We start from the raw sequence: 72,089 nt of genomic DNA on the forward strand, positions 1-72,089 counted from the left end.
AGGGCTGATTCCAAGACTTGAACGATGTGGTGCCACATGCCTTCTTTTGGCCTGAGAGGTGTTCACACATAGTTGGACTATGTTGTCTTGTTCATTAGAGAAATCAGTGGTACTTAAGGAGTGAGATGTAACTACAGAGGCAAAACGGTAAATTGACCAAGCTTCAAACATCTGTGAAGGGTCAACCTACTCATGATTGGTTATATCCGATGGACACAGAAATATATCTGTGGTAAGAAGAGTTTCGTTGTTGGTCTTTAGTAGAATGCCTGGCAGTTAACGGATGGTGGATCTTGTGGCTAAAGAGTTTAGTCAGCTATTTATGTACCGTTGGAGCTTCGAGCCATAGGTCCATAAGGTCCCCTAGGTAGCTTGGATAAAGTCGAGAATCAGTGTTTGGGTCAGTTTGAAATGTTCAAATTGACAAGAAGGAGTTCGATTATATATGATATAATTGAACTGGTTAATTATATATGATATAATTGGCTAAATGTATGAGATACATTATTTTGGAGGAAATTAGATATAAGTATGATTTATATCAAGTAGAGGAGAAATTACTATTTAGATATGTGATATCAAACTATAGGGTAAGAATATAATATGATTATATTCATTTATTATATGATAATTGGTCGAAAACCTCTCTTCGGTCATGCGTTAGTGGGAGAATTCGTAGTCGGTTATTATAACAGAAGAATAAATGAAAATTTGTTCATTTTGCAATCGGTGTGAAAACGTATCAGCCACCTAGCTTGAGAGTCTATACGATAGAGTCTCATCGTCTAAACGATCGCTCACCTCACATCTAAACAATTGCACGCCTTCCCTAAATGATCGTTTAGCTTTCCTAAACGATCACCTAGCGTAGCTCATTTTCTAAATGATCGTTTACCTTTTACTAGACGATCGCTTAGTAAAACCTACACGATCGTGTAGCTTTGTCTAAACGATAAGCACTCCGTTAAATGATAGCATTCTCTCCCACTTGTTTATCGTCTACACGATCAGCCTATTCTCCAACCTCTACCAAATTCACCAAAGACCACACTTTGGATTCTCACTCTGAGAATACCAAGGGCTCCATCTGGTGGTGTCGTTCCTACTGCTTACTTGTTCATGCTTGTCCGTGTTGCTGCCATTCGTGTAGATGATCATGTTGTCGTAGCCGACTGATTTGTTGGGCGATAGAGTTCATAGAGGTTCTTCCGCTACATTGGGTTCGAGATTGAAGAGAGTCTTCAATTGGTATGAGAACTCATTCCCTTGTATTTTATTTAGCAAAGCATGTCGTGAATTAGTGTTAAATTTGCATAACTATCTGTTAGAATGTATGTGTTGTATTTTGGTCACGATTAAATCAAAAAGATCTGAACGCGCTCATGGATGCTCTTCATTAAGAGTTCCTTCAATTGGTATCAGAGTCAGGATCTAATATTCCAATTTCATTGTTGCAACAAATTACATATACATTCTTGGTGGTTGCATATCTACTCTGTTTAATCGTTAAATTGTTGTGGATGTTCAAATTAATGGAGTTTTCTGGGATGTTGGCCTCAATTTGATTTAGTTCTTTCACATTTTCGGTTGATTGTAAAGGCTCCTGCATGTTTGGGCATTAATAATCGTTATCGAGTCTATAATTCAAAGTCAGTTTGAGTCTTGAGTCGTTCGTGAAGAAGATCAGAGCAAAAGTTGCAGTTCTTCGAGGAAGGAGACGATCAAGGGTTGATCGGGTCTTGTAGACGATGGGGTAAGTGATTGCTGAGTATCGGGTCATGTAGACGATGGGATGCTCACGTATTGTTTAACGCGTACGCGTACTAGGCGATCATTTAGCTTAGCAAGCTTCATCGATTAGTAATTGACTAAACGATCGCTTAGAAACGCATGGTAAATCGTTTACCTTTGGCTGCATTAAGCGATCACCTAGACGATAAGGCTTCACAGCCTCGTTGTCGTCTAAGCAATCGTTTAGCTTTTGTGCCTATCATCCAGTGCGCGTTGGGCGATTCTCTACCTTTGGCGTTTACTACATGATGGAGTCCTTCTGGCACTTCAAGACTCGGTTCCCCTTTGAACTGGTTTGCTCGATGGAAAATGTAATAGATAGGGTTATTTCATTTCGATTTTTTGTAAAGGCTCATCCCAGTCCCTTAATCCTTGGTTTATTACATGTGATGTATGGTTTTATATGTCATATGGTATGCACATATAGTAAATCCCACCTTAGGTTATGCATTGGTCATGCATCATCTCTTTATTGTAAATGTTATAATTTAGAGGAGCATGATTTAATTATGTAAGAGCATGCTCATGCATCATATAATATAAGAGTTATATTTATGCATGCATAAGAAGCATTGACATGCATCATCTTTATATTATAATTGTTATAGTATAAGGGTGAATGGAATGCATGTTTGCTTGGTTATTACGCGTATATATAAAAGTTATATATAGTATTGACCAAACATTGTATGAAACATGACACATAAGTTACTTTATAAGTGTTATAAACACCTAGTTGTGCGTGATGTATTTTAGTTGTTTCTTTTATAAGTTAAAGAGAAATTAGAACTAAAAGAAATAAGAAAGACATGCATGCTCACTTAGGTTTAATTCGTGGTTTTAAAATGTTGAAAACTTAGATAACATAAACCTAAGATCACAGTTTTAATACGATTACCAATCCTAAGGCTTTAATCTTTTAATCGGTTTAATAAGATTAAATTGACTAATAAAGGTTAAAGTGTAGAAAATCTATCTATAAGGGACCTTTTGTCTAAGGCGGGTTCTGTCTAGGCTGGGGTATTTAAGTTGATGGAAACGTAACATCCCTACCTGGGAACTTATTTGGAAAGGTGAATTAGATAAATTTGATGCATGCATGCAAGTTAAGGACAATCCATTAGAGTGATTAAATGTGACTACTTGAACTTCTTTATACTTCATAGACAAAAGTTGTTTATGAGCGGGAATTAAAAAGATGACTTAGACTAAAATCAGTAGCCAGATTGTCTAGGTTAATGAACCCCTAGGGAGAACATTCAGTGGGAGGTACTTAGGGCATGAGATGCTTCACTTAAACCTTTCACGTTTCTCCTAAATAGTCCACACAATGAGATCTACCCTCGGCCTCAAGGCACCTTTGGCGTGTCCCCCTAACGGATTGTGTTCGGGTAGGTCAATATCAAGGTGGATGGAGAGAGTGGTTTCAAGTAAGTGGGAGCAGGAAGTGCGATAGCAATATCCCCGGTCTCCTCGTTAGATTGAATGAAAGTTACTGCGCATCGCCTCGAGGAACCTTGGGAGTGTCCCCCTACAGGATGGTAGTTTTGCGCTTTTATATATTACTCTCTTGTAAGAGGATAAGGTAACATAGTCTCTTGTCCTAATCTGCTTCTTCCCTACGATGGGCTCATTAGGCACGACTCTGCCATCGAAAGCGAGGGGTCAAACTTTACGTTTGAATTGTTTAAGGTTAATAGTTCTGGACCAATTAAATGGTGAATATAGTTCAATTCCCAAGAGTTGGTTCTTCTATTGGTTGAGAATGGTCTCATCCTAATGAAGGGGCATCTGATCACCCCCACGGTGACGTTTGTCTGACTGGGGCATCATTGCAAAATAGAAGTCTTTCACTTAGGGTACTTGAAACTATTTTGCAAAACTAATTTGTAAATGTGATTTAGAAAAATCTAACAAAGTTTGTTTCGTATTTTCAAGAAACAACTATTTCAAAATGGCAACAACCACTTTAGCTTTGCTTAGGGCCGAAAAATTAACTAGCGACAATTTTTCGACATGGAACATATGATCACGACGATCCTAGTTATCGAGGATCTCATGTTCGCTCTTACGAAGGTCTGTCATTCTATTCCAGCTCCAAATTCTGCTCGAAATGTTTAAGAGGCATATGAGCGATGAACACGGGCAAATGAGAAGGCTCAAGCCTACATCTTTGCAAGTCTTTCTGAAGTCTTAGCCAAGAACATGAGCCTTTATGGTCTCAGCACGTGAGATCATGGAGTCCCTGCGGGTTATGTTGGTTAACTGTCTGAACAGCATATGCACGAGGCTCTTAAGTATATATTCAACTCCAAAATGGAAGAAGGCACCTATGTTCGTGAACCTGTGCTTAACATGATGGTCCGACTTTAATGTGACAGAGTTGAATGGGTCTACCATCGATGAGGGCAGTTAGGTTAGCATAATCCTGCATTCTTTGCCGGAGAGCTTCCTGCACTTTGTTAGGAATGCGATTCATAACAAAGTGACATATAACCCTACAACTCTCCTCAATGAGTTGGAGACCTACCAATCTTTACTGAAAAGTAAGGAGAGGAAGAAGAGTGAGACAAATGTTGCTTCATCCTCTAGGACGTTCCATAGAGATTCGACCTCAGGAACAAAGTCTGCACCTTCTACTTCTAACTCTGCAAAGGGGAAGAAGAATAAGGATGGTAAGGGAAAAGGGAAGGCGCCTGCTAACCTGCCGCCTGTCGCCCCAAGAAGGCATCCACCACCAGTTGAAAAGGGAAAGTGTTTCCACTACAATCGAGATGGACACTGGAAGAGGAACCGTCCTTGCTAGCTGAAACAAAGGAAGGCCACCAAAGCAGATAAAGGTAAATATGATTTACTTGTACTTGAAACTTGTTTAGTGGTTCTGCCTAGATAATTGATTTGGGCGCCACTAATCACGTTTGTTCTTCTTTTCAGGGGATTAGATCCTGGCAACAGCTAGAGGCTGGTGAGATGATGATGCGAGTAGACACCGGGCCCATCGTCTCAGCTCTGGCAGTAGGAAGGCTCCAGTTAGCTTTACATAATAGGTTTCTAGTTTTGAATGATGTAACTATTTTTCCCAAACTTAAAAGGAACCTCATTTCTGTAAAGTGTTTGTTACAATGTAAATACACAGCTTCTTATAATGTGGATAAAGCGTTTATTCATAAAGATGGTGTTACTATTTGTACAGCAAATCTGGAATCTAATTTGTATGTGCTAAGGCCGTTAGCCATTAATTCCCTCCATAACAAAGACTTGTCCATCTTTGGCATCTACGTTTAGGGTACATCAATCTCAATATGATTGAGAGATTGGTGAATAATAGACTTCTAAGCGAGTTAGAAGAAAATTATTCACCGGTGTGTGAATCTTGCCTTGAAGGTAAGATGACTAAACGACCTTTTACTGGAAAAGGTTATAGAGCCAAGAAGGCTCTTAAGTTAGTACATTATAACCTTTATGGTCCTATGAATGTGCAAGCCCAAGGTGGCTATGAGTATTTTATCAGTTTTACTGATGATTACTCTAGGTATGGGTATGTTTATCTTATACAATGGAAGTCTAAATCCTTTGAAAAGTTCAAAGAGTTTAAGGCTGAAGTTGAAAATGCATTGGATTGACGAATTAAAACACTTCGATCGGATCGAGTTGGAGAGTTTTTGGACTCAGGATTCCAAGACTATTTGTTAGAACATGGAATCGTTTCCCAACTCTCAGCACTGGGTACACCTCAGCCTGTCTCTTATACACATCTAGATGTGTATAAGAGACAGGCGGTATACATACTCAACTGTGTCGAGTGACCAGCCTATGCAGCACGCCTATGCATTGGTGGCCAGCACCATGCGCCCATGCCAAGCAAGCCGTGCAATGCTACCTAGTGAGCCATGCGTCGAGGATGGACAGTCACCCTATGCGTTGGTGATGGTTAGCTCTTTACGATGGCTAAGTTGAATTGAAATGGTAGTGAATTGGCTTGCTATGTGTTGATGATAGTTATGCATTGAGTATAGATTATGTATGAACATCCAAGAGTTGGATGCATACAAAGGATGAGATCATCAGGAGAACATCATCAAAACCATGTGTCTTCTTGGGAATAAAGCCTTAAGCCTTAAGAATTTGAGGTGGTGGCATCAGATTGGAAGCTCATGCGATGGCTACACAGGAGGAAGACACTTAGCTTGCGTTGATCACAGCATTGCGTTCATGGGGTGAGAAGGAGACTTGGACATGCAGCCAAGTAGGTGGTGTCAACTTTGGGGAAGGTTTGGATGACTATAAATAAAGCCAAAAGACTTCATTTTTAGATCACAATTCAGAAACACCATAAAAAGAGTGAGAGAATTGAGCAAACCTTCTATTGGAGCCAAAATCCATGCGTTAGTCATAGAATTTCAAAGAGGACGCATTGGACAGTGAAGTCTAGAGAGGACACATCAACTTGGGACGGGGAGTTCTCCCAATTTACTTGTGTGTTTGGAGTGATTCCAAAGCCACCTGAAAGCTCTGAAAGTCTAGTTTTTAGGGCAGGGCTGCTAAAGGAAAAGCTCGAAGGGATCGGGCTGAAAACTAAGAAGAGGATAGAAGGGTCAGGCTGTCAGAAAGTTTGAGCCAATCTTGAAGATTCTGTGATTCCAGCCAAACCACGAGGAGTTCTGAACTCAAATTTTGGGTAACCTTTCTGAGAAATTTTAGAATATGTTTGTAGAAGGAAGTATCTAAAAATAAGGTCTAGAACTATGAGTAATATAAGCTGCAAGATCAATCTAGATTATAGGGGTGAAAATGGAGCCCGAGGTAGAAAAGGGAGCTACTAGAGTGAAAAGCTCCTAAGCAATCAAGGTGAGTGGCTAAAACGTTTTGACTAAAACATTTTCTTAAAATGTTTGATTACAACGTGTTATAGAAAGCATGTTTTAAAGAAGATTATTCTCATGCCAGCTAGTTTTACAAAGTGATTTCCAAGCAAACCATGAGTTATGTTTTAAACGCATGAATGTGTGAGAAATTGTTGAAAAGCGATTTATATACTCAGCATGCGTTAGTACTTTTAAAGCCATGTTTTATATGTGCTATACTTTACATGCTTTAAAGAGAGAAATTCATCTATGACTAGTTTTATTTAAAATATGATACCGAAGGACATTTGAGAAGGTATCCGCCCAACTAGATACCGAAGGACTTTGAGAAGGTATCTATTGGTACTGAAGGACGTTTGAGAAGGTACCAAGCCAACTAGATACTGAAGGACGTTTGAGAAGGTATCTGTATAGAAGTTCCTAAGGTATGATGGTACTTAGTATGGCCACATGCACGTAGGTAGTTAAAGTCAGAGATTGAGCAAAAGAGTTCTCTATTGATTAGCAGTTGGTGTTGGGATTGTTTTTACCCACAGCTTTATATGTTTTATGCTTGGAAAATGTTTATACTGCAGTACAAGTACTGTAAAACCTTATATTTCAGTTTAACTCTTTAGTGAGATTTTGCATGAGAATCAATGACCTTTATTAAGTCACTCACTGGGCACAAGCTCACCCCGTTTTCAAATGTTTTCTTTTTTTCCCCCCACAGGTAGCAGTCAAATCCTCTGAAGATAGCTTTGCATCTGCTTTGCCACTAAAGGATAAAGAGATTTGTAACCCGTCTGTTTAGGTGGTTACTGTTAATATTGTACATGTTACTGTTGTTTCATATAGGGACTAGGATTTTCGGGTTTTGGGACTTGTGAATCTAGTGTTCTAATAACTCTAAATATGTTATGTTTCTGAATTAATAAATTTTGGCCTAAATATATTCCGCTGTATATGAGTTATATATTAGTATCAGAGTTATTCCGCAACAGTTAGTAGGCAGTAAGTGTCAGCCACAAGGTTGATAATTGCTGCAGTTACGCCCTTTCCTAGGCTAAGAGGGTGGTCTGGGGCGGGGTGTGACACCACATCCTCCTCTCCATTGCAACTTATTATAATTATAAGATCTAGGAAATGGATGTCAAGACGACCTTTCTGAATGGCAATCTTGAGGAGACTATGTAGACGATATACTACTCATTGGGAATGATGTAGGACTACTGACTGCAGTTAAGAACTGGCTAGTGAACCAATTCCAAATGAAAGATTTTAGNGGTTTTGGGACTTGTGAATCTAGTATTGTAATGACTCTAAATATGTTATAATAAATTTTGGGCCTAAAGATATTCCACTGTATATGAGTTTTATAATTATAAGATCTAGGAAATGGATGTCAAGACGGCCTTTCTGAATGGCAATCTTGAAGACACCATTTACATGGTTCAACCCAAGGGATTCATAGCCCAAGGTCAAGAGCAAAAGATTTGCAAGTTAAATTGGTCCATTTATGGGCTGAAACAAGTGTCTCAATCTTGGAACATACGGTTTGATACTGCGATTTAGTCGTATGGCCTTGACCAAAACATTGATGAAACTTGTGTCTACAAGAAGATCATCAACACTTCAGTAGTCTTCTTAGTCTTGTATGTAGACGATATACTACTCATTGGGAATGATGTAGGACTACTGACTGCAGTTAAGAACTGGCTAGTGAACCAATTCCAAATGAAAGATTTTAGAGAGACTCAGTTTATTCTTGGTATACAGATCTTTCGGTAACATAAGAACAAAGTGCTAGCACTGTCTCAGGCATCGTACACTGACAAGATGTTGTTCAAGTACTCGATGCAGGACTCCAAGAGGGGCCTACTGTCGCTCAGGCATGGAGTCACTTTGTCTAAGGACATGTGTCCTAAGACGACTCAAGATGTTGAGGAGATGAGACAGGCTCGATATGCTTATGCCGTTGGCAGTTTAATGTACGTCATACTCTATACTCGTCCAGTAGATATCATTCTAACCCAGGCCAAGATCACTGGACCGCAGTGAAAAACATCCTCAAGTATCTTCGAAGAATGAGAGACTACATTCTCGTGTATGAATCTAGGGATTTGATCCTTACTGAATACACAAATTCTGACGTTCAAACTGATAAAGACTCTCGCAAGTCCACATCAGGGTCAGTCTATACTCTTAACATAGGAGTTGTAGTGTGGCGAAGCACTAAGCAGGGGTGCATCACCGACTCCAGTATGAATGTGGAGTACGTAGCGACTTGCAAAGCTGCTAAGGAGGTCGTCTGGCTCAGAACGTTCTTGATAGAACTGGAAGTTGTTCCAGATATGTCTAGGCCCATTACCCTCCATTGTGATAATAGTGAAGCAGTGACGAACTCCAAGAAGACGAGAAGTCACAAGCACGGTAAACACATAAAGCGAAAGTATCATCTGATCCGCGAGATAGTGCATCGAGGGGACGTGATCATCATGAAGATCGCTTTGGAGCACAATGTTACTGACCAATTACGAAGGCTCTCAAGGCTACAGTGTTTGAGGGTCACCTACGGAGCTTGGGTGTATAGGATCGCCAGCAACTAGACTAGGACAAGTGGGAGATTTTCTTGTACTGGGCTTTTATGCCCTAATTTATTATTTTGTACTAGTTTATTGTACACCCCACTTCACTTTAGGACATGTGGGACATTGTTGGGTTTGATGCCCTAAAGTCCTGTGTCATGTAGTTTGTAAACAATTTGTACGAAGGCTTGTGTTGTATAATATATGATATTGACTTCACATCTTGATTTTTCTCAATTGTATGTTTTATTTGCTTTAGCACAAACCAATAAACATACATGCTTAAGTTACAACAATAACCAGGAATTTTAGTTTATTGGTTTGTGGTTAATGCAACAAAATATCTCATATATTAAAGACTGTAGTGAAGAAAATATCTCATATTATTACATTACATAATGTTTCTTCATATATATGTTTACAAACTACTGGATCCTACGATATTTAGGGCATCAACCCCAACACAAATTGCCCCAAATCATGGGCCCTTACAAATTAAATTGTAAATGAAAGCGATAAAACTAAACAGACCAATCGAAAAAAATCCAATAATCTCAATCAATCACATTCATAAACATTCATCACATAAAACATGCAGAATGCTAAAATCCCACAATTAAACTGAAAAATTAACTCTGAAAATTTTGACAAATTTGAGCCAAAAACCCGCTCTAATACCAATTGAAAGAATTGGTTAAGGTCCTTGAGTGGAAACAGGATCGGACCCAAATCCCAATTTTTACAAAATGCTCAATTTTATAGATTCAATATAGAAACTTTATGCATTAAATAAATTACAACATGTTTGAAACAAAACAAATAAAAGCGAAAAAGAAGAATTATGGTTAAAAAAAAACCTTTGAAGAACCCTTCTACAAAATATCCTTCTCAAAAAACGTGACGAATAGAATGATCTCCAAATGGCCACCACCATTCAGAACCTCCTGCATTCTTTGGGATGAGAATCCATGGAGTTTGTGGGCTTTTAGAATTTTGGGAAAGGGAAAAAAATTAGAGATGAGAGGAGAGGAGATTGGGAAGACTATGACCTGAGAATAATTCTGCGATACCCCCCTGCCAAAACGAAGAAGAAAAAGATCTCCCTCATCCAACCACCCATACAATACATGGGTTGAGAGAGAATAGATGAGGGAAGTTATTTCCCTCCCTTAATTTTAAATATTAAATAAAGTTAAATTAAATTAAAAATAATTTAATTTTGATTAATTAATATTATATAAATTACTTAAATTCATTTAACTAAATTACTCAACATCCATTAACTGTCGGACACTCCACTAAAGACCAACAGTTGTACTCTTTGTATTACAGATATATTTTTGTGTCCATTGGATATAACCACTCAACAATGTGATGACCCTTCACAAATTGCTCGTAAGTACGGCTGGGCCAAAATTACTGTTTTCCCCCTGTAATTACATCTAACTCCTTAAGTACCACTTATTCCTCAAATGAACAAAAAATTATAGTCCAACTATGACTAAACCCCTCTAAGGCCAGGAGAGGGTGTGGTGCCACATTGTTCAAGCTTCGAAATTAGTCCTTAAGAGAGAAATTTATCTACTTACCTTGACATTGGGGAATGAGTGGATTTCATCTTCTGTACCTGTGTTCCCAGCTCCCCAATCAGACGAATCCCCAAAATGGTAGGGTTGTTGAGTCGACAATCTTGCCACTCTCGTCCATACAAATCAAAGGATCGTTCTCATAAGTAGGAGTTCACAACTCACTCAAGATTCAGGTCTGTAACCTATGGTTATTCTGATGAAATGTAAGTCTCTATTATGAACGGTGTTAAATAATGAGACTAGTCATTTCGTGGTCCGATCTTATACAAACTCCTCTGTAGAATACCTCCACCCATGTCTCCACGTGAATTATAAGGATCAGATCATTTGTAGCACTTTACAACAATTGCAACATCTACAAAATGGGTCGTACTTGTAGTGTCACTAGGATAAGGTATCCAGCCTTATCCATCTACTACAAACCACTTAGGTTATCACTTAAACATGATCCACCTGTATGTCTCTACATACATGTTTAAGCTACATAAGATAACCTTGGATGTTAGTTTATTAGTTTGTGGGTTTAATGCTACTAAATGTCAAATGAAACATCTTATATTTTATTAAATAAATAAAATGTTTATACAATACAATTACAATCTCATATTTATATAATAGTACTTAATTAAAATTAAATTATTTTTAATTTAATTTTATTTTATTTCAATTTATCTAATATTTCAAATTAGGGGAGGGAAATAACTTCCCTCCCTTTTTCTCTCTCAACCCACATATTGTGTGGGTGGTTGGATGAGGGAGATCTTCTTCTTTTTCGTTTTGGTAGAGAGAGTATCACAGAACTGTTCTGAGATCCCAGTCTTCCAATTCTCCTCTCCTCTCCTCTCATCTTTAATTTATTTTCCCTCTCCCAAAATTTCAAGAGTCCACAAACTCTATGGATTCCCATACCAAAGAATATATGAGGTTCTAAATCGTGGTGGCCATTTGGAGATCATTCTGTTCGTTACGTTTTTAGAGAAGTATATTTTGAAGAAGGGTTCTTCAAAAGTAATTTTTTTAAAATCCTAATTCTTCTTCTTCTCTTTTATTCATCTTGTTTCAAGCGTTCTTTAATTTATTCTAATGCATAAAGTTTCTGAATTTATTTTAATGCATAAAGTTTCTGTATTGAATTTGGAAAATTGATCATTCTGTAAAAATTGGGATTTGGGTTTGATCCCGTTTCCACTCAAGGACCTTCAACGATTGCTTCAAGAAGAACGAGACAACCGTGTTGGGTTGATGCCCTAAATCTCATTAGGTCGAGTAGTTTGTAATCATGTATTTGAAAAAAAAATTGTGATGTAATAATATGAGATACTTTCTTCATTATAGTCTCAGCTATATGAGATATTTTGTTGCATTAACCACAAACCAATAAACTAAGATCTCTGGTTATCGTTGTAACTTAAGCATGTATGTAATGACATACAAGTGGATTATACTTTAAGTGATAACCTAAATGGTGTGTAGTAGATGGATAAAGAAGGAAAACCTTATCATGTTGACACTACGAGTGTGGCCTGCTTTATAGTTGTTATAAGTGTTGTAATGTACTACAGATGGTCTGATCATGACCATTCATATATTAGCCATGCGAGTGGAGATGCTCTATACAAAAGAGTTTGTATAACACCGGACCACGAAATGTTTAGTCTCGTTATATGACGCCGTTCATAACAGAGACTTTCATTTCACTAGCATGACCATAGGTAGCATGACCTTAATCTTGAGTGAGTTGGAAACTCTTACCTATGAGCGTGGTCCTTTGATTTTTATGGGTGTGAGTGGTCAGATCACCGACTCAAACCTACCACTTTGGGGATTTGTCTGATTGGGGAGCTAGGAAGTTAGCTACACAAGATGGAATTCACTCCTTCCCCGATTTACGAGTAAGTAGGTAAATTGCTCCCTTAAGGGCTGATTCCGAGACTTGAACAATGTGGCGCCACACCTTCTCTTGGCCCGAGAAGAATTTATTCATAGTAGGATTATGATGTATTGTTCATTAGAGGAATCGGTGGTACTTAGGAGTTAGATGTAATTACAGAGGCAAAACGGTAAATTAGCCCATCTGTATTTACGAGCAATTTGTGAAGGGTCATCGTACTGTTGATTTGTTATATCCAATGGACTCAAAATATATCTGTAGCATGAACAATGCAACTATGGTGTTTATCAGAATGCCTGGTAGTTAACGGATGATGGATATTGTAATTTAAGAGTTTAGTCAGTTATTCACGTACCGTTGGAGCTTCAAGCTGTAGGTTCATAAGGTCCCCTTGGTAGCTCAATGGATTCATGTTGAGAATCAGTTTTTGGGTTAGTTTGAAATGTTCAAATTAACAAGAGGAAATTTGATTATATATGATATTATTAAATTGTATCAATTACATGAGATATAATGAATTAACGTATTAGATACATTAAATGGAGGAATTATTATTTAATGCTATAAGGGAGAAAAAGAACTATGGTTTATGTATTGCATGAAATGTGATATTAAAACTATAGGTTATGAATCTATTGATTATATTTGTAATTAAGTCAATTATAGGATAATTGGTTACGAATTTTTCTCCCATAACCGACTTAGTGGGAAGTTGTCATTAGTCATGGTAACTGATGGTTAAAATGGAAATCATTTTTATTTTGACACTAGGCGATCATTTTCGATATAGTGAATCAGACGATCAAAAGCATAAGCTATACAATAGCTTGAGAGTATACACGATCGTGCAGTAAGTTTTCTGTACGATAGTCACTTATTTTCTAAACGATCGACTACACTGTCTATACGATAGATTAAAACTATCTCCTACTTACTTGATCGTCTACACAATCTGAAAATTCCTCCTATGCTCTACCAAATCCTATAGAGCCTAAAACTCCTGGCTTATCACACTAAGAATACCGAGGTAACCTGTGGTGGTATTTATCTACTGTTCGTGGGACGAGTGTTGTTGATACTTGTTCGAGGAGATTGCTGTAGCTTGACGTTCATGTTTGGTGAATGATCGGGCAACAAAGTTGGAGGGAATGAGAAGAATAGTTCTTTAACGGTAAGTTCACTTGAACCTTTGTATTTCCCTTTTGCAGCATGCTATAATTTAGAGTTTTGCATGACTATTATTGTTTGATTGTAAATGTGTATGTTCTATCACAATGGGGTATGGAACGATCTCGCTTCCACTCACGGGTATTTTTGTTAAGATTCCCTTCAATTGGTATCAGAGCCAAGTTGTTCTAATAATCCAAATTCCATTTATGCATAGAATTACATTTACGATCTTGGTGGGTTTTTCTATAGTCTACAATACGTTTAAATTAATTTGTAGTTGTGGATTTGAGTCGATGGATGTTTCGGGATGGTTGCCTCTATTCTTTAAGGCTTTCTTTACTTTTCAAGTTCATATGTAAGAGCCCCTATGTTTTTGGGCATAATGCATTACTATCGAGTATGTATTCAAAGTGTTTAAGTCTGTAAAAGTCATTCGTGAAGAAGCTTCAGCATATGAAGATGTCATTCTCATCGTGGAAGAAGACCAAGAGTTGGTCGCGTCTTGTAGCTCGAGCTAAACGATCGTTTAGATTTAGTTACGCGGTCATGTAGAAAAGTTCTACCTGATCGCGAAGTATTTACTAAACGATCGCATGGCTGATGCTAAGCGATCGGGTAAAGTGTTTACTCAGTCATGTTGCATTGGCTACTCGATCATGTAGACGATGTGGTAAACGATTGTTGAGGTTTTAATTCTCATAGCATGGTAGGCACGCGCACTAAACGATTGAGTGTGCCAGAATGCTTCATCGCATAGTCCTTGGCTACTAGATCACATGGTATGCGTGTCACACCCTGCCCCAGACCACCCTCTTAGCCTAGGAAAGGGAGTGACTGCAGTAATTATCAACCCTGTGGCTGACACTTACTGCCTACTAACTGTTGCAGAATAACTCATATACAGCGGAATATCTTTAGGCCAAAATTTATTAATTTAGAAACATAACATATTTAGAGTCATTACAACACTAGATTCACAAGTCCCAAAACCCAAAAACTCTAGTCCCTATATGAAACAACAGTAACATGTGTACAATATTAACAGTAACTACCTAAAGAGACGGGTTACAAATCTCTTTATCCTTTAGTGGCAGAGCAGATGTAGAGCTATCTTCAGAGGATTTGACCGCTACCTGTGGAGGGGAAAAGGAAAACATTTGAAAACGGGGTGTGCTTGCGCCCAGTGAATGACTTAATAAAGGTAATTGATTCTCATGCAAAATCTCAATAAAGAGTTTAACTGAAATATAAGCTTTTACAATACTTGTATTGCAGTATAAACATTTTCCAAGCATATAACATATAAAGATTTTTTAATCATGAAACAGTAAAACTGTTTCTCAGTTGAGAATAACCTTACTATGGGTAAAAACAATCCCAACACCAACTGTTAGTCAAGAGAGAACCCTTTTGCTCAATCTCTGATCTAACTACTTGCGTGCACGTGGCTATACTAAGTACCGTCATACCTTATGTACTTCTATATAGATACATTCTCAAACGTCCTTCAGTATCTGGTTGGCTTGGTACCTTCTCAAACGTCCTTCAGTACCAATAGATACATTCTTAAAGTCCTTCAGTATCTAGTTGGGCGGATACCTTCTTAAATGTCCTTCAGTATCGTGTTTTAAATAAAACTAGTCATAAATGACTTTCTCTCTTTAAAGCATGTAAAGTATAACACATATAAAAATATGACTTTAAAGGTACTAGCTCATGCTGAGTATATTTAACACATAATCCATACTTAATGCATAGCCTATCATCAACACATAGCAAGCCAATTCACTACCATTTCAATTCAACTTAGCCATCACAAAGAGCTAACCATCACCAACGCATAGGGAGACCGTCCATCCTCGACGCATGGCTCACTAGGTTGCATTGCACAGCTTGCTTGGCATGGGCACATGGTGCTGGCCACCAACGTATAAGCGTGCTACATAGGCTAGTCGCTCAATGCATGGGCGCGCTGCTTCGACGCATGGGCGTGCTGTTTCAACGCATGGACGTGCGGTATAGGCTAGTCATCGCTCGCTATCTCAGCCGCATGGGCTGCACGTGGCACTTTAATGCTTGGTCGGGTGCTTTGGCGCATGGGCGTGCCACTCGTCAGGCACTCAATGCATGTGCATGGCCACTCGACTCATGGTAGAGCGTCTGGCCAAGGCTGCTTGATGCATGGGTAGGGCGTCTGGTCAAGGCTGCTCGATGCATGGCTGGAGCGCTTTGCTGGCCACTCGACGCATTGGGCAAGGGCACTGTGCATCGATCGCTCGACGCATGGGTTGCCTTCCAACGCATGCCTTGCCTACCCTTGTGCCTTCCAACGCGTCACCTCCATCTTTCTTCCTTCAGCCGCATGCCATCACAACAACCCTTCCAACGCATCAACACAACCCTTCCAACTTATTGGCCCCTTCCAACGCATCCAACGAATCCTACGCATCCATCATCCAATGCATCCAACGCATCCAACGCAAAATTCTATACTTAGCCAAATTTTCCAAATTTTCCCCAAGAGTTAAACTTCTAAATTTCCTCTTTTCTTCAAATCTTCACTCTTTTCTCTACCATTACACACTAGTTTCCACATCAACCTACTCACCACACTAGTCTTAGTAGGGAACATACTCAAGTAAAGAAATTAGGATTCGGAGTTCACAATGCGATACTTGATGTTTGCTCTGCGATCGTTTAGACGATCATGCTTCACCGCATCATTGTCGTCTATACGATCGTCTAGGCATGCGTTACACGAGGTGCACTGCACGATCGTGTGGTCTTCATGCTCCATGCTATACGATCGTTTAGTCTCGTTCAACGTCACTAGACGATCACACGGAGCTACAATATGATCACAGGAACAATGCTTCACCCGTATGGTTAAAGACCCAGTTCGCCTGTTTGAACTGGTTGGCTCGTTGGTTTTGTAATAGTTAGCTTTAATTTTTTTTATTTTTGAGGCTAATCATCTCGGTCCATTCATTCTTGATGAATATACATATGATGTATGTTTATTTTTTATATGTCATAAAGTATGCCATATAGATTTTAAAACCCACCATAGGTTATGCATTGTCATGTAGCATCTCTATATTGTAAAAGTTATGATATAGTAGCTTGCATGATTAAATTACTTTAAAGCATGCTCATGCATCGTAAAATATAAGAGATATTTATGCATGCATTAAGCATATTCATGTCTCATCTTTATATTATAAGTGTTATAGTATAAGGGTGTATGAAAGCATGTATGCTTGGTTTATTACATGATTATATAAGAGTTATATATAGTAATGAATGAACATTACATGAAGCATGACACATAGGTTCAATTTATAAAAGTTATAAATACCTTGTCTAGCTTAGCAATGTGAATTATTTTAGTTGATTCTTTTATAAGAGTTATATTAGAAATTAGAACTAAAATCTATAATAAAGACATGCATGCAAACTTAGGTTTAATCAAGTTTTAAAAGAGTTTTAAAATTTGATGGAGATAGATTTAAGATCACGGTTCTAATAAGATTAGAAATGTAAGTTTAATCTTTTAATCGGTTTAATAGGATTAAATTGATTGATAAAAGATTAAATATGTAGAAAATCTATCCAGAAGGGACCTTTTGTCTAAGGTGGTTTCTGTCTAGGCCGAGGAATTTATGGTGACGGAAATGAAATACACCTACCTAGGAACCTACCTAGAGAGGTGAATTAGATAGATTTGATGCATGCATGCAAATTCGATGATAGTCTGTTAAAGTGTTTAATGGGACTTGATTCGAACTTGTCTAATTATCAAAAGCATGAGTTTTTTTTAGCAAATTAAACTAACACTTAGATAAAATCAGTAGTCAGTTTGTCTAAGTTAATGAATCTGTAGGTAGAACATTCAGTGGGAGATACTTGGAGTATATGATACTTCGCTTAAACAATTACACATTTCTCTCTAAAGTTCACATTGTGAGACTCGGCCTCGTGGCACCTTGAAAGTGTCCCCCTAAAGGATGGTGTTTAGGTAGATCAATACAAAGGTGAATGGAGAGAATGTTCATAGTAAGTGGGAGCGAAACGTGTGACAACATATCCTTCGATCTCTCTCATTAGGTTGGATAACGTTTTGTGCATCGCCTCAAAGCACCCTGTGAGTGTCCCCCTAAAGGATGATAGTTTTGCACGACTCTTTATCTGATCTCCTGAATAGGATAAGGTCGCTTTAGTCTCTTGTCCTAATCTTCTTTTTCCCTAATGTGGGTGCATTAGGGCAAAACTCTAGGACCTAAAATGATGGGTTACATTTACCGAAATTGTTAAAGGTTAACATATTCTTGACAGAAAAATGGTGACTGTTAGATTTAGTTACAAGAGTTGTTTCTGTCTAATGGTTGAGAATGTCTCATCCCAGTGAAAGAGCACTTGATTACCCACCGGTGATTTTTGTCCTGCCTCGCTCAGGCATTATTGCAAAATAGATGTTTTTCACTTAGGGTACATTAGAACTATTTTGCTAAAACTTAAAATTGGTGTTAAAAGTGGTAATGCATAGACTTATTAAGTTTGTTCATGTTTGTTTCACCAACTTTTAGTTATGGAAACTGCGACATTAGCTTTGTTAGCCACAGATAAATTAAATGGCATAATAATGCTATTTGGGAAAACGCATTACTTACCATATTAATCATCGATGATCTTCGATTCATCCTCATGGAGGAATGTCCTCCTATTCCAGCTCCTACTACTACTCGAAACGTCTGAGATGCGTATGAGCGATGGACACGGGCGAATGAGAAAGCTCGAGCTTTTATTTTTGCCAGCATAAACGATGTCTTGGCTAAGAAACATCAGCCCATGATGTCTGCACTTGAGATCATGGAGTCTCTGAAGAGAATGTTCAGACAACCGTCCGAGCAGCTGAAGTATAAAGCTCTTAAAAGCATCTTCAACTCCAAAATGAAAAAGGGTACATCTGTTCGAGAACATGTTCTGAACATGATGGTCAACTTTAACATGGCGGAGATGAATGGGCCCCACATCGATGAGGGCAACCAGGTTAGCATAATTCTGCAAACGTTTCAAGAAAGCTTCCTGCACTTCGTAAGCAACGTTGTTCTGAACAGTGTTGATTACACCCTTCCAACTCACCTCAATGAGTTGCAGACGTTCCAATCCTTGTTGAAAACCAAGGAGAAGATAGTTGGTGAGGCAAATGTTACTTCATCATCTAAGAAGTTCTACCAAGGTTCGACCTTAAGAACTAAGTATGCACCTTCTTCATCAGACACTAACTAGTGGAAGAAGAAGAAGGGTAGTAAGATCGCTAGCAACAAATTCCCTCCAAAACATAGAGATGTTTAAATATGTCGTAACTCAAAATAAATTACTTAAACTTTCTCCAAAAGAAAATGGCCAACTTTGACACCTTCGATTAAGGCACACTAATCTCAATAGGATTGAGAGATTGGTGAAGAATGGACTTCTAAACAAGTTAGAGGAAAATTCTTTACCTGTGTGCGAGTCATGCCTTGAAGGCAAGATGACCAAACAACCTTTTACTGGAAAAGGTTATCGAGCCAAATTGCCTCTAGAGTTAATACATTCAGACCTTTATGGTTCGATGAATCTACGAGCCAGGGGATGTTACGAGTATTTCATTACTTTTACTGATGATTACTAGAGGTATAGGTATGTTTATTTAATGCAACATAAGTCAGAATCCTTTGAAAAGTTCAAAGAGTTCAAGGTTGAAGTTGAAAACACATTAGAGAAACGGATTAAGACACTTCGATAAGATCGAGGTTGGGAGTTTTTGGATTCTGAGTTCTAGAACTATTTGATAGAACATGCAATCATTTCCCAACTCTCAATACCTGGTACACCTCAGCATAATGGTGTATCGGGGAGGAGAAACAGAACCTTGTTGAACATGGTTCGGTCGATGATGAGTTATGCTTCCTTACTACACTCGTTTTGGGGTTTTATAATAGAGACTGTGGCCTATATCCTCAATTGTGTTCCTTCCAAGAGTGTTGCCAAAACACATTTGAAGTTGTGGAACGGGCGTAAAGCTAGTTTATGTCATTTCCGCATCTGAGGTTGCCCAACCTATGTGCTTGAAGCTAATCCTAAGAAATTGGAACCACATTCGAGGTTGTGCCTATTTGTAGGCTACCCTAAAGGGACACGAGGGGCTTACTATTATGATCTTAAGGAAAATAGGGTGTTTGTGTCGACAAATGTTACCTTCCTTGAGGAAGATCATATAAGAGAGCACAGACCAAGAAGTAAAATAGTATTGAGTGAACTTTCCAAAGATACTACTGAAACTTCAACTAGAGTTGTTGAAGAGCATGCTACATCAACAAGAGTTGTTGATGGAAGTTCATCTAGTAGATCAAATCCACCTCAAGAGTTGAGGGAATCTCGACGTAGTAGGAAGGTTGCGAACCCACTTGTTCGCTACATGGGTTTAACTGAAATCCTAGATATGGTAGCCGGTGGTGAGGTTGAGGATCTGTTATCTTATAAGAAGGCAATGAAGGATATTGATAGAGATGAATGGGTCAAAGCTATGGATCTTGAGATGAAGTCTATGTACTTCAACTCAGTATTGGATCTTGTAGATCAACCTGATGGGGTTAAACCTATAGGTTGCAAATGGATCTACAAGAGGAAACGGGGTGGTGATTGGAAGATGAAAACCTTCAATGCTAGACTTCTGGAAAAGGGTTATATCCAGGTGGAGAGAGTTGACTATGAGGAGACTTTCTCACCTATTGTCATGCTTATCCGCATCCTCTTGTCCATTGCCTCATATTATGACTATGAAATAGGGCAAATGGATGTCAAGACTGCCTTTCTGAATGGTAATCTTGAGGAGACCATTTATATGGTGCAACCCGAGGAATTCATATCCCAAGGTCAGAAGCAAAAGGTTTTCAAACTGAATCGGTCCATTTATGGACTGAAACAAGCGTCTCGATCTTGGAACATAAGGTCTGATACAGCAATCAAATCTTATGGCTTTGACCAAAACATTGATGAGCCTTGTGTCTACCAGAAAAACGTCAACAGTTCAGTAGTATTCCTAGTGTTATATGTAAATGATATCCTACTCATTGGGAATGATGTAGGTTTACTGACTTCAGTTAAGAACTGGCTAGCGACCCAACTCCAAATGAAAGATTTGGGAGAGGTGCAATTTGTTCTTGGGATTCAGATCTTTGAGGATCGAAAAAACAAAGTACTAGCACTGCCACAGGCATCGTACATTAACAAGATGTTGATCAAGTACTCGATACAGAACTCCAAGAGAGCCTTTGCCCTTTCAACATGGAGTTACATTGTCTAAGGAGCAATGTCCTAAGACACCTCAAGAGGTTGAGGAAATGAGACGGGTCCCCTATGCATCTACCATTGGCAGTTTGATGTATGCAATGTTATGTACTCAACCTGACATCTGCTATACTGTGGGGATAGTCAGTAGATATCAGTCTAATCCAGGATAGGATCACTGGACTGCCATCAAGAATATCCTCAAGTATCTTCGGAGAACGAGGGACTACATGCTTTTGTATGGATCTAAGGATTTGGTCCTTACTGGATACACGGTCTCTAGTTTTCATACTGATAAGAATTCTCGAAAATCTAATTCGGGGTCAGTGTTCACTTTTAACGGAGGAGCTATAGTATGGCAAAGCACTGAGCAGAGGTGCATTGCTAACTCCACTATGGAGATCGAGTATGTAGCGGCTTGTGAAGCTGCTAAGGATGTTGTCTAGCTCAGAAAGTTCCTGACTGAAATAGAAGTTGTTCCAGACATATCTAGGCCCATCACCCTTTAGTGTGAAAATAGTGGTGATGTGGCTAAATCCAGCGAGCCTAGGAGTCACAAGCGCGGCAAACATATCAAGCGAAAATACCATCTTATAAGAGAGATTGTGCATCGAGGAGATGTGATAATCATGAAGATAGCTTCGAAGCACAATGTTTCTAACCCGTTTGAGGGTCACTTTCAGAGCATGGGTCTACGGGACCGTCCATGGCTGGACTAGGGCAAGTGGGAATATTGTTGTACTGGGCCTTTGTGCCCTAGTTTATTTATTTGTACTTGTTTTTCTCTTGTACACCCCACTAGCTTTAGGATAAATGGGAGATCGTTGGTGTTGATGCCCTAAATATCGTTGGGTCAAGTAGTTTGTAAACATGTATTTGAACAAACATTTTGTGATGTAACAATATGAGATATTTTCTTCACTACAGTCTTTGCTATATGAGATATTTTGTTGCATTAACCACAAACCAATAAACTAAGATCCCTGGTTATTGTAGTAACTTAAGCATGTACGTAATGACATACAAGTGGATCGTGCTTTAAGTGATAACCTAAATGGTCTGTAGTAGATGGATAAACGAGGGAAAACTTATCCTATTGAAACTACGAGTGTGATCTACTTTGTAGATGTTATAAGTGTTGTAATGTACTACAGATGGTCTGATCATAAACATTCATGTATTAAACATGCAAGTAGGGATGCTCTATACAAAAGAGTTATTATAAGATGGACTACGAAATGTTTAGTCTCATTATATAATGTTGTTCATGACGAAGACTTTCATTTCACTAGGATGACCATAGGTAACACGACCTTAATCTTGAGTGAGTTGGGAACTCCTACCTATGAGTGCGGTCCTTTGATTTGTATGGGTGCGAGGGGCAAGATCGCCGACTTAAACCTACCACATTGGGGATTCGTTTGGTTGGGGAGCTAGGAACTCAGCTACACGAGATGGAATTCACTCCTTCCCCGACTTAGGGGTAAGTAGATAAATTGGTCCCTTAAGGGCTAATTCCGGGGCTTGAACAATGTGGTGTCACACCTTCTCTTGGCCCTGTCTCTTATACACATAGATGTGTATAAGAGACAGGCTGGGAACACAACTACATGAGATGGAATTCACTCCTTCCCCGACTTAGGGGTAAGTAGATAAATTGGTCCCTTAAGGGCTAATTCCGAGACTTGAAGAATGTGGTGTCACACCTTCTCTTGGCCCGAGAAGAATTTACTCATAGTAGGACTATAATGTAATGTTCATTAGAGGAATCAATGGTACTTAAGGAGTTAGATGTAATTACAGGAGCAAAACGATAAATTGGTCTGGTGTTCTTACGAGTAATTTATGAAGGGTCATCGTATTGTTGATTGGTTATATCCAATGGACGCGAAATATATCTGTAGCGCGAAGAGTGCAGCTATCGGTCTTTAATGAATGCCAACAGTTAACAGATAGTCGATATCATGATTAAAGAGTTTAGTAAGTTATTCACGTACCGTTGGAGCTTCAAGCTATAAGTCCATAAGGTCCCCTTGGTAGCTCAATGGATTCATATGAAGAATCAATTTTTGGGTTAGTTTGAAATGTTTAAATTAATAAGAGGAAACTTGATTATATATGATATAATTAAATTGTATCAAATACATGAGATATAATTGAATTAATATATTTGATACATTAAATGGAGGAATTATTATTTAATTCTATAAGGGAGAAAAAGAACTATGGTTTATATATTGCATGAGATGTGATATTAAAACTATAGGTTATGAATATATTGATTATATTTTTATTTAAATCAATTATAGAATAATTGGCTACGATTTTTTCTCCCATAACCGACTTAGTGGGAAGTTGTCATCAAATGGTAACTGATGGTTAAAATGAAAATCATTTTCATTTTTACACTAGGTGATCATTTTCGATATAATGAATCAGACGATCAAAAGCATAAGATATATGATAGCTTGAGAGCATACACAATCATGTAGCAAGTTTTCTATAAGATAGTCACTTATCTTCTAAACAATCGAGTACACTATCTACACGATAGACTAATACTATCTTCCACTTACTCGATCGTCTATACAATTTGAAAATTCCTCCTACCCTCTACCAAATCCTACAGAGCCCACAACTCCTAGATTCTCACACCAAGAATACTAAGGTAACCTGCTGATAGTGTCTATTTATTGTTCGAGGGACGAGTGTTGTTGATGCTTGTTCGAGGAGATTGCTGAAGCTTTACGTTCATGTTTGGTGAACGACCATGCAACAAAGTTCGAGGGAACGAGAAGAATAGTTCTTCAAGGGTAAGTTCACTTTAACCTTAGTATTTCCCTTTTGCAGCATGCTGTAATTTAGAGTTTTGCATGACTATTACTGTTTGATCATAAATGTATATGTTCTGTCACAATGGGGTTTGGAACAATCTCGTTCCGCTCATGGGTCTCTTTGTTAAGAGTTCCTTTAATCCGAATATTTCTGTGAGCCCCCAGTGTGATGGCGTTAATGTTCCTAGAAGTGGAGGACAAGATTCAACTTGGATCACGAGACTACTCTATCTCAGATAATCAACAAAATGAAACCCAATTACGAGACGATGTAATGGATGAAGTTTAGGTAGATGTGTCCATGGGAAAGCAGGTGTACCAAATATCGCCATAAATAGAGTAAGTGTATCAACAGAGCCATCTAGAGGGAGTAAGAGGAAACGACTGGCATTCCAAAATGAAACAATGGACGTCATGCGATCAATCATTGATATGCAGTTGGTACACATAAGCAGACTTATATCGTGGCAAACAGAGAAGTACGAGCTAGAATTTAGACGTCGGATGGAGGTAGTTGACACCATATTTGCTATCGACGGACTGATGATGATAGATGCGACCTTATTGATATCATTGACATGGACATATAAAAGACGAACTGCTTTCTCACTCTACCGAAACAAGCACGAAAATTTTATTGCATCCGTCTACTTGCTTGGACCCTTTAGATTGACCACCTAATATTTCAACCCGACAATATATATGCTGTGAACTCATTTTTTGAACCCGGCACATTTGGAATATGACATGTATTTCGGTGGAAAAATATAATTGTTTTGCAATTGAGTGTTCAAATTGTGTGATTAAAATTAAATATGTTACGTTTTTTAAAAGAGAAAAAAAAAATGTTGTCCAACTTTTAAAATGTTAAGTGTTCATTTTTTAGTGTCCAGTAGTTGTGTTTACTGATAATTTATTTGGAATATGCTTGGTATTTAGAAATTGAGAAAAAATATGTTATGAAATTATGCGTTCAAAAAATGAATTCAAAATTTTATTTTTAGTATATGAATAATTTGTAGAGAATTGGTTATGTTTTAAGAATGGAAAAAAATATGATGTTTTTTTTGCTTTTGTCTTAAAAAGCTAGGAAAATATGGGTATAGTTGAAAATTAAAATCAACAACAGCAAAAAAAAAAAAAAAAAAAAAAAACCAATCAGTTTCATTTAGAAAAACTGCACCATTTATTATAACTCAACTCAACTAAACTTTGCACTCCATACACAAATTTTTTGTTTCACCTAAACTTGTTCAACACCCCCAAATATAGATAATAATTACAAATTCAACTCAACTCGGCATCTCAAACACAGACAAGTTAACTCTCCATGTAATTTTAATTCTCCAAACAATAATTACCTACTCAACTCAATTCTATACGCCAAATGATCCCTAAAAGATAGTTAAAGAAAATAGTTTTTTTAAAAAAGTATTTAGAAACAAAAATATGATAAATTTGGTCAGTGGCGTTTGAGCCAGAGAAATCATATTTTGAGCTGATTTTCATAAATAGCTTTTTAAAATAAAAGATTCCTCGGAATTTGGAATAAAAAAAACACTTTTAATCGATGAATCAGCAATTTTATATTTATACTTTCACATAGTATGGAACAACTTGGTCGTTGAATTATAAATTTAATAAAACTTTAATGTAAAAATTTCATCAAAGTCAATTATTCAATATAAATTTTGTTCTTGTTATCTACACAAATGTATATAATAATGAAAAGACCTTAATAAAGGGCAGTTTGGTTGGAGGGAATAGGAATGGGCTTTCAAAGCTCATGTTTGATTGGTGGGCTTTGTTTATTTATTTTGGAAAAATAATTCCTAGGTATCTTTTATCTACACAAATGTACCCATTGAGAAGTGTGGGTTTTCATTTCTTCTTCCCCTTTCTACCACCATTTTCCTTCCTTCCAGTCGTGAAAACCCATCTCTCTGCTTTGAGTGCCGCCCAATTCCTAGTTACTCAACGATCGTGTAGCCGAGCTCAACGATTATGTAGCATTTGGTAGGCAATCGTCTAGCATTGGGTAGGCGATCATATAGTATTTTGTTACTCAGAGATCATGTAGCGGAGCTCAGCGATTGTGTAGATAACGAACCCAAATCAATTTTCCTACAAACGGTTTTCCTACGAACCTGAGAACCGAACCGACCTATTCGAGTTCATTAAAAAAACACCAAACCAAACCAATTTTTTTTTTAACCAACCCAAACCAGCTGGGTTGGGTTGGGTTGCTCGATTTTTTCGGGTCTTCGATTTTTTTAACACCCCTAATTTCCATGCAACACCAAACACATTTCTTACACAACCAAACATATTTATCTTTAATTCCCACACATACTATTCTCAGGCATTGTTTTCCCATGCACAACCAAACATGGTCATCCTTGATTTCTAGGCATTGTTTTCCATACACAACCAAACATAGTCATCCTTGATTCCCAATAATTTTATTCCCAGATATCCTTAATTCCCTAACATTGAGAAAACCATAATCCAAACGGCCCCTAATTGGATAACCTAGGCCGTTTGGTTTAAGGTTTTAAAGATGTGCAGGAATTAAGTATTTATGAGAATAAAAAACCTAGGAATAAAAGACCTAGGAATCAAGGATGACTGTGTTTGGTTGTACATGAGAATGTTATCAAAATTTTACGGTAATAAATTTGTTTCATATTTTATTTATAAAATTAATCATGGACACTTCTATAAAAGTTTGATAGATTAATTGATAAACAATAAATTCAATTTAAAATTTTGATCAAAATTAATTATTTAACTATTAAATGATAATATTAATTAACTTATTAATTACAAATATTTGCAAAATGAGTAATTTATAACTAAAGTTACTTGATTACATAATTTGACGTATCAATTTGATGAATTTATATAAATATGATGTATTAATTAATAAATAAAACAATCAAAATCATTTTTAAAAAATAAATTAAACGTTTTGTAATGAAGAAAGAATGAATTATAATTAATCAGTGATAAACTAATTATAATTATTTAAAAAAAATAATCTCATAAACTATTAATCATAATGACAATTAATTAACCACATAAATAATTTCTTGATGAATTAATAGTATTAGTGCATTGATTTTTTACGGTTTATTATATAATTAATTAACTAATTTATGGATATGGAGTACTTAAATTCAAATATAATAATTTAAAATTTAATATAATTTTCTAAATTATAAATTTAATATTCATATATTAATTAATTTTAATAATATAAAATAAAAGAATAAATTCATGTATTAAAAAAAAAGAGAGAGCATCAAGATAACTCACAGTTTTGGATGGGTATAATCCATGGATATAAGGAATATATGAGAATAGTTTATTTTTTCCTACTTGGACCCGCCGTACTTTCTGATGACCAAACTTCAAAACTTATACCAACACGAGATGTGTATCTCTTACACATTCCCCCATTTATTTTCAGATGATCAATTTTCTCAATCTAAATGCTCCCGAAAATTTTTTGAACTTATATTCTCTAAGTTAAAAGTAGAACATATTTCTTTGACATATATTCGCAAACTTGTATAATAAATAATATAGCACGTTCTTAATAAGCATCACCACGAAATTTTTGAGCCAAAAGTGGAGTGGTACAAAATCTATGATGTAACGACTCCTTGTGTGCAAGATGTTGCAAATTTGGCTAGAGAATAAAATGATATTTTAATCAAATTTTTATACAATTTCTTTCAATAAAATTTAAGTTTAATTAAAGGTCTAATGGACCACCCTCATTTTCTTTGAAAATAGTCAGAAATAGTCTCCTAAAGTTTTTACTTCGCAAAATTAGTATGCTTTTTAAAAAATCATCAAACTAGTTTTCTCAGTTCATCTCGGGTGAGATCGACCACTGAGATTTTAAAAGTTAAAAATTTCTAATTTATCGATTATCTTCGACAGTATTAACACCGAGGTTTTACCAATTTTACCAATTTTTTCAAAGATTATATAATATTTCCCAATCTTATACCAAATCTTGTATCTTTTAAAACTTTCTCTAAATTCAATTATTTTTACCAAATCTTATATTAAAATTTTACATATTTGTTTCAAATATTTGCCCTCATTTTTGTTTCTACAATTATATGAATTTCCAAATTTCCAAATGAATTTATCGATTATGATTTTTCAAATGAATTTCAAGTACACTGTGATTTTTAAATTTTGTAAAAGATCAAATTTTGCAAATAAAAAATTAGGATATGAAAAATATAAAGAATCTCATATTAATCTAACCGAGATTTCACCTAGAGAGACCAAATATATAGGGATCTTGATGTTAATTTTACCCAAGATACACTAAAATTCTTTATATTTTCAAAATCTTACCTAACTTTTTTGTAAAAAAGTTGATCTTTGAGTTGAAAGATTTAGAAAATTAGATAAGATTTGATATAAAATTTTAAAAATTATATAATATTTAGAAAAATTTACATAATTTCAGGGTTAACTGCCCATTAGGAAGTACAAATACTTTTAATTGTATAGAGGATCAGCACCAAATACATATATGATACGAAAACGTCAAGATACATGATTTGAAATATCTATTTTTTTTAATTTTCAAATACAGGTATCTTCTTCTAGATACGTGAAGGAGATACGCTGGTTTTTTTTCAAGTTTAAGCCAAATTACTTAAAAAATCCAACTCACAACCCATTTTATATAATGTTTGAGAGTGATTTTAAAATCATCAAAATCACTTTTTTCATTTTCAAAATCATTCGAAAACAAATTTTTAATTACTCAAAATTAATTTAGTTTTCAATTTTACATTTTTAAATACAATTTTCATATAGTCAAAATTAGTTTGGAAGGATTAAACATGTTTCACGTTCATTTTAAAATGACAAAAGTGATTTTCACCATTTGAAAATCACTCCTAAACATAAAAGTCCACATAAATTGAGCAATCCAAAACAAACAAAATTAAAAATGATAAAGACATAAAAAGTTAAGAGAAAAACCCAAAACGCAATTAAAATCTTCATTCTTCTCTTCTCTCTTACTATCTAAATCATGATTCATACTCTCCCCTCCCCCTCCCCCCCTTGATCCTCAATTTCATTATTCAATCTTCATCTTCTATTCCTACCACCTGCTCTATCGCTCAACCACCACTCAATATTTTTCACTCTCTTCTCGAATCTATTTAAATCTGACTTAAAATAAGTACTATAACAATTAATTGGACATCAACGTATCCATATCTTAGTTTTATAGAAATTGGTGTATCGCCATATTGTATCGTATTTGTATCCTGTATCCGTATCTATGTCTGTGCTTCTTAGACTAATCGAGAGTAGAAAAAGTTAATTTTTTATATAAATCTCGGTAGCCATTCTCGGACTTGATGGACCAAAAAAAACTATGGTAAAAATTTTCAGAAGAGGTACTAGTTTTGAAATATAAAAAGTTGAGAAGACAATATACACTTGTTTAATTCCTTCAAATCCAATATACACTTGTTTAATAACAGTAGCATTAAAATACAGAAAATTACATGGCAACATGAAAAATTATGTTCCACGGAGACGCATGAAAAATGCATAAACATTACTAACAAAAGAAGACATAATCAAACTTTAACAGCCCAATGCAACATTCTATTTGATGCCTACTGCGTACTGTTTTCACAAAATATTCGATTACCTTCTTTATTGTTAATCAAATAAACCTTCATCCGAGTTAAAAGCTCTAATCGAAAATCTAGAATTTAAACTACTTCAAACTTCTAATTTTGTCTAACATTCATGTGATATCAGCAATGAATTTGTTTGAAGGTGAAAAGATGATGAAGTACTTGTCACACACTCTGATATTTAAGTCAAAGAGTGAAAGAATGTAGATGCTAAAGAGCGTGAGAGTAGGATTCATATTATCTCGTATTTATAGGGTTTTTCCATTAATCTAGATTTCCTAATCCTCATTTGGGATTGGGCATTATGTTAGAAACCCTAGGGTTTCTTTAGGCTTGGTCTTGGCTTAGGTCGAGGCCGAGAACAGTGGGCCCTACCACCTTTCCTTCTGGAATCCTCCTTTCGGGCTTATGACATCCTTCTTTTATATTCCAATCTTGATATTTCCTCTTGAAATATCAATTTTGCCCTTCAGTCTAAATTAACCCATATTAATATTCCTTCTTGTTATGTACACAAATGTGTATAACAATAAAACGAATTTAATTGGATAACACTAAATAAATTTTGAACTTATCATCCATAAGTTCTTTCCAACATATTCCAAAACTTGTATAAATATAGAGCATCTAAATGGATGAAGAAGCACATCACCACAAAAACTTGCTTTCTCCAAATAATCTAAAGAGTGATAGCAAGATGAGTTTTCAGGAAAAGGAGGAGTGGTTACCAATCCCTGATGTAACCACACCTTGTGTGAAAGAAATTGTAAATTTTGTGGTGAATCAACACAACAAAGAAAGTGGAGATGATCTCGTCCTCAAAGGTGTTATCAAAGGATGGTTTAAGGAGTTGAGTGATGTGAAAACAAAGCATCGTTTGTATATTGAAGCAACAAACAACAAAGGAGTTGTACAACTGTATGAAGCAATTGTATGTGTCATCGAAAAAGGTGATAAACAAAGAGTGAGGACACTCCTATCTTTCCATGTCGGTTATTTGGATGAGAATGAACAATTTTGGATTGAAATTCCAAATGTTGAAGAATCTTGTGTGCAAGAAGTTGCAAAGTTTGCTGTGGCAGAGTATAATAAGCAAGCTGATGATAATCTCGTCTACATTTGTACGACTCAGGGTTGGTATCAGGAGGTGAATGCAGAGTATGGCCTATTGTTCGATCTTCGTATTAAGACGAAGGATTGTTTCGGACGTGTTCGTGAATATAAGGCTTTGGTTTCGGAGGACAGACAACCCAATGAGAAAATTCGAATACTCATATCTTTCAAACTTGTACCCAAGAAAAGTTGAAAACTTACTATCTATGTATGTTCTTATATTATGCTTTCTATCTATGTCCTTGACTACTATATCGGTAAATAAAATGTCAAGTGTTAATTATATAAGGCTTCTTAATAACGTATACTAATACCAATAAACTACGATCCTAAATTTCAAATTAATTTATCTAGAAATAATGTGGAATATAAATGTGACATCAAATAATCAAGACAATCAAGAATAATTGAATTTATTCATCCCTTTGGACTAACTCTTCATTTTTTCTTTTTGATCTCTCTTACCATTCTCTAGTTTTTCATTGTTTTTTAAATCTTTTTTTTCTAAAATTTTTATTTAATTATTTGTATTTTTTTCTCTCCTAGAATCTTACGTCCTCTTTCTTACTTTATTCCTCTCTCTAAAACTTTTTCTTTCGAACTTTTGTCTCGTCTTTATATTTGAAAATCTTTATAAATTTTTAAGGGTAAAAAGAAAAGTTAAAAATTCTCCTTTTGTAATACCTTTTGATATATATATATATATATGACATGTGAGATGCACATGAATTAAAATGATTATGACTTAATTTTAATTTTTATGAGTTGTTTAATTAATTTAGTAAATGTACTATGAAATGGAACACTTTTAAAGAATTAGTATTCTAAACTACGTTATTCTCTGTTTTATTGGCTTCTTTTTAGAATAAAATTTTAAATAAATGACCGGACTAACTCAAACCAACCCAACTCAAATATTTTATGGTTGAGTTGGATTGGATCATTTTTTAAAAAGGGTTATTTAGGTTGAAAAAATTTACAATCCAAACAATCGGATTGGATCTAAAAAGTCTTTCAACCTAATCCAATCCAATCCATGACACTCTTAGCTAAAACTTGTCAGTGGTTTTTTAAATCAAATAACATTTACATTTTCAATACTCAAATCTTTCAAAGTTAGACCATAGAAATGTTGAAAACTTACTATTTATGTGGGTTGTTATGTTATGTCTATGTCCTTCACTATTATATCTTTAAATAAATAGTCAAGTGTTAATTAAATAAAGCTTTTCAATTAAATATTCCACTCTCTGTGTGCAAGTTGTTTTCTTTTTTTTTTTTCCTTTTTTTAAAAATGAAAATTTCAAAATGGTTAAGGGTGTCTGGACAATGAGCCAGTTATTATATATTGGAGTACAGACAAATTTAATGTTAATACGAAATAGTGGATAATGTATTAAAAAGAGAAAGAAATGATACATAGTAAATAGTGTAACAAAGAGAGATTTATAATATTACTACTACAGTTAAGTCTATCAACAAGTGTATAACATCATTTAAAAAAAAAATTAAATATAGTCAAGTCTATTAGCAATAGACTTCTATCGTTGATAGGCTCTTACTAATGATATGGTCTATCACTGATAGACTCCTATCAATAATATAGTTATCACGGATAGACTATTTAAATTTGACCATATTTATAATTTTTTTTCATTATATTATATCTGTTAATACGTTAAATCTAATGTCTATATTTGCAACTGTCCCTATACTTAATTGTAGGTTAAAATAATTGGAAATAACAACTATTATAATTGAAGTCTTGATAATGAAATGAGATACAATAACTCACTCCACACTCACGTGAAGTTAAGGGTCCAAACACCCCGCAAATTTTTAATTTAAATAAAGAAGATATTTATGTTATAATTAATCGCTTGTATCCTAAAGTTCAAATTTATCAAAAAATAATGTGGAAAATAAATAACATTTGATGTCAATAAAATAGGGTAAAAATAATTGAATTTATTCGTCCCTTTAGACTAGCCCTTTTTTTTTTTTTTTTTTTCTTTTCTATCCTCCTTTAGTTTTTCGTCATTTTTTTTAATCTTTGTTCTAAATTTTTTATTTTATTATCTGTATTTTTTTCTCTCTACAATTTTACCTCATCTTTCTAACTTTATTCCCTCTTTAAAATATTTTCTTTCGAGTTATTGTCCGTCTTTCTATATTCAAAATGTTAAATAATTTTTTCTTCGTAAAATGTTCATTTTTACTTTATTTTCCTCCATAACTATTTTTGTGTTATAATTTTCTGACTCTATTTTAAAACTTACTTACAATTTTATGGAGGAATTTCAATACTCAAATTATTTGTGTAAATTTGTCTCCCTTTTTTTATTTCTAAATTTCATTTTACATTCAAAGTATTGTTTCTCTAAAGTTTATGTTCTTTTCTCTAAACTTAAATTACATAAAATTATTTTTCAAGAACATAAACAATCATGTTTCTAGGCATACATTTCAGTCATACGCGAAACAACACCAATTTATCACTCTTATGTAAAAGGATGTACTAGCTCGATATGTATCCACCTTTATCCTAACAGTTGCTTTTCGTGACCATTGACATCAATTTTATCTATTGGACTCAATAAACATATTTTGAGAGTCGTGTTCTATTAAAAAAGGTAAAGTAGGAGAGCTATTGCATCCCATTAACATTAATATACCTATTGCACTCAACGTATGCCTATATTTGAAGAATAGTATCCTATTAAAAAGGTTAAAGTATGAGAGTATACTAAAAAACAGTATCCCTAAATTAAAGATGAAACAAAAGATTCTCTTCTATAGTGCAATTTATATATACTTGTGTGTGTATGTGCACGGCGTGCGTGTGTATGAAGTAAGATATTTTTATTGATAATTTTAAATAGTCTTGAGTAAGGATTTGTATATTTTTCAAAGGATTTTAAATCTCGTTTTATTAATCCTTTATTAATAAACCAAATAATGATGGAAAAAAAAGTTTAAAGACTACATGGAAAAAAGAAAAAAAAAAATAGAGAAGCTACACAAAAAAAAAAATGAAAACAATTGAGGACAAAATAGGAATTGCGAAACCACAATGTAAAAATAGAACGAGAGAGTAGAAAAGAAAGAAACAGAAGGCATAAAAGGTAGTATATAGAATAAAGAGATCTGATTTAAGGACAAAAAATACATTATTAAAAGTTTAAAGGTAAAGAGTATATATATATATATATATATATATTAAAACTGAGGATTTTAGAAAAGTTTTATTGGACAATTTTGTCCCTGCTTTTTTTACTTATTTACACAAATGTTATTAATAATTAATTATAATTAGTAAATTCCTTGTTGACATACTAGCATTATCAAAAACTCTTGTTGATGTACTAATAGCTTCGTTGGAAATCTTATTTCATACAATCCTACTACGTGGTTTATGATTTCTAATATGATCTTGTAAGAAAGTAACATTTATCAGTACAAATACTTTATTTTCTTTTGGATCATAGAAATAACTACCTCTCGTTTCTTTGGAATAACATAGAAATAGACATACTTCTGAACGAGGTTCCACCTTATTTGGATTTGTATTTAGCACATATATTGGACATCTCCAAATTTTGCAGTGATGTAAGCTACCTTTACAGTCTCTCCATAATTTAAAAGGTGTTTCTGAACACTTTTTGATGGAACGTTGTTCAAAATGTCACTTGCAGTCTCTACTGCATATCCGAAAACAAGTTTGCTTACTAAGCATAGTTCATCATAGACCGAACCATGTCTAACACGATTTGTTTCTCCTTTCTGATCTACCACTTTGTTGAGGTGTACCAAGTGCTAAGAGTTGTGATCTGATTCCATTTTCTTGTTAGGTTTTATGCCCTAAACTCGTGATTTGTAAATAAATAAACAATTTACTAATGATTAAATAAAATAATTGTTATTTTATTTTACGTCTTTATTGCATAACTAAATCAATAAAAAAATTCAGCATGAGAGTTGACTAATATGTAGTTGACATACAGTGGATTATGCTCAAGTAATAACCGAAATAGTCTATAGTAGATGTATTAGGTTGGGTGCTTTATTCTAGTAACATTATGGGTATGACCCACTTTGTAATCATTACAAACGATGTAATCCAAATCGTTCATGCAAAGACATGTGAGTGGAGGTATAAGACTGGACAGATAATAAATAATCTCTCTATAACTCCATTAATTGAAGAGATTGAGGCAATGAGACGAATTCACTTTGAATCAACTGTTGGTAGCCTTATGTATTCAATGTAATATACCACACTTGATGTTTGTTATGCAGTAGAGATTTTCAGTAGATATCAATCCAATCCAAGATTACCTCACTAGACAACAATCAAAACAATCCTCAAGTACCTTTGGAGAACGAGGGACTATATGCTTATATATGGAGATAAGGATTATCCTTACAGGATACATAAACTCTAACTTTTAGACTGATCAGGATTCTCAGAAATCCACATCAGGGTCAGCATTACTCCGAATGGAGGAGGTATAGTTTTACGAAGCATCAAGCAAGGATGCATCGCAGACTCCACTATGGAAGTTGAATACACAGCTACTTGTGAAGTTGTAAAAAGGTTGTTTGGCTTAAGAAGCTTCTTAGTGATTTTAAAGTTGTTCCAAATATGCCTTTTCCCATCGCACTTTATTGTGATAACAGTGGTGTTGTGGCAAATTCTAAGAAATCTATTAGTCACCAAAGAGGCAAATACATTGAGCGGAAATATCACTTGATTCATTTGTAGGCTTCATTCCTGCCTTACCCTTCCACCCTCTTTCACTTTGATCCACACTCATCTTCTTAAAGGTTATTATTTTTAATCTCTACCTTTCTCTTCTATCTCCATTGTTTTATGATTATAATATATAGGGTTTCTCATAGACGACATACAAGGGAGAGATTTATTCTTGCTTAGCTTTAAAATTTTACCAAAATTCACTATATATATATATATATTAAAGCTTTAGAGGTGATTTCTTACAACTCCAAGTTTGGGTTATTGGGATGTGTATTTGTTGGCTTACTTTCTATATTGAATGTTCACTACAAGAAATAATAGATACGATAGCTAACGAAAAAAGATATAATAGATCTTTTATAGCCTTTTTTGAATGTCCTAACAGTCCATGTTATTAAAAGTCCAAAACTTTTAGTAACGTTTTTTGTTCACTATGCAAAATACTATTAAAAACCTAAAAAGTATAGCATGTTTACCTTGCTATGAAAATATATTATAGCATTACTAACTAAAGCTATAATAAGTTTCTATAGCTTATAAAGTGAGATATTATAACTTTGTAATAGCATTTTATTTATGTTATTATAAGTTTTTAGAAGCCTTTTGTATGCAATATTATGAAGATTTTATAGCCTTTTCTTAATGTTATTAAAAAAATTTATAGCATTTTCTCGTCAATGATAAATTACCAGTTGTCATAATGGCTATTTTTAGCCAATTTTCACTATTTATAACAATATGGCAAACCATTTCACTAATATTCATCAAATTTCATGTAAATGATAGCTAGAAAATATGTATTGATTATATATATTAAAGTATCATGACACGTAAAATATCACAAGTCTCATCTCATAATTGAAATTTTGTAATCATTTACATGACACAATTAATTAATGTAATACAATGAAAGAAAGTTATAAAGAAATTAATACAAAGTGATTAGCAAAATACAAGATTCACCAACTTTTGAATATTTCGGTAATGAGTACAAAATTCAAGGATTAAGTGAGTTGTCATCTTCATTCTTCATCAATATGCAAAGTCTTATTCCACCAACCTACCAAAAAAAATCCAAAAAAAAAATCATAGACACTAGTTTACTAGGGGAAGAAGATCATCAACCATCAATTCTAAGTCGCTAACCTCTTGCTTTGTGCCTTAAACCACTTAAAAGAGCGAATAATGTTTCAACTTTTTGTAGTTGCCAAAATTTACTATTAAGAGGAAACCTTCTCATTATTTGATTCAATTCCTCAATTAATATACAAATATAAAGTATAACTAAGTAACTTTTTGCTGAATCTAAAGTCTAAGATCTTAAGGTTTATTATATTCCAATGGTAGTGTTCGGATGAAGAAACGATATCGTTAATTTGACTCCAAACTGAAACAAAAGAAATTTGTAAATATCGAACTACTCCTATCACTACTAAAACGTAGCAACAGTGGTAAGTCCAAGTCGATCCACAGAGAAGCGTGATTGGTTTCGTTGAGTTAATTTTCTAACTAGAGCGATAAATGGGGGTTTTGGTGTGGAAAAAATAATATGTGTGAAATTGAAATAAAAGGGGTAAATGCAATCTAGGAAATAAGTCTATCTAATTTCTAGAGCAAGAGAGAGTTCCTATGCAATTTTTTTCATTAGGCACCAATTAATTATGTTGAATCTTTCAATCCCTCAACCTATTAGAAATTTTAATAGCCCAATTAGCCACTTTTGATTAAAAATCCTAACCAGTACTAATTTAGTTAAAACTTTTCATTCTTAGCGACATACAAATTAAAACTGAAAAGCATTAAGAAATGGATCAATTGTTGAGACATACTACAAGTCAGAAAACCATATTTTGTAGCATGATTTATTTGGAAAGATTATACTAGGGCATACATGAGTTTGGCTAGAAAAAGTCTAGACCCTAAACATGTGATCCTAATAAATGCAACTGAATCAATTAATGATGCATAGGCTAGAATGATTTTGCAAACAAGAATTTCAAAAAAATTAATTTTTCAGAAGAATCTATCAAAACTCCATTAATATTAAAACAAATCCATCCAAAGAATTCACAAGAGTACAGTTAAATTAATTAGAAAACCTTCAAGAAATTAACATAAGGCTCCTGCACAAAGAAATTAGATAGAGATTACCTCTCAATTCATAGACAAATCAAGAACAAACCTCCAATCCATCGATTACAACCTAAAAGAAAATAAAAACTAACCTAAAGATACTGAAAATTAAAGGAAAAGGAAGAAGAATGAAGATTAACTTCGACCTCCATCGATTTGGCCTCAAAAATTCGTAAAACGACGCTGTAAAACGACGTCGGGAGTTCCCCCGAGAACTCCCAATGCAATTAGTGGAACTCCCGACGCCCTATACATGCATCGGGAGTTCCTCGACTAACTCCCGACGCAATCCTTTCATACGTCGAGAGTTCCTCTCCCGACGGATTTTTCCCGACCAAACTCCCGACGACTCATTATTCGTCGAGAGTGCCTCTTCCGATGCATTTTTCACTCTTTTCCAACGAAATGTGACGTCGGGAGAAGTTAGATTTCTTGTAGTGTGTGCAAGATAATGCAAATTTTGTAAGTATAGAGACTAAAATGATATTTTAATCAAAATTTTATGACTTAATTTCTTTTAATAAAATTTAAGTTTAAAATTTATTTCTAATTAATGGTCTAATAGAACCACCCCCATTTTCTTGGAAAATGGTTAGAAATAATCTCCTAAAGTTTTCACTTTTCAAAATTAGCACGTTTTTTTAAAAATCATCAAACTAGTTTTTTCAGTCCATCTCGGGCGAAATCGACCACCGAGATTTTAAAAAATTAAAAATTTCTAACTCATCGATTATCTCGGACAGTATTAACACCGAGATTTTACCGATTTTACCAATTTTTTCAAATATTATATAATCTTTTCAAATCTTATATCAAATCTTGTTTTAAAATTTTCTCCAAATTCAATTTTTTTACTAAATCTTATATCAAAATTTTACATATTTTTTCATATATTTGCCCTCATTTTTATTTCTACAATTATATGAATTTCCAAATGAATTTATCAATTATGAGTTTCCAAATGGATTTCAAGTACACTGTGATTTTTAAATTTTGTAAAATATCAAATTTTGCAAATAAAAAATGAGGATATAAAAAATATAAAGAATCACAGTGTTAATCTGCCTGATTTCGCCCAAAAAGACAAAATATATAGGAATCTCGATGTTAATTTTACCCGAGATACACTGAAATTCTTTATATTTTCAAAATCTATCTTAACTTTTTTTTGTAAAAAAATTGATCTTTGAGCGGAAAGATTTGAAAAATTAGATAAGATTTGATATAAAATTTGAAAAAATACATAATATTTAGAAAAATTGACAGAATCTCAGTGTTAACTACCCATTAGGAAACAAAATACTTCTAATTAGGAAATACAAATACTTTAAATTGTATAGAGAATCAGTATCAGATACGTATATAGGAAAGAAGCAAAAATCAGATAAAGGAAAGAATAAAATAAAATAAAAAGAAGAAACAAAAACTGAGAAAGAAAATAAAATGAAAAAGTGGAGGGAAGAAGCAAAAATCGAAAAAGAGAAAGAAAATAAAAAGACTAAAAAAAAATGTGTACAACAAAATAAGACAAGAGAGGGTGAAATTGGAAATTAAAAAAAAAAATCAAAGATTGTTGACATATTAGCATTATCAACAACTCTTGTTGATGTACTAATAGCTTCGTTGGAAATCTAATTTCATACAATCCTACTACGTGGTTTATGATCTCTAATATGATTTTATTGTAAGAAAGTAGTATTTATTGATACAAATACTTTATTTACTTTTGGATCATAGAAATAACCACCTCTTGTTTCTTTGGATAACCTACAAATAGACATACTTCTGAACGAGGTTCCAGCTTATTTGTATTTGCATTTAGCGCATATGTTGGACATCTCCAAAATTTGTAGTGATGTAAGCCACCTTTACAGTCTCTCCATAATTTAAAAGGTGTTTCTGAACACTTTTTGATGGAACGTTGTTCAAAATGTCACTTGCAGTCTCTACTGCATATCCCAAAACAAGTTTGGTTACTGAGCATAGTTCATCATAGACCGAACCATGTCTAACACGATTTGTTTCTTCTTTCTGATCTACCATTTTGGTGAGGTGTACCAGAAGCTGAGAGTTGTGATCTGATTCCATTTTCTTGTTGGGTTTTATGCCCTAAACTCGTGATTTGTAAATAAATAAACAATTTACTGATGATTAAATAAAATAATTGTTATTTTATTTTGCATCTTTATTGCATAACTCAATCAATAAAAAAATCCAAGGTTATTTGCATGAGAGTTGAACAGTCTGTAGTTGACATACATTGGATTATGTTCAAGTAATAACCGAAATGGTCTATAGTAAATGTATTAGGTTAGGTGCCTTATTCTGGTAATATTATGGGTATGACCCACTTTGTAATCGTTACAAATGATGTAATCCAAATCATTCATGCAGAGATATGTGAGTGGAGATATCCTATACAAAGAGTTTGAGTAAGATTGTACCGATAATAAATAATCTCTCTCTATAACTCCATTAATTGAAGAGATTAATATTTCACAGGATGATCATATGTAACTCGATCTTAATCCTGAGCAAGTTATAAAATTCTCCCTAGAGAGCTCATCCTTTGATTTGCATGGGTGAGAGTGACTCGAGTCGTCCACTTTTATAAGCCTTACGTTTTGGAGACTTGACCGAATAAGGAGTTGGAAAGGTATTTTCACAAGATATAATTCAATCATTCTCATATAGGGAAAATAGATGAATAGTTCTCTTAAGTGTTGATTTCAGGACTTGAACAATGGAACCCTATCCTTTCATTGGCTCGAGAGGGACTTGGTTTATGGTTGAATCATGAACAAATTGTTCATTAGAAGATTAGTGGTACTTAAGAATAAAGAGGTAATTACAAGGGTAAAGCAGACATTTGATCCAACTGTAATTATAAACAACTCATGAAAGAATAACTTACGGTAAATGATTATATCCATGGACGCAACATGTTTTACAATGCATAAGAGTGCAACTATGGGTCTATAATGGTTTACCTCATAGTTAATGGATGTCGATTAATTTAATTAAAGAGTTTAATTAATTAATCTCAAATCATTGAATTTATAATTTATAGGTCCATAAGGTCTCTTGCTAGCTCACAAGGGGTTAACAAGATCCAAAAATTTTGAAAGGATAATTTGAAATGTTCAAATTTTATTTAAGAAAATATATGTTAATTACATATGATACAAACATAATGTATATAGATATATTATAATATATAGTTAATTTTGAATTAATTGATCTATACAAATGAGAGAAACGTATATTTGAATATGACTCAAAAGTTTACATAAATATTAGATATTTAATTATTTGGATCAACTAATTATTTTAATTATTATTTCATTTAATTTAATTCTTTTAATTTGATTTAAATTAAATATAATTAAAAACACTCCCCTTAATGAAGGGGGTGAAGGAGTGGAGGAGAGAGAATTGCAAACTCTCCTGACACTTTAAAACTTAAATCGTTGTATTTTGTAAAAATGGTTGAAAGTTTTTTATCCAACACACATTCTCCCTATCAAGCTTTCTCTTAATAATTTTGATAAAGAAAAACTTCTCAGTAAAATTCATGTCATCTCTATTCTCTTAATCTTTTAGAGGGAGGTTCCCACTATAGGTATGTAAGACCTAACTGCAGCAGAAAACATAGAACCTAATTCGTTATTCGTTTGGGTTTTCTGAAATAACCATACACTAGGAAATTCCAAAAAAAAATTACAAAGATCAAAATAAACAAAATTTAGTCTACTGCAATATTACCTTAGGTTAAGCATACATAAACTAAATCGATAATTCAACAGAGAAAATGAGAAGAAACCTTTACCTTTGTTGAATCCAACAAAAGTCAATTCCCAAATTTTATTTCACAAAATTAACACTACCACAAGCGTCGCCTCCTTATCCTCTGAGAATTTGTTGAGGGGTTTGTGAAAACCAATTGAATTGGGAAAAAGAAAAAATGAAGATTTTTTTAGAGAAATTCCAAAAACACAGAACTCTTCTATAGATTATCTTGTCACCTCTTGTAAAACAATACGTTGTTTTGAATAAGGAGAGAGAAAAAGTGAAATGTGGGAATCAACTCCACGTTTCTGTTAACACCCTACGTGGGAGTTAACTCTTAATTAAAAGTAAATTAATTAATTAAATAATTAAATAATTAATTTAAATTAAAATAATTAATTTAATAATTAATATTTAATTAAATCTTATTTAATTAATGATTTCATTTAAATTATATTTAAATGAAACATCTCGCACATAACCTATAGTTTTAATTTAATTAATTTAATTAAATTAAATAATTCATGGATGGGAATAATCCATGGATATAAGGAATGTATGAGAATAGTTTATTCTGATGACTAAAACTTTAAAACTTATACCAAATACGGGATGTGTATCTCTTACACATTCCCGCATTTATTCTCACTTGATCAATTTCCTCAATCCAAATGCTCCCTAAAATTTTTTAAATTTATCTTCTCTAGGTTAAAAGTAGAACATATTCCTTTGACATATATTCGCAAACTTGTATAATAAAAAAATATAGTATGTTCTTAATAAGCATCACCCCAAAAATTTTGAGCTAAAAGTGGAGTGGTACAAAATCTGTGATGTGACAACTCCTTGTGTCACTACAAGAAAAATGGGTTCCCCCAACATCTAAATCGATTGTCGGGAGTTTGGTTGTCAGGAGAAAGGGTGTCTCTCGACGCCGTAAAATGACGTCGGGAGTCTCGGGAACTCCTGATGCAGTTAGTGGAACTCCCGACGCCTTATACATGCATCGGGAATTCCTCGACTAACACTCGACGCCGTCCTTTCATGCATCGAGAGTTCCTCTGCCGACGGATTTTTTCCGACCAAACTCCTAACGACTCATTATTCGTCCGGAGAGCCTCTTCCGACGCATTTTCTACTCTTTTTCAACGAATAGTGACGTCGGAAGAAGTTAGATTTCTTATAGTGTGTGCAAGATATTACAAATTTCGTAAGTATAGAGACTAAAATGAAATTTTAATCAAATTTGTATGACTTAATTTCTTTTAATAAAATTTAAGTTTAAAATTTATTTATAATTAAAGGTGTAATAGAACACCCTCATTTTCTTGGAAAATGGTTAGAAATAGTCTCCTAGTTTTCACTTTTCAAAATTAGCACGTTTTTTTAAAAATCATCAAACTAGTTTTTTCAGTCAATCTCGGGCGAAATCGACCACCGAGATTTTAAAAAATTAAAAATTTCTAACTTATTTATTATCTCGAATAGTATTAACACCAAGATTTTATCGATTTTACCAATTTTTCCAAATCTTATACCAAATCTTGTTTTAAAATTTTCTCCAAATTCAATTATTTTTACCAAATCTTATATCAAAATTTTACATATTTTTTCAAATATTTTCCCTCATTTTTATTTCTACAATTATATGAATTTCCAAATTTCCAAATGAATTTATCAATTATGATTTTCCAAGTAGATTTCAAGTACACTGTGATTTTTAAATTTTGTAAAAATTAAAATTTTGCAAATAAAAAATGAGGATATGAAAAATATAAAGAATCGCAGTATTAATCTACCCGAGATTTCGCCCAAAAAGACCAAATATATAGGGATCTCGATGTTAGTTTTACCCGAGATACACTAAAATTTTTTATATTTTCAAAATCTTACGTAACTTTTTTTTTGTAAAAAAATTGATCTTTGAGCTGAAAGATTTGAAAAATTAGATAAGATTTGATATAAAATTTGGAAAAATACATAATATTTAGAAAAATTGACAGAATCTCAGTGTTAACTGCCCAGAAGCACAAATACTTCTAATTGTATAGAGAATCGGTATCAGATACGTATATGATACAGATACGTCAAGATACGTGTCGGATACATGATTTGAATTATCTGTTTTTTTTTAAAAAAAAATCCAAATACACGTATCTTCCTCTAGATATGTGAAGGAGATATGCAGGGTTTTTTTTTCAAGTTTAAGCTAAACCACTTAAAAAACCCAACTCATGACCCATTTTATTAAATGTTTGAGAGTGATTTTAAAATCATCAAAATCACTTTTTTCAGTTTTAAAATCACTCAAAAATAAAATTTTAATTACTCTAAATTAATTTATTTTTCAATTTTAAACTTTTAAATACAATTTTCATATCGTCAAAATTAGTTTTGAAGGATTAAACATGTTTCACAATTATTTTTAAAATGACAAAAAATTTTAACCGTTTGAAAATCACTCCCAAACATAAAAGCCCACTTAAATTGAGCAATCTAAAACAAACTAAATTAAAAATGATAAAGACATAAAAAGTTAAAAGAAAAACCCAAAACGTAATTAAAATTTTCATTCTTCTCTTCTCTCTAACTATCTAAATCATGATTCACACTTCCCCTCCCCCTTCATCCTCAATTTTATTCTTCCATATTCATCTTCTACTCCTTTCCTACTGCCTGCTCTAAAGCTCAACCACCACTCAACGTTAGTGATTTTTTTTTTCAAGTTTTCATTCTCTTCTTGAATCTATTTTAATCTAACTAAAAATATGTATCATAACAATTAATTGGACATTAACCCATATTAATATTCCTTCTTGTTATGTACACAAATGTGTATAACAATAAAACGAATTTAATTGGATAACACTAAATAAATTTTGAACTTATCATCCATAAGTTCTTTCCAACATATTCCAAAACTTGTATAAATATAGAGCATCTAAATGGATGAAGAAGCACATCACCACAAAAACTTGCTTTCTCCAAATAATCTAAAGAGTGATAGCAAGATGAGTTTTCAGGAAAAGGAGGAGTGGTTACCAATCCCTGATGTAACCACACCTTGTGTGAAAGAAATTGTAAATTTTGTGGTGAATCAACACAACAAAGAAAGTGGAGATGATCTCGTCCTCAAAGGTGTTATCAAAGGATGGTTTAAGGAGTTGAGTGATGTGAAAACAAAGCATCGTTTGTATATTGAAGCAACAAACAACAAAGGAGTTGTACAACTGTATGAAGCAATTGTATGTGTCATCGAAAAAGGTGATAAACAAAGAGTGAGGACACTCCTATCTTTCCATGTCGGTTATTTGGATGAGAATGAACAATTTTGGATTGAAATTCCAAATGTTGAAGAATCTTGTGTGCAAGAAGTTGCAAAGTTTGCTGTGGCAGAGTATAATAAGCAAGCTGATGATAATCTCGTCTACATTTGTACGACTCAGGGTTGGTATCAGGAGGTGAATGCAGAGTATGGCCTATTGTTCGATCTTCGTATTAAGACGAAGGATTGTTTCGGACGTGTTCGTGAATATAAGGCTTTGGTTTCGGAGGACAGACAACCCAATGAGAAAATTCGAATACTCATATCTTTCAAACTTGTACCCAAGAAAAGTTGAAAACTTACTATCTATGTATGTTCTTATATTATGCTTTCTATCTATGTCCTTGACTACTATATCGGTAAATAAAATGTCAAGTGTTAATTATATAAGGCTTCTTAATAACGTATACTAATACCAATAAACTACGATCCTAAATTTCAAATTAATTTATCTAGAAATAATGTGGAATATAAATGTGACATCAAATAATCAAGACAATCAAGAATAATTGAATTTATTCATCCATTTGGACTAACTCTTCATTTTTTCTTTTTGATCTCTCTTACCAATCTCTAGTTTTTCATTGTTTTTAATCTTTTTTCTAAAATTTTTATTTAATTATTTGTATTTTTTTCTCTCTAGAATCTTACATTTCCTCTCTCTAAAATTTTTTTCTTTCGAACTTTTGTCCCCTCTTTAGATTTCAAAATCTTTATAAACTTTTGAGAGTAAAGTAAAAGTTAAAAATTCTCCCTTCATAATGCTTTTTGACATATATATGTATATATAAGAAATGTGAGATGCACATGAATTAAAATGATTATGACTTAATTTTTATGAGTTGTTTAATTAATTTAGTAAATGTACTATGAAATGAAACACTTTTAAAGAATTAGTATTCTAAACTACGTCCTTCTTTGTTTTAAGTTTATTTAAAATAAATATAAAATGCGTTGGATGTGGTAAAAAAAAACTTTGAGACATAATCTTTAGGGAATTTTCAATGACAGATTTAGAATGTGTAGTTGTGGCATGTCTTGTATGGAAATGGTAGATAGAGCAAAAGAAAATTTATTTGATGTTTCCTTTATTTTATATTCCAATTTTGACCTTTTAATAAATCTCTTTTATTCCTCTTCTCTTGCAATAAAAAAATGGAGAGAGAAACAAATGCGTGGAGCCTTATTACGGTCATGCAATTCATGCAACAATGTCTGGTAATCTGACATGCTGCCATCCGTGCGGATTGGATTGTGTTCAAATAAATGAAAATTTTATGAGTTAGGTTGGTTCATGCGTTCACCTAATAAAATCCAAACTAACCCGAATTTATTATTAACTTTAAAATATATTTTTTTATTACTTATAACACAATTAATTATACATATATTGATTTTAATTTTATTTAATTCCAATATTTTTTTTAATAATTTATTCTTCAACAACTAGTAGTTTCTTTACACTTTAGAAAGAAAATTTTCACTATATAAATTGAAATTGAGTTATTAATCTTAATTCAACCTATGAAAAATAATTAAATTATATTTTTACATATTTACGTTTTGCGTCTTTTTGGAATAAAATTTTAAATAAATGACCCAATTAACCCGAACCAACCCAACTCAAATATTTCATGGTTGAGTTGGATTAGGTCATTTTTTAATAAGGGTTATTTAGGTTGAAAAAATTTACAATCCGAACAATCGGATTGGGTCTAAAAAGTCTTTCAACCTAACCCAACCCAGCCCAACCCAATCTATGAACACCCTTAGCTAAAATGTGTCAGTGGTCCTTGCAATCAAATAACATTTAAAATTCCAACACTCAAATCTTTCAAAGTTAGACCATAGAAATGTTGAAAACTTACTATTTATGTAGGTTGTTATGTTTTGTCTCTCCTTCACTATTATATCTATAAATAAATAGTCAAGTGTTAATTAAATAAAGCTTTTCAATTAAATATTCCACTCTCTATGTCCAAGTTTTTTTTTCCTTTTTTTTTTAAAATGAAAATTTCGAAATGGTTAAGTGAGCCAGTTATTATATATAGTCAATAGTTGTTATATAGTATATGAGTTGTAATAGTATGTAAGTTATAACAGTTTATGTTTGGAGTACAGACTAATTTAATTTTAGTACAAAATAGTGGATACTGTATTAAAAAGGGAAAGAAAGGATACGTAGTAAATAGTGTAACAAAGAGAAATTTATAATATTAATACTATAGTTAAGGGTAATTGTAATTGGTAGCATTTTTAAGAATCATAACCAAGTAAATAACATTATTTAAAAAAAAATCAAATATGGTCAATATGGTCAAGTCTATCGACAATAGACTTCTATCATTGATAGACTCTTACTAGTGATATGGTCTATCACTGATAGACTCCTACTAATAATATAGTCTATCTATTTAAATTTAGCCATATTTGTAATTCTTTTTTCATTATGTTATATCTACTAATACATTAGATCTAATGTGTATATTTGCAACTCTATACTTAATTGTAGGTTAAAATAATTTGAAATAACAACTATTATAATTGAAGTCTTGTGTTAGGATAAATTCTTTATATCTATATTGAATAGATAAACCCTAGGATCATTCATGTCAAATTATCAAGAATAACATACCGGATTCCATTGCAAAATTGATGATAGCTTCAAGATGATGATGGATGACTATGGTTTTCCTCAACCAAAACTCCGAATGCCCTTAGTGGGATCTCTCTCTAGATGGGATTCAAGAAAGACTGAGTGCTTATATTGTTATGGTATATCGGGGACCATAGCTAAGGTCTCTTTATATCCTAGTTCAATTAGGGTTCCCATTAAACCCTAATTAACTAAGAATGGGCTTCTACCCATTAAGTCCATACTCACTTAGGAATCTAGACCCTTAATTAATTAGATCACATAATAGGGCCCAATCTAATAAAATAACCCAATGTGATAAATTATTAATCCACATACATAGCTCATACTCTAATTAAACATATTATTATTTAAATATGTCTAATAATCTCCCACTTGGGCCATATCTATGTACCTATTATAATTAAATCACATAAACCTTAAGCGCGCATAAACAGGTTATTTCAATAATAGAATTTCCCTTTAGTTCAATCTGGTTCATCTCCTGTATTAGCACGGAATCAAGGCGGCTTTCGTCACTACCCTTTTAAGTAAACCTTCCTTGATCACCAATTCCAATACATTCAATGACATAGATCAAGTATGGATGGATAGCATGGAAACTACATGCAAAGTGATCTAGATCATGCCTGTTCCAACTGGTCCAAATTCCTTAATGAGATCATTCTAAAAAACATTATGTTAAACTGCATGCATGATAAACAAGTTCAAATAATAAATAAAACATAAACCATCAACTTTATTCTATATAGAAAATAAACAAAATAAGGTCAAAGAACATCCTCAATAACAAACTCTCACTAAACCATGGAATCAGAAAAGTGACTAACACCCATGTGAGCAACATGCTCATGAAAAACTCTAGGTGGTAAACCTTGAGTCAATGGATCTGCCACAGTAGAGTTTGTTCCTATGTGTTTTATCGAAATTTGACTATTCTGAACTCTTTCTTTAACAATCAGAAACTTTATGTCTACAACTTTGACTTTGTATTGCTTCTGTTGTTGTTGGAATACATCACAACCGACTTATTGTCACAAAATAATTTTAGTGGTTTTTCTATGCCAACCACTATCCGCAACCCAATGACAAAATTTCGCAACCATATTTCATGATTGGATGCCTCATAACATGCTATAAACTCCACAGCCATGGTAGAAGAAGCCATAAGTGTTTATTTAACACTTTTCCAGGATACAGCTCCTCCAGCCAACATGAAGATATAGCTCGAAGTGGACCGCAAAATGTCTTAACATCCAGCATAATCAGAATCAGAATACCTAATGATCTCCAAAACTTCTGATTTTCGATAAGTGAGCATATAATCTTTTGTTCTCTGTAAATACCTCATACCCGTTTGGCTGCTTTCCAATGATCCATCCCGGGTTACTCAAATATCTACCTAACACTCCAACTATGAATGCAATATCTGGATGCGTACATACTTGAGCATACATTAGACTTCCAATGGCCGATGCATAGGGAACCTTTTGCATCTCCTTAGTCTCGAGTGTGGTCTTGGGTCATTGACCTAAATGAAATTTATCACCTTTAGCAATCGAGGTATCTCCCAGTACACAATCTTTCATGCCAAATCTAATCAAGATCTTTTCAATATAGTTCTTTTATGACAATCTCAAAATACCTTGAGAACGATCTCGCAGTATTTCAATTCCTAATACAAAAGAAGCATCACCAAGATCCTTCATCTCAAAATTTCTTTTGAGAAATCTCTTAGTGTCATGCAATAAACCTACATCATTGCTAGCTATGAGTATGTCATCAACATATAACACCAGAAAGATTGATTTACTCCCACTGAGCTTGTGATATACACAATCTTCCACAATGTTCACCTCAAAACCAAATGAGGTTATCACTTCATTGGAATTTGTGATACCATTGACGAGAGGCTTGCTTGAGACCGTAGATGGATTTCTTTAATTTGCACACCATAGTCTTTGAATTATCTGACACAAAGTTTTCTGGTTGTACCATATAAATCGTCTCATCAATGTTCCCATTGAGAAATGCAGTTTTTACATCCATCTGGTGTAGCTTTAAATCAAAGTGAGCTACCAGTGCCATGATTACCCTAAAAGAGTCTTTCAATGAAACCGAAGAAAAAGTCTCTTTGTAATCAATGTCTTCCTTTTAAGTAAAACCCTTTACAACAAGACGAGCTTTATATCTTTCGATATTGCCATGTGAATTCCTTTTGGTTTTAAATATCCATTTATAACCTATGGGTTTCACTCCTGATAGCAGTTCAACAAGTTCCCAAACGTCATTGTCTTTCATGGATTTTATTTCCTCTTCCATAGCACTTATCCACTTTTGAGAGTTAGAACTTTGTAAAGTTTGTTGGAAGTTGATTGGATCATCTTCCATTACGCCCACATCATCCTGATGTTCTTGAAGAAACACAATATAATCATCTAAAATTGCACTTCTTCTCTCTCTAGTGGATCTTCTTAATGGCACTTCTTGAGGTTGTTGAGTTTGAACTTCAGGTTCAGCAACGGGGACTTCAATGTTGTCTTGTTCTATAATTGGTTCAATAATGAAGTCAGGAATTGGAGCCTGAACATCATTTATAATCACATGAGGAAAAGAAACCAACTCCTCTTCAAAGACAACTTTCCTTATGTTATCTTCCCCCCCCAAACTCAACATCCTCAAGGAATCTACCATTTCCTGTCTCAAACAATGATCTAGAAGTGGGATCATAAAACTTGAAATCTCGAGAGTGCTCAGAATACCCAACAAAATAGTAGCTAATAGTTCTTGAGTCCAATTTTCTTTCATTAGGACTATAAGGCCTAGCCTCAGCTGGACAACCCTATATGTGAAGATGCCTAACATTAGGCTTCTTTCCTATCCACAACTCATAAGGGGTTTTGGCTATTGCTTTACTAGGTACCCTATTAAGGATATATGTTGTAGTCTTTACTGCCTCATCCCAAAGGGATTCTGATAGAGAAGAATGACTAATCATACTTCTTACCATAACCTTAAGTGTTCTATTTCGCTTTTCCGCTACACCATTCATGCTGAGTTTGCCCGACATAGTGTACCCTATTAAGGATATAAGTACTAGATGCACGAGTAAATTTTCATTTATCTCGATATTAAATGCCTTTAATTTACCTGCGAGATTGGACATTTCCATAATATACTCCCTTATGTTTCCATTGCCCTTATACCTCATAGAAGTTAAAGAAGTCAAAAGACTACTTGCTTCCCCTTTTTCATTTTTAACAAAATATTTCTCAATTTGACCAAAGAACTTATTGGCATTTTCACTTTCCGTGATAGAGCCCCGATAAACTCCGAAATAGAGTGCCTAATGATCATCAGACACATGCGATTTGACCGTTCTCACTTCTCTATATTAGCCATATTTGGTTGTTCCTCAGTAGAAGTAGGTTTATCGGTCCTTAATGCAAGATCCAAATCCATACACCCAAGAAGTATCTCTAAGCTTTCTTTCCAAATCTTGAAGTTCGATCCATTCAACTTAGGGATTAAACTTAGATTTCCAGATATTTGAGTAAGACTAACTAAAACAATAAACAACAAAACATATGCTCACAACTAAAACATAACAAAATAATTTCACATATATGGTGGGCCCCTTTAACAAGATACCTAGCACAACATTGATGTCTAGCCTTTGGGCAAAAAACACCAACTGTAAATGATACTCTCAACGTAGTAATCAAAGTACTGACAATTAACCCTGTCAAAAAATAGCCTTTCTTTGGACCGACTATTTTTCACATGAGCAATCCTTATAATTGCCACATACTTATTACCATTGGCCAAATAATTATCTTCCTTTGGACCGATAATTATCCGCATAAATTCATGAATATGCACATCTTATATTTCATAATTAAAACGATCTAGATAATAGAGGCTACTTTGGTAACATGTTATTTTTGACCAATTCAATCTAAAATATAAGATATAATAATATAATGATATTATTGTACAAAAAATAAAGGAGGAAGAACACCAAATAATCTTTTACAAAATTCACTTAATAATTGCATACACATAATACATTTAAAGTAACATAAACATGTGAATATCACAATCAAATTGTAGATTTTAATTCACAAACTTATCAATCAAGAACTAAGAACCCTTTTCAAGAATTTCACCAAGTTATTAATCAATAAAACTTAGATTCACTAAATTCAATCCATTTTTTTTAACTCATATTCATCAATTAAGTATTAACATAACTTTTCACTTAAAAAAAAAAGGAAAAACAAACAGCAACAACATTAACTTTTCCATTACTAATCAAATTTAAAACTGAACTCATAAAGTCATCCATTAAGAATTAAAGGAAAAAAACTGATAATTAAAACCAAGAACCGCCGACAAGACTTTAATCGGTAATTGACCAATACCTTCGCCAAACGGCAACTCCAGTCAGTCATTAACCGAAAGTCTTGATGGGTAAAACCTGTAGCAACTAAAGACCTAACTCCTTCGATCAGTCTTTAACTTTTTTCCAGTAGATTTCATCACATTGGTGGACTTTTGTCAAGAATGTTGAACTGAAATCTTAGTTTTGACAATAATAGAACTAAGGTTTTTTTTTCCTTAAAAAAAAACTTTAGGAAACTACGTTCAATCAAAATAATCAACCAAAAAAAAAATCACTTTAATCCACCACTAGCACATCATTCATAATTGGTGATGGGTATGCCAAATACCACAGACAAGAATACGGGTTGCAAGAACACATGTTGTGAAATAAAAAATGACCACCGAGATTTTCATCCTACCGTCGATGAGTTTACAACGCTGTTATAGTAAGCCGACTGTTTTTTTTTTTTTAAATTCTTTACCAAAACCAAAATTTAATCAACAATGCCAATGAAAAATGCATAAACTAACAATCCAACATGAAATTCATGCTCTGATACCACTTGTTAGGATAAATTCTTTATATCTATATTAAATAGATAAACCCTAGGATCATTCATGTCAAATTGTCAAGAATAACATACGGATTCCATTGCAAAATTGATGATAGCTTCAAGATGATGATGGATGACTATGGTCTTTCTCAACCAAAACTCTGAATGCCCTTAGTGGGATCTCTCATCTATTCAAGAAAGACTGAGTGCTTATATTGTTTTGGTATATCGAGGACCATAGCCTAAGGTCTCTTTATATACTAGTTCAATTAGGGTTCCTATTAAACCCTAATTAACTAGGAATGGGCTTCTACCTATTAAGTCCATACTCAATTAGGAATCTAGAGCCTTAATTAATTAGATCACATAATAGGGTCCAATCTAATAAAATAACAAATTATTTATCTACATACATAGCCCATACTTTAACTAAACATATTATTATTTAAATATGTCTAACATCTTGATCATGGAATGAGACATAATAACTCATTCCACACTCACGTGAAGTTGAGGATCCAAACACCCCACAAAGTTTTAATTTAAATAAAGAAGATATTTATGTTATAACTAATCGCTAGTATCCTAAAGTTCAAATTTATCCAAAATTAATGTAGAATATAAATAACACTTGATGTCAATAAAATAGGGTAAAAGTAATTAAATTTATTCGTCCCTCTAGACTAACCATTTTCTTTTTTTTAACTTACAATTTTATGGAGGAATTTGAACACTCAATTATTTGGTAAATGTGTCTCCCTTTTTTATTTCTAAATTTCATTTTAAATTCAAAGTATTGTTTCTCTAAAGTTTATGTTCTTTTCTCTAAACCTAAATAACATAAAATTATTTTTCAAGAACATAAACAATCATGTTAATATGATTGCATCCCAATCATACGCGAAACAACACGAATTTATCACCCGTATGTAAAAGGATGTACTAGCTTGATATGTATCCACCTTTACTCAAACAGTTGCTTTTAGTGACCATTGACATCAATTTTATTTATTGGACTTAACATACTTCGGGAGTCGTGTCCTATTAAAAAGGGTAAAGTAAGAGAGTTATTGCATCCCATCAACATTAATTATACTTATTAATACTTATTGGACTCAATGTATACCTATACTTGAAGAGTAATATCCTATTAAAAAGGTTAAAGTACGAGAGTATACTAAAAAACAGTATCCCTAAATTAAAGATGAAACAAAAGATTCTCTTCAATAGTGCAATTTATATATACTTGTGTGTGTATGTGCACGGCGTGTGTGTATGAAGTAAGATATTTTTATTGATAATTTTAAATAGTCTTGAGTAAGGATTTGTATAGTTGTCAAAGGATGTGTGTGATTTTAAATCTCGTTTTATTAATCCTTTATTAATAAACCAAATAATGATGGAAAAAAAGTTTAAAGACTACATGGAAAACAGAAAAAAATAGACAAGCTACAAAAATATATATATTATATAGATATATATAATATATATATATATATATATATTGAAAACAATTGAGGACAAAATAGGAATTGCGAAACCACAATGTAAAAATAAAACGAGAGAGTAAGAAAGAAAGAAACAGAAGGCACAAAAACTATATTAGAATAAAAGAGATCTGATTTAAGGACAAAAAATACATTATTAAAAGGTTTAAAGGTAAAGAGTATATATATATATATATATTAAAAGTGAGGATTTTAGAAAAGTTTTATTGGACAATTTTGTCCCTGCTTTTTTTACTTATTTACACAAATGTTATTAATAATTAATTATAATTAGTAAATTCCTTGTTGACATATTAGCATTATCAAAAACTCTTGTTGATGTACTAATGGCTTCGTTGGAAATCTTATTTCATACAATCCTACTACGTGGTTTATGATCTCTAATATGATACAAATACTTTATTTTCTTTTGGAACATAGAAATAACCACCTCTTGTTTCTTTGGGATAACCTACAAATAGACATACTTCTGAATGATGTTCCAGCTTATTTGGATTTGCATTTAGCACATATGTTGGACATCTCCAAATTTTGTAGTGATGTAAGCTACCTTTACAGTCTCTCCATAATTTAAAAGATGTTTCTGAACACTTTTTGATAGAACGTTGTTCAAAATATCACTTGCAGTCTCTACTGCATATCCCAAAACAAGTTTGGTTACTGAGCATAGTTCATCATAGACCGAATCATGTCTAACACGATTTGTTTCTCCTTTCTGATCTACCATTTTGGTGAGGTGTACCAGAAGTTGAGAGTTTTGATTTGATTCCATTTTCTTGTTGGGTTTTATGCCCTAAACTCGTGATTTGTAAATAAATAAACAATTTACTGATGATTAAATAAAATAATTGTTATTTTATTTTGCATCTTTATTGCATAACTCAATCAATAAAAAAATCCAAGGTTATTTGCATGAGAGTTGAATAGTGTGTAGTTGACATATAGTGGATTATGGTCAAGTAATAATTGAAATGATCTATAGTAAATGTATTAGGTTGGATGCCTTATTTTGGTAATATTATGGATATGACCCACTTTGTAATCGTTACAAACGATGTAATCCAAATCATTCATGCAGAGACATGTGACTAGAGGTATCCTATACAAAGAGTTTGTATAAGACTTGACCGATAATAAATAATCTCTCTCTATAACTCCATTAATTGAAGAGATTAATATTTCACAGGATTATCATATGTAACTCGATCTTAATCCTGAGTAAGTTATGAAATTCTGCGTAGATAGCTCATCCTTTGATTTGCATGGGTGAGAGTGACTCGAGTCGTCCATTTTTATAAGCCTTACATTTTAGAGACTTAACCGAATAAGAAGTTGGAAAGGTAATTTCACAAGATATATTCAGTCATTCTCATATAGGGAAAGTAGATGAATAGTTCTCTTAAGTGTTGATTTCGGGACTTGAACGATGGAACTCTATCCTTTCATTGGCTCGAGAGGGACTTGGTTTATGGTTGGACCATAAAAAAATTGTTCATTAGAGAATCAGTGGTACTTAAGAATAAAGAGGTAATTACAAGGGTAAAGCAGACATTTGATCCAGTTGTAATTACAAACAACTCATGAAAGAATAACTTACGGTAAATGATTATATCCACGGACGCAACATGTTTTACGATGCATAAGAGTGCAACTATGGGTCTATAGTGGTTTACCCCATATCTCAAATCATTGAATTTATAATCTATAGATTCATAAGGTCCTTTGCTAGCTTACAACAGGTTAACAAGGTCCAAAATTTTGAAAGAATAATTTGAAATGTTCAAATTTTATTTAAGGAAATATATGTTAATTAAATATGATACAAATTCTCATAATGTATATAGATATATTATAATATATAGTTAATTTTGAATTAATTAAACTATATAAAATGAGAGAAACGTACATTTGAATATGACTCAAAAGTTTACATAAATATTAGATATTTAATTATTTGAATCAACTAATTATTTTAATTATTATTTAATTTAATTTCATTCTTTTAATTTGATTTAAGTTAAATATAATTAAAATCACTCCCCTTAATGTAGAGGGGTGGAGGAGTGGAGGAGTGGAGGAGTGGAGGAGAGGGAATTACAAACTCTCCTTTCACTTTAAAACTTAAATCGTTGTATTTTGTAAAAATGGTTGAAAGTTTTTTATCCAACACACATTCTCTCTATCAAGCTTTCTCTTAACAATTTTGATAGAGAAAATTTTCTCTGCAAAATTCATGTCCTCACTATTCTCTTAATCTTTCAAAGGGAGGTTCCCACTATAGGTATGTAAGACCTAACTGCAGCAAAAAACACAGAACCTAACTCCTTATTAGTTTGGATTTTCTGAAATACCCATACACTAGGAAATTTTAGAAAAAATTACAAAGATCAAAATAAACAAAATTTAACCTACTACAATATTATCTAAGTTAAGCATGTATAAATTAAATCTATAATTCAACAGAGAAAAGGAGAAGAAACCTTTACCTTTGTTGAATCAAACAAAAGTCAATTCCCCAAATTGATTTCACAAAATTAACACCACCACAAGTGTCGCCTTCTTATCCTCTGAGAATTCGTTGAGGGTTTTGTGGGAACCAACTGAATTGGAAAAAAGAAAAAAGGAAGATTTTTTAGAGAGAAACCAAAAGCACAAAACTCTTCTGCAGATCATCCAATTCTGTAGATCATTCTGTCACCTCTTGTAAAACAATATGTTTTGCATGTTTTGATTAAGAAGAGAGAAAAAGTGAAACGTGGGAATCATCCCACGTTTCTGTTAACACCCTACGTGGGAGTTAACTCTTAATTAAAAGTAAATTAATTAATTAATTAATTAAAATTAAAATAATTAATTTAATAATTAATATTTAATTAAATCTTATTTAATTAATGATTTCATTTAAATCATATTTAAATGAAACATCTCTCACATAGTCTATAATTTTAATTTAATTAATTAAATTAAATTAAATAATTATTCAATGCTCCAATTAAATAATTAAAAAAATTAAAATTCAATATTTAATTTAACCTACATTTGATTCACATTCAATTGTATTTCTCTCATAACCTATAGTTTTAATGTGCATCAAATAATATTAATTTATAACCTATAATTTTAATATGAATCTAATTCACATTAAATTAATATTTGAACTCCTTCAATTATTTAATTCTCCCATAATCATATCCAAAATTAAATTTATATCATAAAGTTTAAATAAAATATAAAGTTTATTTTATAACGTATCATTATACATTATATTATTTTCCTAAGTGAATTTGAACTATTTAAACACTATTCAAGACATAGTTACCTCAATTCCCTTTACATTAAATTAATATTTGAACTCCTTCAAATATTTAATTCTCCCATAATCATATACAAAATTAAATTTATATTATAAAGTTTAAATAAAATATAAGCTTTATTTTATAACGTATCATTATACATTATATTATTTCCCTAAGTGAATTTGAACATTTTAAACATTATTCAAGACATAGTTATCTCAATTCCCTTTACAAGCTAGGAAGAGGACCTTATGGACCTATATATTAGAAGTTTCAACGATATGAGATTAATTGGCTAAACTCATTAACCAAATTAATCAGTATTCATTAACTGTGGGTACACTTCACCAAAGACCCACAACTACACTCTTCTTACTACAAATATATTTTTGTGTCCACGGATGTAGAGACCTTGACAACAAGTTAGTTCTTCACAAGTGTTCGTAACACCAGTTGGATCAAATTACCATTTTATCCCTAAGTTACCTCTATATCCTTAAGTACCAATGCTCCACTAATGAACAACCTATTTATGATCCAACCACTAAACATAAATAATCCCTCTCGGACGAATGAGAGGGTAAGGCCCTTTGTTGAAGTTCCAAAGACACCACTTAAGGGAACACTCATCTACTTACCCTAAAGTCGGGAAAAGTGAAATTCATCTTGTATTATTATGTTTCCAGTTCCCCACTCGGTCTTTTTCCCCAAAATGGTAGGTCTATTAAGTCGAAAAATTGGCCACTCTCACTCTAGAAATCAAAGGACAATCCCTCATGAGAAGTAGATCATAATACATTTAGGATTAAAACTAAGTTGCCTTAGTCATCCTATTAAAGTAGAAACCTAATTAGTTAACGGTGTTACATCTAGTGGTTACTATTTGCGGTCCGGTCTTATGCAAGATCATGGCATAGGATATCCCCACTCACATGTCACCTACACAAATGCGTTGGATCATTGCGGTTGTATCAAATACAAAGTGGGACATATCGATAGTGTCACCAGGATAAGGTACCCAGCCTTATCCCTATACTATAGACCCTTTAGTTGTATCTTAAGCATTGATCTCTCTATGTCTCCACATACAATTCAAGACTCATTAGGAAGCCTAGGATGTTAGTTTATTAGACTTAGGATTATTAAGATAAAATAGAATACAAGACAATCTATAACATTTATTGGAATAATATCGATAACTCTTCATTGATGATGGTCAATTATTTACATTTACTATCTACGAGTTTTAGGGCATAAAATCCAACAAACTTCTACTTGAACTAAAACTCTAGTAAGTGAGATGTACATATCACTATCCAAGCAATAATAGTAAATAAATACAATAAACTAGGCATCCATTACACATCTCCCACTTGCCCTAGATTGTACAATGTAAATTTCTCGTAGATCTAGATTCTCTAGATGACTCTCGAACACTTTAGCCGAGAGAGCCTTCGTAAAGGATTAGCAGTGTTGTGCTCCAAAGCGATCTTTGTGACGATCACATCTCTTCGTTGTACATTCTCCCATATCAGGTGATACTTCCTCTCAATATGTTTTCCTCGTTTGTTGCTGCGAGGCTCTTTAGAGTTGGCTATTGCCCCACTATTGTCACAGTATAAGGTGATAGGCATGTCCATGTGTGGAACCATTTCCAAATCACTTAGGAACTTACTGAGCCAAACTACTTCCTTTGCTACTTCACAAACAACTACATATTCAGCCTCCATAATGGAGTCTGCAATGCATTTTTACTTGATGCTGCACCATATTACAATTCCCCCATTCAAGGTAAACACTGGTCCTGACACGGATATCCTAGAATCCTTGTCAGTTTGGAAATTAGAGTAGGTGTATCCTATAAAAATCAAATTCTTAGACCCATACACTAGCTTGTAGTCTTTTGTTCTCCTAAGATACTTGAAGATACTCTTAACTATAGTCTAGTGGTCTAACCCTTGATTGGACTGGTACCTACTAACTATTCCAACTACACAACGAATGTCTAGCCTAGTGTAGAGCATAACATACATTAAGCTGCCCATAATCGAGGTATAGAGAATACGTCTTATATCCTCAACTTCTTGAGGTATCTTAGGACGATGTTCCTTAGACAAGTGAACCCTGGGGTTGAAAGGTAATAAACCATTTTTAGAGTTTTACATCGAATATCGAGTCAACATTTCGTCGATATAAGTATTTTGAGACAGAGCCAACGTCATATTCTTGCGATCCCTAATAATTTGGATCCCAAGTACATATTGCGATTCTCCCAAATCTTTCATTTGGAAATGGGCTACCAACTATTTTTTAATATCAGTAAGGTACTTTACATCATTCCTAATGAGTAGAAGATCGTCCACATAAAGGACCAAGAAAGCTACTTTACTGTTGATGATTTTCTTGTAGACACAAGGTTCATCAACATTTTGATCAAAACATAAATATTTGATCACAATATCAAATCTACTGTTCCAAGATCTGGACGTTTGCTTCAACCCATAAATAAATTGATTCAGCTTGCAAACTTTTCGCTCTTGACCTTGGGCTATGAATCCCTCAGGCTAAGACATAAAGATGTTATTTTCAAGATTGTCATTCAGAAAGGAAGTCTTCACATCCATTTCTCATATCTCATAATCATAATATGTGACTATGAATAAGAGGATTCTTATAGATTTAAGCATAGAATTAGGGAAAAAAGTTTCCTCATAGTCAACCCCTTGCCTCTGGGAATAATCATTTGCTACAAGTGTAGTTTTGAATGTCTGTACCTTCCCAGCTATATCTCTCTTTCTTAAAGAGGCCATTTACATGAATGAACAAAAAGGATTTATTCAACAAGATCAAGAGCAAAAAGTTTGCAAGCTTAATCAATCGATTTATGGACTAGACAAACATCACGATCTTGGAATATAAGATTTAATACTGCGATCAAATCTTATGGTTTTGATCGAAATGTTGATGAGCCTTGTGTTTACAAGAAAATCATCAACAACCAGTAGCTTTCCTCGTGTTGTATGTGGATGATATCCTACTCATTAGGAATCATGTATGTTTTCTGACTGATGTAAAGAAATGGTTGACTGTCCAATTCCAAATGAAAGATTTCATAGAGGTGCAGTTTGTTCCAAGGATTCAAATCATCAGGGATCGTAAGAACAAAAAGTTGGCCTTGACTCAGGCATCGTATATTGACAAGATGCTAGTCAGATATTTGATGCACAATGTCATGAAGGGTATATTACCTTTCAGGCCTAAAATTGTATTTTCTAAGGAATGGTGCCTTAAGACTCCTCAAGAGGTTGAGGAAATGAGACGAATTCACTATGCATCAGCTGTTGGTAGCTGATTACGGGCAAAAAAGCACGTCATCTTAGGCCTTTTATTTAGAATTATGAGGGCTGTTAAGTAGAATATGCGGCGAATATGTTAGGAATTCATGAGAAAACGAGTTTGCATCGATCAACATTAAGAATCTCGGCTAACCCACTATTATACGTTATTATGCGTTCAATTGTCTATCTTTGTAGCTAATGTAAGAAGCGGATGCATACGCGAAAGCCGGGCTATCGCAAAGACGACCGCATGCGGGGAATCTCTCCATCGTAGAGGCAAACGCATACGTTTGATGCATGGATGTTGTGGCCATCAACCGCATGCGTCCATCGCATAGAAGTTGCAATCGTCAAGCGAATGCGGTCATCGCAGAGAAGTTGCGACCATCGAGCGAATGCGATCATCGCAACAAGATTGTGACTACATAACGATAATCATAATAGAGGGATGAACGCAAAGCTGGTGGAATGGAAGCATGAACGCATACCTCGGGAGAATCAAAAGATGATGTTGACATCTCACCTACCACGCCATTAGCAGCAGAGATTCAGAAAAGGACCATCACGCCGTGAGTGTCAGATTCAAAGCAGGTCCATTAATGTTGTCGGCAATTCAGCTCTATACATAGAAGCCGTTAAGCATAATTTTATTTTATCCAAGTTTCTACCTTCGGGTAGATCCTTGTGATCCAGACGAAAGCATGAGAAGAAAGCTTGAGAGTTCTTCATCTCTTTCATCCATTCCGAGTGACGACCGGAGCCTTCGCTGGAGTTAGAGCTCGAGAGAGTCTGCTCCACCGCCCATCCATGGCACCACCGGCAACCTTGACACACATCTGCTGGAAGCAAGACATTGCTTCGAGCTAGTCCTTCCATTTCTCTTCTTTCCTTATATTGTATTGTATTACATTTTGGCTTAAGGAATTAATACATTTTGTGATCAATGCATTTCTATATTTTCCTTCGACTCCATCTCCGTCTTCATTTACTTAGCATCATTTACTTTCATTGCATCACTAAATGAGATTGTTAGAGTATCGCATACTTAACCATGCGGCATAGGAATATGAAGCATGTAGCAAACCACCGGGAAGTGTGCGTTGTGTGAGTATTGTGAGAAAACCTTATTTACTTAGTGTGAAGTTGTAGCAACGTTTGTCTATAAGCGGACGCAATGCTTGTCTATGAGTAAAATCAGCAACAACTAACTGCCTGAGAGGGTAAATGGTTGGTCACATTAAGCAATGTAAGCAAGTGTTCACTAGAGATAGAAATAATCTTACATCAGCCAAGTTTATGTGATTACCTTGTCTTATGAGTGCATCATTCATCATTTAGGCATACTTGGGAAAGTAGTCTAAAACCCAAATCTAAGACTCGAGAGAGCGGATTAGATCGCATAAGCAAGAATGGGGAACTTAGGAATAAGCTCTGTTTGCTATTACACAGCGTATGCACCCTACGGATAGGATATTGCATGTAACGACCTAACTCTCTAGGACTTAAGTTAGGCCGTTACTAATACATGCATGCATGGAACTCAAAATGACACTCGGTTATGGCGAAATAAATGCTAATTAAATAAGGTAAGTTCAAAAGTCTTTCATTAAATTCAAATACTAAAAAAATAGTAGGGTACCCATAAATCATAAAGGACAATAAATAAATCTGAAAAACAATTCTTAAAAGTAAGTTTTAAGCATCAAAACTAAAAGTTAAGAGGAACATGAAAAGAACTTTAAATCTCATGAGCGGAAGTGTAAAAACTAGTCCTAGTGGCTCGATCATGAATTCTCCTTGTCCATCGTCGGTGCATCCCTACCCTTACCTGAAACAATAACATGAGAAAGAATGAGTTTAAAATACTCAATAAGTAACCCCACTACTGGGGTCAGGCTGGGCATCCATGTCCTCTAGATATCCACCTCTGGTGAAACATATAAATTGCTCTAGTCCTCATGGGACACATAAACACATGAAACAAGAAGAGGGACTGAGTCTTATCCTACTGTAGTTAAGTATGTCCACTACCTCTAGTAAGTCCCATAGGACCCACAACCTCTGGTGAATTCTGAAAGAAACACAATCTCTTACATACGCATGGTTACGCATACACCTCTTTCGTATACACATAACCCACTTAATGTGTACCTCTTTCGTACACATGGTTACGTATACACATAACCCACTGAATATGTACCTCTTTCGTACATCTAGTTATATATACACCTCTTTCATATACACATAACCCACTGAATATGTACCTCTTTCGTACTTCTAGTTATGTATACACCTCTTTCGTATACACATAACCCATTGAATATGTACCTCTTTCGTACATCTAGTTATGTATACACCTCTTTCATATACACATAACCCACTGAGTATGTACCTCTTTCATACACCCCAATACCGTCTAAGTATGTATCATTTTCATGCACACCAGCCCTAGTACGTCTCTTTCATGTACTAGCGCCTTTAGACGTGCATCACTTTCATGCAGTCACATAGTCTGGAAAGGAAAAGAGATTGCATATAACTTCATATTACATATAACATTCACCTAATTATGCATCCTCTAAAACCTCCTAATCAAGGTCAGGCTAGTTAACCTCAACATACGTAATTAATCTAGTATTAATGGATCCACCCTAGTACATCACTTTCATGCACTAACTCATGTAACAATCAAATATTTGAAATTTCATAATACATCATATAACTTACACATTTTCATAATAAATCACATCAATAAGCACATCAACAACATGCTCCAACTTTCACCTATCTTTAAGACATTTCTGTAGTAGTGTCACTTAACTCATAATTTAGGGTCATGCCCAATCGTCCTTTTAATAGATTCTATAAAATTCTAAATCATGCTCATACATTAACATGCTTCAGTCATATTATCACATGCTCATATATCTTTTCTAAACAGTCCATTAATTCTCAGAATAGTCAAAATTATCCTTGTAAGTAATCTTTCAATCCTCAACATCAACAAATCAAATACAACCATATGGAATCACATGCCATCTCATGCTAGCAATCAAGTGTCTATGTGCACAAGTAAATCTTTCAGATTTCATACTAGAACATACATTGGTCATACTGTACTATCAGACCATCATGTTGTCATTCTGCCATATCATTCATTTATTATGCTAGCATACATCTAATGTCTGGCCCGTGGGCAGTTCCAGTAGTAAGATTACTTACCTCAAATTATGCCTAAATGGCAAGCAATTTAATCTTTCTCCTCGCTTAGATGAATCTTGAATCAAGCCCTAAAGTATAGCTTGTTCAAAAACTGCCTTCGATCTCTCAAAAAAAATGCTTCAATCAAAACGTTGCTTGGTCCAAAATTAGTTTCGAACTTAAGTTCGTTTGCGAACCCAACTGAATCCTTCGCAATTCCTGAAAACACACTTCTACCTTAAAATTCCACTAGTGCTCGAATCATTCCTAAGGTCCAAAATTTTGGCGACTGGCCACAGGTTTCGATTGCTGTGATAGGCTGAAGAAGAGATCGCCGGCCGAACGTGACAAGCCAAGCGAGGATAGCTGGAGTGGCTGCAAGGGTCTCGGCTGGAGGAAGAAGAAATTGAAGGGGGAAGGGGGTGCCGGCGGGTGCATGAGGAAGAAAAGGGGGGTGGGGTTTGACTTTTTATTAAAAAAAAAAAAAAAAAAACAACAATAATAATAATAAAACAAAAAGGGAAATAAATATAATTAAATTTAATTCCTTTCCGTTTTATACTATTAAATTCTTTTCCGTTTCAAAAGAAAATTAATTCCTGCCATTAATTTTCAAATTGAATTTCAAATTGAATAATTTCATGCCAACAATTAAATTCCTGCACTTACACCTAAAGTCCAAAATTCCAAAAATGCCCTCCAACTAATAACAATTACTGAAATTCCAAATAATAAAGTTACTGAAATTACATTATTACTAAAAAATGTGCGGGGTATTACATTATATGCATCCAAAAGTAGGATACGGTGGTATGTGGCCATCTTGCTTATGTGTGGGAGCACATGAGTAGGTTATGGAGGCTTAGAAATAGGCTTCTCGACACTATCGCATATTCATCGCATGCGTCCTAGAATTAGGCACAATTGTGTGTAGCATGATCGCATAGCTTGCGTTGGCTGGGGTTACCCTTGTGGTCAAGCTTAGGGTTGCAGTGAAGATATCCTCACATTTTATCTATTTTTCCATACATTTTACTACGCGTCAATAGTTGCCATGTCTCTACCCCTTAGTCATATTCCCACTGCTTTGTCTGTTAGTTAAGAGTAGGAGTAGTTTATAGCTTATAACCCCCATCATTCTTTTATTTATCTGCCGGATACATTTAGCTACGAGTCTCTGAGTTCGACCTCAGATCACTCGAGAAACATGCGTTCTTGTTATACTTGGCGAGAACGCAAGAAAACTTGTGACAGGAACGCATGACCACCAACGCATAACCTAAGACATGCATTGCATATTGCGTTCTTCCTAATTTTAGTCACCAGTAGCCTTATGTATTCAATGTTATATACTAGACTTGAAATTTGCTACGTAATAGGGATTTTCAGTAGATATCAATCCAATCCAAGATTAGCTCACTGGACAGCAATCAAAACAATCCTCAAGTACCTTCGAAGAACGAGGGACTATATGCTTGTATATGAAGATAAGGATTATCCTTACAGGATACACGAACTCTAACTTTTAGACTGATCAGGATTCTCAGAAGTCCACATCAGGGTCAGCCTTACTCTAAATGGAAGAGCTATAGTTTTACGAAGTATCAAGCAAGGATGCATCGCAGACTCCACTATAGAAGTTGAATACACGACTGCTTGTGAAGCTGCTAAAAAGGTTGTTTGGCTTAAAAAGCTTATTAATGATTTTGAAGTTATTCCAAATATGCCTTTTCCCATTGCACTTTATTGTGATAATAGTGGTGCTGTGAAAAATTCTAAGAAATCTATGAGTCATCAAAGAGGCAAATACATTGAGCGAAAATATCACTTGATTCATTTGTAGGCTTCATTCATGCCTTACCCTTCCACCCTCTTTCACTTGGTCCATACTCATATTCTTAAAGGTTATTATTTTTAATCTCTACCTTTCTCTTCCATCTTCATTGTTTTATGATTGTAATATATAGGGTTTCTCATAGACGACATACAAGGGAGAGATTTATTCTTGCTTAATTAGCTTTAAAATTTTACCAAAATTCACTATATATATATTAAAGCTTTAGAGGTGATTTCTTACAACTCCCAGTTTGGGTTATTGGGATGTGTATTTGTTCGCTTACTTTCTATATTGAATGTACACTACAAGAAATAATAGATATAGTAACTAACAAAAAAAAGCTATAATAGATCTTTTATAGCTTTTTCTGAATGTTCTGACAACCCATGTTATTAAAATTCATGACTTTTGATAACGTTTTTTGTTCGCTAGGCCAAATACTATTAAAAACCTAAAAGATATAGCATATTTACCTTGCTATGAAAATATATTATAGCATTACTAACTAAAGCTGTAATAAGTTTATATAGCTTATAAAGTGAGCTATTATAACTTTGTAATAGTATTTTATTTATGTTATTATAAGTTTTTAGAAGCCTTTTGTATGAACTATTATGGAGATTTTATAGCCTTTTCTTAATGTTATTAAATAAATTTATAGCATTTTCTCGTCAATGATAAATTACCCGTTGTCATAATGGCTATTTTTAGCAATTTTCACTATTTATAACAATATGGCAAACCATCTCAGTAATATTCATCAAATTTCATGTAAATGATAATTAGAAAATATACATTGATTATATATAATAAAGTATCATGACACGTAAAATATCATAAGTCTCGTCTCATAATTGAAATTTTGTAATCCTGTACATGATACATTTAATTAATGTAATACAATGAAAGAAAGTTACAAAGTAATTAATACAAAGTTATTAGCAAAATACAAGATTCACCAACTTTTGAATATTTCGGTAATGAGTACAAAATTGAAGGGTTAAGTGAGTTGTCATCTTCATTCTTCATCAATATGCAAAGTCTCATTCCATCAACCTAAAAAAAAAATCCAAAAAAAATCATAGACACTAGTTTACTAGGAGAAGAAGACCATCAACCATCAATTTTAATTCGCTAACCTCTTACTTTGAGCCTTAAACCACTTAAAGAGCGAATAATGTTTCAACTTTTTGTAGTTGCCAAAATTTACTATAAAGAACAAAGGAACCTTCTCATTATTTGATTCAATTCGTCAATTAATATAGAAATATAAAGTATAACTGAGTAATTTTTTGCTGAATCTAAAGTCTAAGATCTTAAGGTTTATTATATTCCAATGGTAGTGTTCGGATGGAGAAACGATATCGTTAATTTGACTCCAAACCGAAATAAAAGAAATTTGTAAATACCGAACTACTCATATCACTACTAAAACGTAGCAATAGTGGAAAGTCCGAGTCGATCCATAAAGAAGCGCGATTGGTTTTGTTGAGTTAATTTTATAACTAGAGCGATAAATGGTGGTATTGGTGTGGAAGAGATAATATGTGTGAAATTGAAATAAAAAGGGTAAATGCAATCTAGGAAAGAAGTCTATCTAATTTCTAAAGCAAGAGAGAGTTTCTATGCAATTTCTTTCATTAGGCACCAATTAATTATGTTGAATCTGTCAATCCCTCAACCTATTAGAAATTCTAATAGCCAAATTAGCCAATTTTGATTAAAAATCCAAACCAGCTCTAATTTAGTTTAAAACTTTTCCTTCTTAGCGACATACAAATTAAAATTGAAAAGCAATAAAAAATGGTTAAATTGTTGAGACATACTACAAGCTGAAAAGTCATATCTTGTAGCATGATTTATTTGGAAAGATTATACTACTGCATACATGAGTTTGGCCAGAAAAGTCTAGACCCTAAACATATGATCCTAATACATGCAACTAAATCAATCAATGATGCATAGGCTAGAATAATTTTGCAAACAAGAATTTCAAAAAGTTAATTTGTCAAAAGAATTTATCAAAACTCCATTAATATTAAAACGAATCCATCCAAAAAGTATAGTTAAATTAATTAAAAAACCTTCAAGAAATTAACATAAGACTCCTGATCAAAGAAATTAGATAGAGATTACCTCACAATTCATAGACAAATCAAGAAAGAACCTCCAATCCATTAATTACAACCCAAAACAAAATAAAAACTCCCAAAACAAAATAAAAACTAACCTAAAGATACTGAAAATTGAAGGAAAAGGAAGAAGAATGAAGATTAACTTCGACCTCCATCGATTTGGCCTCTGAAATTCAGCATCTTTTGTCCTAAAGACGAAAGGGAGTATTTATAGGAAAGATTGCAACTTCGGAGCATGACGTTGTGACAGTGCAGTGGCAGTTTTGTAATTTTCACTGTTTTGAAGCCTAGTTGCTCAAATCACCTCCAAATTGCTTCAAATCACCTCCAAATTGCTTCAAATTAGTCTTGTTTGACTCCGATTTCTAAGTTCTACCTCCTTGGTGCATGATACCTACAAAATAAGACAATAAACACATAAAATTCATTAACGAGCCTAAATTAAGCTAAAAATAATAGCTCTTTTTGGGATCTAAAAGGTAGCAACAAACACAAAGTCGTCTACAATCAAACAACTCACATGAACCTTTCCTAATGGCTTTCAAAGTGGTAGAAAATAGACAGTCTACTCAATACAGTTCTGGTATTACTTAAATTAGTAAAACAAATTGAAACAACCCCATACACACTAATTCGATTATCTTCCAAGTGATATCTACCCCCATCCCCTCTAAATCTACTTTCATTTGAAGTCTCTTAATTTGACATTTTTCCACTTAAAGAACCTCAAAAATCCAAAAAAAAAATCTCTCACTTCTATGTAAGACATGGTTGAGAAAAAAAACAAAAAGTTCATATTTAGAAACTTCTATAATTAACTATACCAATAGAACTTTCCATCTAAAAATATAATGAACGATTTCAAAGTTTAAGGAGCCATAGCGGCAATATCCTTCAAATTTTATAATATTTAAAAGCAAAAATAAAGACAAAGTGGAAGTTGAACTCCAAAACTTATAAATTAAGTGTGTGTCCAATAAAGGACCTCCATGTCACACTTAGCTCTGATGCAACTCCACATCACACTTAACTCTGATACAAGATAGCCAATGGAGATAAATTTTGATAAATAAAATATATTATGAATTATGTTTATCTCCCAAACTTAAAGAAAAGATTACATGAGATGCAAAAAAAAAAAAATCAAAACAAAATAAAGAAGGTAGCAAAAACAAATAGAAAAGAAGAAGACAACAAGGTGAAGTTAGGTAGTAATGAAGTCCATCTAAAATCCAAAAATTTGTAGATGGACAAAATGAAAACAATTTTTCTCAAGCAATAAATCTTAACATCGAGTGGAGGAGCATGAGTGGGTGAGCATCGAGTGGGTGAGTATCGAGTGGGGGATCGAGGATCGAGTTCTGGACCGGATCAAGACTTGGATCAAGTTCGATCGAGAATCGAGTTCTGGATCAAGGATTGAGTTCTGAACTGGATAAAGACTTAGATCAAGTTCGATCGAGGATCGAGTTTTGGACCAGATCAAGTTCTGGACCGGATCGAGGATCGAGTTCTAGCATAAAATTTTTAGACTAGAGTTATAGAATCAACAACCATCAGAGGAAGAAAATCCCAATACATAATTGCATTCCATTTAACTAGTTCAATCTCCTTCAAGTTCAGAAACTATAATTGAATAGTAATCAAACACAAACAATAATCAATTGCCAATGGAAAAACGCAAAAAGAAAAATCTAAAATCAAATAAAAAAGAAAATAAAAATGGATCTAAGGATGAGTAACAGTAGTAACAATGAAAATGGATCTAAGGATGAATAATAGTAGTAACAAAATCAAATGGTATTCAAGATCTAATAAGACTCAAAGGAAACTAAAACTTTACCCACTGCACAACACTGGAACTGGCAATAATTGTGACCCCAGGGTGGTGCGGAGAGTCAACCGATGGAGAGTCACTGGCGACGATGGAGAGTGAGGAGGTGATGGAGAGTCAACCAACGAATTGTGCACATTTTAGGGCATAAAGATAGGGGAGGTGAGAACGATAGAAATTAAAGAGAGGAATTAGAGCAGATGAGAAATAAAATAAAATCACACTCACTAAAGTTGCTGCAACCGATAGAGACGATGGAAAATCAATCGTCGACGGTGGAATGTGGACGCACATTTTAGGGTATCGCGTGGAGTTGAGAATTGGGATTTTGTGTGGACAGACAAAGAAAGGAAAGAAGAGAAATAGAGAAAAAAAAATGGGTTTTGTGTGTTTGAAGAAGGGTTGAAGCGCGTGGCCCCCAAAATTTTGCGTGTTTGGGCGGATAACTACGAAATTTTGAGCGTATCCCAAAATTTGATTTTTAACATTTTTCCTTTTTCTTTTTAGAGTTTCTATAACCTATTTTTAAGACTATGTCCAAGAGCTATAATAAATCATATTTATTGTAGTGGTCCATTTGAACAAGGTTCAACTTGTTAGTTTTGAAAAGTGAGTTTAGTTATTGTGTTCACACTCTCTCCGAGTTAAGTTGAGTGGTTTGTTAGATTATTTTAATTTTTAGTTGTCATGTGTTTAAGTTTGGATAAATTACAATGCTCTTTACTGAGTTTTACGTCAAATTCAAGGTTCATTGCAATTGAAAAGTTATCATGTAAGTTTATTTTCTTGAAAGATTCATTATTGTTTTAAATTAGTATTGTTTGTTGTTTTCACTGATTACTAATTACCACTTCTACAATGCATGAATTGTTTTGTTTTTTTGTTTTTTTTTTTCAGGTGATTAGAAAAACAATAGTGTGGTCATCATTGAAGCACTTGAACATATACATGATGTAATGATGGTAGATTTGTTGATATTTGGTATAAGTCTTGCTGATTTATCTAATAGATTAAGTTAACACTTTTAGAATTATAGAATGGGAGGCAGGGGAGACATGTATACATTTGGTCTAAATGTTTTGTTCTTTAGATAATAAGTTGACAAAAAGTTCATCATTTTGAATATATTTCTAACATATGGTGGGGACATATAGTTTGTTTTGAAATAGTTCAAAAGAGAGACAAGTTGTTTGACTATTTTGATGATATTATTGGTGGATACATTTGGTAATCTTGGATATATTGGTGCTAACTAATTTCATATTAGCGATTTAACATGAAAATTGATAGTTTGTTTTGTAACTATTGATTTACGATATATATATATATATATATATTTCAATGGTACGATTTCAGGTTTAAAGCTTATTTGGGGATCGTTTATAAGTTTCATTTGAGGGATCGCAATGACCTAAATCTTCTTTTTCCAAATTGGTATATTTAATTGACGGGTAAAAAATGTCAATAATAGTGTATAGTTGACGTTTAAAAACCGTCAAATAAAAATATATAATGATAGACAATAAAATAGTATTCTTGACATACAAAAAACATTAATAAAATGGTTTTCTTGACATTTTTAAAAAATGGTTTATGGAAAAAAATGTCAATATTACCTTATTTTGACATTCAAAAAGTATCAACAAAAAGATTTTCATTGACGATTTTTCTATATAGTCGATGGACAAAAAACATCAACATACCCTTTGTTGATGGCCAAAAATATCGACAAAAGTTTTTTTATGACGTTCTGTTGACTGTCAATAAAACTAGTTTTCTTGATATTCGGACTTTCTTGATATGGACTTACTTGACATTTATTTACTATCAACATAAACATTTTTTTTTTTTACCTTGTTTGCTCATCAACAAAACCCAAATTTCTAGTAATAACACTAAATGAAGATAGTGATGATTTTTCAAAGCATCAATAATTTATAGATGCTATTAACCGTATAATTACCCTTTTATCATAATTTCATATCCAAGCATTCTCAGCATTATTTTAGACCACTATATAATTCTCAACTAATGAAATTTTAGCCTCATTCATATGCCTACATTATTTTGACCGGCTGTTTTTAAATATAGAAAAATTAACCAAAATATTTATAAAATATAACAAAATTTTAGAACTATTAATGATATATACTGATAGACTTCTATCAGTGTCTATTTGATAGACATCGATAGACAGTATCTATCAACGTTTATCATTGATTGTTCTAAAATTTTACTATATCTTGTAAATATCTTCAATAGCTTTACCATTTGAAATAATTTCCCTTATTTTGATCACTACAATTCATTCCAAAATAAATTATATATATATATAATATATAAAGACATCCCAAAATCTATTTCTCGAGTAAAAGTTGTATGTGAGAGTTTCTGAACCTAACTTAGATGGCCAAACAGACGCAAACAATCAGCAGAAATAAATCGAAAGCAGTAAAAAACACCAAGATATATAGTGGTTTGACCAGTTTGGTC

At 33.6% G+C, this 72,089-nt stretch overlaps 2 protein-coding genes across 2 annotated transcripts; both read left to right on the top strand.

Moving 5' to 3' along the window:
* The first annotated feature begins 30,363 nt into the window (after positions 1–30,363).
* Positions 30,364–31,038, top strand: LOC120077251. Its single transcript, XM_039031147.1, has one exon. The coding sequence runs from the start codon at positions 30,364–30,366 to the stop codon at positions 31,036–31,038; it is 675 nt and encodes a 224-aa protein (XP_038887075.1).
* Positions 31,039–44,471: 13,433 nt separating this feature from the next.
* On the top strand, positions 44,472–45,146 carry LOC120077253. The gene has a single exon (XM_039031148.1). The coding sequence runs from the start codon at positions 44,472–44,474 to the stop codon at positions 45,144–45,146; it is 675 nt and encodes a 224-aa protein (XP_038887076.1).
* Positions 45,147–72,089: the final 26,943 nt, after the last annotated feature.

Source organism: Benincasa hispida, chromosome 5, assembly GCF_009727055.1.
Source record: "Benincasa hispida cultivar B227 chromosome 5, ASM972705v1, whole genome shotgun sequence".
In the NCBI taxonomy this organism is placed as follows: Eukaryota; Viridiplantae; Streptophyta; class Magnoliopsida; order Cucurbitales; family Cucurbitaceae; genus Benincasa; species Benincasa hispida.

Excerpts from the sequence above, each read along its gene's own strand:
- LOC120077251 (XM_039031147.1), top strand. The coding sequence starts at position 30,364 with ATGGATGAAGAAGCACATCACCACAAAAACTTGCTTTCTCCAAATAAT.
- LOC120077253 (XM_039031148.1), top strand. The coding sequence starts at position 44,472 with ATGGATGAAGAAGCACATCACCACAAAAACTTGCTTTCTCCAAATAAT.